This window comes from Hippoglossus stenolepis, chromosome 21 (assembly GCF_022539355.2).
Source record: "Hippoglossus stenolepis isolate QCI-W04-F060 chromosome 21, HSTE1.2, whole genome shotgun sequence".
Classification (NCBI taxonomy): domain Eukaryota; kingdom Metazoa; phylum Chordata; class Actinopteri; order Pleuronectiformes; family Pleuronectidae; genus Hippoglossus; species Hippoglossus stenolepis.
Genome location: NC_061503.1, coordinates 4,485,231 through 4,554,523, shown reverse-complemented (window position 1 = coordinate 4,554,523; position 69,293 = coordinate 4,485,231). Strand labels below are relative to the sequence as shown.

Below are 69,293 nucleotides of genomic sequence, written 5' to 3'. Positions count from 1 at the left end.
ACTTTGCAGTGCACTGATTGTTTCTCCTCCTTGTTATTGATAGAATGGTCACCAGGTCACAATGGAATCCAGATTTTCATGCTGCATCTTTACTTTTTCAAATGTTTACACTGACTCGGCCAGTCCTAGTGTTCAGTGAGGTGTAGCACACTGATCAAATAATTAACATGTGGCAAGACAAGAATTTGTTCAATATTTCTGCAGTGTTTATATGCAGAATGTGGCCATATGCTAAAAACTTTCCACGGCTTATAGCATCCATTCGGCCACGTGTCTTGGAACATTCAAACGCCAGAAGACCTGAGTCTATTTGAGGTTTATGTGTAGGTTGGGACGGCGAATCGGTCATAATGTATTAACCTTTCTCAGCACTTCAGGTCCTGCACATGTAGGAGTGTGAGAGAGCGAGCGAGAGACAGTCATAGTGGGATGCTGTATATGTCCACGAATCTCTTACATAACTTCTGACTTAATATTTCCACATGGCCACAATCATCTCTCTCTGCCCAGCGCTACTCAGCCAGCAAAGCAATCCTCCACCCAGGCTTTAAATACAGATTCCAGCATCATGACCTTAACACACACACACACACTGACAAGCACACCGACACACACACAGCCTACCAGCATCTACGTGTTATCCCCACACTTTAATCCCAAATCCCCCAAGGTCAATCAAAAAGTTCCAGGTCACAAAGTTATGACGCCGGGGGCGAGCATGGTGCATCCTCCTCTTCCCACTGGCTGAGGATTACCCTGGCTGACAGGGGGAGAGGACTTGTATCCGGTGTGGACAGTTGCTAAGGGTCAGATATGGTTGACTGAATAACCGCTCAGCACACAAAAACACACACATACTGCACAAACACATGTTGCCTCGTTCTGCCCTCCATTTGACTGATCCCTCTCCTCGTGTCTTTATCTTATCTCCTATAATGGATAACGCTGGTTTATTGGAGCGAGTTTGTATAATTGTCTTAACTTTGGACATCACACAAATTTGCTGAGCTATACTGACGTAACAACATTATTTAAAGATCATTGATAGCACAAAGACAACAGGTCCTAACGCCTCTGCTTTTCCGGTTTAGTTGGGTTGTTAACTAGTTAAGTTCAGGCAGTTATCAGAGGAAACCTGGCGTCAGTTAGAACAAAACACATAACCTGGTTGTTTGAACAAAAGTTGACTTACTACTACTTACTTTAATGTTGAATAAAAACTTGAGATAATGGCCGAAAGCGAATCGAGAGGCACCACTGAACATGATGAATTCGATGCCCCGTCGTCTACTACAGCTGCAGAGTCACGGACAATGAGCGTCTGCTGACCTGCCACCAACCTTTAAGGTTACGGTTTGGTGTAGTTTAGGCCGCTCAACTTTAGGGCTGGGAGAATATGCTCATCTTCAGATTCTATATATTCTTGGCTACATATTCAATATGTCTTCCAATTTCTAAGTTTTGCAATGCTACACGTATTGCAATTTGAGATTATGATTTATTGAGGTTATTTTTCACCCATGTCCGTTTGTTTGTTGGTTGGTTAGTTTTTTATTTTTTTTAGGCAGAATTACACAAAAACAACTGAACAAATTACCACAAAACTTGGTGGAAGTGGTATGAGGTCAGGGAATAACCCATTTTTTTATATTTTACTATTTTCCCAGGGAATAATTCATTCAATGAGTGTGTAAAATCTGGTGCAGCTTCATTGAATTTAGAATTACTGTTGACTTCAGTTACAATAAACAATGGGAAAAAGTGAAGTCCTATATAGGATGATGTAAAGTGCATCATTAATTATATTTTCAAAAACAATGCACAGAGTTTATTTTCTATTCGGCATCGTCCCAATTTAAAGTCACCAAGCTGATGTAGAATGTTGTTTGTTTTAGTTAAATAAACTACTGTACAGCCAGACTTAAACTCCAGAGAATGTCCACACAGTTGGGTCTGGACTCTCTCCAGAGTTTGCTTCTCACATATGAACAATGCAGCGGGGGGGTTCTCCACTCAGATACGTTCACAGCAACACAAAAATGTGGTGCAGAGGAAGGACGTATTTATTCCGCTGCAGAGATCACACGTGTGGCGAAGCTTTTTCAGATATTTTTCAGAAATTTTGCATCTTTTTTCTTTCATTTCTTTGTCCGTCACGTGTGAGAAACACAACCACTCAATCCCGGTGAATCCTGTTCTCACATCAGCTCTTTCGGACAGTATTTGTACTCAGGAGAAACTCTGGAGAAAGTCCAGAACCTCCCCTTCAGATATTTGTACTCGTTAGGAGATTATCCGGAGTTCATTGCATGTCTGAAAGCAGTTTATGAAATCCAGACTATGATACCCCTCTCACCAGCTCATGCACAGTAGTATCCCCACAACCTGTGACAATGCTTACTGCTGATGGTAATATTCAGAGCATAATTCTGCTTACTGACTCATGTGTCTCATTCAGATGATTTATGTTCTCATTTACCACACTCCCCCTTATTTCTTCACTCCATAGTTTTCCCTTGCAGACCTGCCCCTCCCTTCTCGCTCCGCTGAGCCCTGCGAGGTTAAGCCAATAAATGCACTCAGCATTGTGGCGAGCAGGAGCAAAACGTTGTCAAATCTCGTCCTTGCGTTGCCACGTCACCAGAGCACAAACACCTGTGACGCACACGCTCTTCTGTTTGAGGCTTACTCTCTTCTAGTCTGACAGGAATAGCTTTTTTCCCCCCCTTCATCCTCCCTTCATATCAGAAAGAAATAGAGACGGGGGGAGATTGGGGGGGGCCTTGAGGAGACAGAAGGAAGAGGACATGTTAGAGATGCAACTGGGCTCCTATTTCCCTGTTTTGATGCCCATTCATGTGCTAATGTCGATAGAATGTCACACTGATGAGGTGTACGGTGATTACACAAACAGGATGTGTGTGTGTGTGTGTGTGTGTGTGTGTGTGTGTGTGTGTGTGTGTGTGTGTGTGTGTGTGTGTGTGTGTGTGTGTGTGTGTGTGTGTGTGTGTGTGTGTGTGGGAGTCCTTGTGCTGTGAATTGGTCGAGAGAGAGTTGCTTAAGAGTCATCGTCATTTTCCATAATGTGCTCGTTCCAGCCGGGGCAGCTCAAGTGGTGTGTTTTTTTTTAAGGAGCTGACAGTCGAACACGAAAGGGTCACCTTTCCAGGTTTGGACATTTTTTACGTGAACTTGAGAGAGCCCACCGAGCGCACTGCGTTTTGGGTTTCTAACATAACATGATTTATGGCTTGGTAAAGATCAGTGTGTGGGACGTGCAACCCCAAGGTCAGATGTCAGGAGAACACCTGTGACTCTAAAAATGACCATGACCCACTTCTATACAGATCTTCAAAGGTACTGCGTCAGTGAGGTGAGGGATTACTGGGGTGTCCGTCCCAAACTGGAATAAACGGATGGTGTTATCGTGGTTTATTTAAAATAAAGATGTGCTGCTGATGACCAATTTCAAAAGTTTAATAATTTACTGGCCCTTGTCCCACATCCTTCCACCAAGTTTTGTGGGGGTAAAAACATAACCTTTGTGGAATTTCCTCTTCACTTGTGCTAGAAGGCCTTTATATTCTGAAATTTGGTAAAGACGTTCAAATAAATTGTAATAACAGGTCTTGGGAATTACCAGTACATTTGTGAGAAAAGTTGCATAATGCTTAATGTGTCTCCAGAATATATTGGGATCAAATGATGCCACTTAAGTCAGTGTTTCTTTGGTTGGATGATGTCAAGTTTGAAAAAGAGTAAAAGTCTGGAGGTAAGGAGTTCAAATTGAACCTTGGTTCTTCTCTCTCGCTTGGGGATCGCTGCTACAGGCTGCATTAGTCACACACCGGCATAGCATGTGTGAGTTGCATTATGGGTAATGTAGGGACCAGGTTTTGACAAGAAAGACAAAAGCATTCTTGTGCTCAATGCTACAATGAATATAGTGTTCTCTTGAAAATCCTACATCATGTTTTGTGTTAATTTATAGTCTGATAAACAAAATCTGCAACTGTGTGTGGTCGGAACAGAAAGACGTCCTCAGAGAAGCGGGGGGGAAATGATACACTGTATGTAAAGACTATCCATAAACTTGATCACTATCGGATAATGAAGCCATAATATTCCTGATACGACCACCGCCATCTTCTGCACACTGAGCCAAAGTCTGAGTGGTAGCAATGGGAGGATAGAGCAGTGGTAGCGAGATCTCGGCCAATCGCACATCACAGCTGTCAATCATGATGTTCCAGCCCGTTTTTATAGCATCAAATAACTAATTAAAACCAAACTTCCCCCATAAAAATGAACACTTGAATATACATCAGGGACATGGATCAAACTAAAAATACATGTCACTGATGTCACTAATAAACACTTGAATATACATCAGTGACATGCATTTTTAGTTTGATCCATGTCCCATCCACTAACATGGAGAAGACAGGGTTTATGACCTACACTGCAGCCAGCCACCAGGGGGCAAACAAGTTGCTTAGGCTTCACTTTTGGGGAGCTGTGATGTCATCCATTTTACACACTCAGTCAATTAGCACCGTGACAGAATAAGTTATAAGACGCACATAAATAGTTCAGATACAAGTATTAAAATATGGAACCTTCAAGACAAATGTTTGTCCCATGATCACATCAAAAAGATAAATAATCTAGTGTGAACATTACCCATTATGGATATCCTGAACTTAAGTAAAAGCTTCAGGAGCTGATGTGACATGCACACCACTGACCCTGATAATGTGCAACGCAGAGCCTGAATTTCCTCAGGAGACAGGTTGTTTTACAACACCGGAGTGTTTCTGTAAGTACTGCTTGTTGCACTTTGCAGAGCATGTAGCTGTAGTAGAGGAAGCAGTAACTCTTGTTGTTTACACGGCTATTACTGGTGATTTTATTTTGGCTGTCTCACCGGCTGCATTTTGAACAGGTCATTTGTTCGAGCGCTCAGCTTTAGTTAGCATCAGCTGCTGCCGGTCGAGCCCTGCTGCTTCTCTTGTTTGTCAAAAGCTTGTGGCCGGCATGACACCAGTACTGAGCCGGCCCCTTGTTACATTAACTTCTGCAAAACTCCAAAACTCATATAAATCAGGGAAGTAGAGAACTGATGAAAGATTTTGATGGTTCTTGGATCAAAGCTTTGGTCTAATCTCAGTAGTTTGAAATGTGATTATAAGAAAATAAAAAAATGTAGTTTGAAGAGTATTAATGATACTGAAAACACACAATGCTCTGCATAGAGACTTCATTCATGGGTCAGTGTTCCCTTTGTAGATTAAACTATTTACATATATGGAAGAAAGCCCCTGTTGAGAGGCTTGCTTCATTAGTTTTGACAGGTGGCAACAGAACTGTCACAAAAATTTCCAAAACACAAAATAAGCAGCCTTTGTTTTACGTCTGTTGCTGACACGCAGTTTAAATTAGGCAACATCTCTTTGAAGTCACCCTCCACATTTCGATCAGGAGGAAAAATTACTTCAAATGCTCATCCAATTACAGCGTGGCCTTCACAGACAGGCTGGGGAAAAGGGAATATTGCCTTTTTTTTTTATCATTGACTTATCCTTACAGGGCCTTGTCACATTTGTGATTCACCTTGTTGCTGCGCTGTTTTCCCCTTAGACCACTTCCAAAGAAGGCTGTCAGCCTGAATCAGACTGTGAACCTCAGAGCTTCGCTCTCAGCTCCCACAGAGCCCAGTGTTGTTTTGCTTCTCAAACCATTAACCAGCAGATCTTTATTTCTGGTAATTGTGAGCTGGCAATGATTTAATTAGTGACACTGTAGGTAAAACCACAGAGGGTTGGGAAGTACTTCTGAAGCACACTGGCTCCATGCTCTCTCTCTGTGCTGTGTTATTTATGTTCCTCAAACATCACAAAATGAACCTCCTCTATCTTTTAATTTAGGCAGCTTGTCAAAATTAAAACCCACTCTGGGTGGACAGCTTGGTCGACTGATGAATGAATATGGTCAGAAGGAAATTCCACATTTAAAAAAAAAATGAAATAGAAAAAGAAAGGTCAGAACTTTGTAAAGCAATGGCGTGTGGTGACATTTATAGACAGGAAAAGCTAAAATATTCCTTTTCATGACAGTAGTAGAAGCAAATTATTAATTTATGCTGTCTGAATAAATATGTCTGTCTATAGAGCTGTCTTAAAAGCTGCTTTACACCCAAACTGCTCTTCATCACAAATGTCACTATATACGGATTTGAGAAGATAATCACAGAAAGAAATCAATGCTGAAGAAATGTTCTCATTGGCAAGCACAGTCATCTGTAGCTAGCTATATAGTCACCTGCCAAAAATCCTAGCATTATACACAATGTCCATGCACATACATGTCCAACAAATGGACACATACCCAACCTTTGTCAACAAGACATGGCCACACCCACAAAAATGACATGAATTATTGATGCAACAACTAGTAGTCAACCTAGCTTCCAGATACAATAGCCTGCTGCAGCCACAAGAGGGCAGTAAATTACGAAATTAATTCAAATGTGATCCATGCACTATTTATAAACAAATTTGTGACAGCCCAGCTCCCCAAAAGGGAAGCCAAAGCATCTTCATTGCTCCCTGGTAGCTGGCTGCAGTATAGGTCATAATCCTTGCCTCCCCTATGATAGCGATGGGACATGCACCAAATGAAAAAGTCAAAGTTCACGTCGCATAAACACCATAATTGTCAGCTCTGACGAGTGTTTTTGTGGAAACTCACTACCCTGGCTCCATGTCCCGATCGCTACTGCTCAGACTCCGGCTCTAAATGCATCCCAAGATGGCAGTGCTCATATTTTGGCTTCATTTCTGGATAGTGGAGACACATCTTCCATCTTAATAAACAGTCTGTGATCTCATCCTTTACGGGACAAGACAAGATTTAACAAGATATCGCTTCCATTATAATTGATGTCTATATTTAACTTTAACTGGTCAAGCACGGCTTGCCTTGCTCATCCGGACGGCAGGCTACTTTTGAAAACAAACCTTAGCTCACCTTGTTTTCTAACAGCTGCTGCTGCTTCTGCCTCTCCCCTCTCTACCTGCACTCTGACTGTCTCAAAACTTGAAATTGAACACTTGAAAATTATTGATGAAACCAGACCCAGCAGAGGCTACTTTCAACATCTCTGATTTATTCAGACTAACATCCAACAGTCTGCTCAAATGTCTCTGCCACAGCAGCTCCAAACACACAACTGGGAGAAACTGTAGGGAATGTTCTCCTTCTGAACCTCATGAATTAACTGCAGATTTTGTTAACTTTGGAGACTTAAAAAGAATCTCACATTATAATGGTTCACAGGAGGCTACCTTTAGTCATACACTGTATGCTAATGAGCTGCTTTTTCATGCATTTTTTAGCCATACTCGCTGGCAATGTCAGACAGTCCACTCTGAATGGCATTACTCTGAATTAAATATCTGAACAACTCTTGGATGTACTGTTTAAAAAATGTTGCACATACATGATGATTCCTGATGACTTTGGTGATCCCTTGACTCAAACCAGTGTTTTTGACTGGTTGCCATGGTACAGGCCTTCATGGCCTCCCCAAGAAGAATCCTTCATGTTTAATCGACATAGGGTTAAAATACAGATTTTAATACTAGTTTATGTCCAAATACCTGCAAAATTAATGACGTTCTCCTCATTCTTAGCTGCACCACTTGTTTAGTGCTAAACTCATATGTTAAAAATGACGTGCTAACATTAGAGTGATATAATTGTTATTGTGAACCACAGACTGTATAAGTATGTGAAAAATTACATGTCAGCTAAAGTGAAGTCAAACAATCTTGATTACCCCCTGGTGGCTATATAGTATAGTTCACAAAACGTGCCTCCTCCATGTTAGTGGATGGGACATGGACCAAACTAAAAGGACAAGGACAAACATTTTTCCCAAAGTTAGTTTCTGTCTTTTTAGGTAGCTGTTATCACACTGATGTATGTCCAAACTTACATGTTTCCATGTAAGTTTGGTTTACTTATTTGATGCTATAAAAAAAGTGAATATGAACATTTTGACAGCTGAGACTGACTGGCGATTGGTGGAGCATATGTAATGACAGGGCCTTGACATTAAGGTAACAATCACTATTGCACAGCATCAGGCTCCAAATTATGTCAAATGCTCAAGATAGCAGTCCCTGTATTTTGTGCAACCGGAGGAAATTAAGAAGTGGCGTCCATTTTTATAAACAGTCTTGGCTGTAAACACGTCAGTATGCTGACATTTATCTTAAAGCCTTGTCGTGAGCTCTTAGCATGGCTGTACTATCTCATTCTACCCCACAGTCCACAAAACAATTATGATAGCAGAGCAGCAGCATCTGTGTCTCCACAGTATTGAAAAGCAATTCATCTGCAATTGGGAAGCACTGTGACCCCAAAATATGATTATTGTTGTCTGACATGTTAACCTGAAGAAAATAAACCCTGAAGTTTCAGTGTTAAGAACTGGGGATGCTGTACGGCCATGTCTATAGGCAAACGTGTTTAGAGCTGTTCCAAATGTCTCCATTATAGATGGATGTGGTGTTATTGTTAAAATTGTGCATACTTCCAAATCTCACCCCCAAAGTGTTAAGGGTTTTGCACAAAACATAAATTGAGAAAAAGCCAGAGAGAGAAGTACAACACAACATCTGAAGACGGTATTGATGGAAGGGCCATGTTTCAGATTATTTAATGATTATTCAATGTACTGCATTTGAAGAATACTGATGCCTCCAAGCTCATTAGTAGCATACAGAGGACACAAAATATTAAACTAGCCTCTGAACACTGCTGGTACAGTTGCCTAAATGTTGAGACTGTAAAAACTTGTTTCTAAGGGACATTAAACTTGAAAAGAACAATCGTTCCAGCTAATTTTACAACCTGATGGGCTAATGAGCCACATGCCTGACTACTCATGCTGTGTGACTGCAGGAGGTTTTTAATAGGGACAGCAGTATTGCATTAAAATAAACTTTGTTTAAATTACAACGACTGGGCACAGTGTTATTTGAAAATGCATGTTTTCAAAGTCATTTCCTGACCTTGGGACATCTACCACACAACATCAGACCTTATCAAGTTATTTAAAGCTCAAGTTTCCACTTGATTAAAGTGACTTTCACACGTACCTTGTATTGTCCAGACTTTCTGACTTTTCTGTTTAGTCTGAGCCAAAATAACAGCTGTGAAAGGTGCCTCAGACCACTGTGTACACCAAGGGACCAAAGTTTAGTCAGACCAAGAAGGTGGTGTCAGTCTGGATCAAACATAACCATGGTTCAGTCCATTTGCAGTGTGAATTTATTTTTGGGGCATAGTGGCGCCCCTTAGCAAACTAATTAATGTCAAGTATAGGTAGACGCAGCCCACGTAGGTGATGAAGTCAGGACATACGTACAGTATGTCATAAAAAAAAAGGTCTGCTCTCTATATTGCAATGTGCAACCAAAACTAACCGGATCAAATGGAACAAAGACATCAACCTTGTTTCAGACCTTGGTCTGGACTTTCAAGTGTGCAATCGCCCTAAGTGTGCTAGCTGAAGTACAGATTAAATATGTCATATGGACTTGAGGGTTGAAAAGAGGACATTTTACTATCAGGTGAGTTTTGGATTAAATTTTGGAGAGTGAAGTGTGAAGCTGAGGTTTGAGGCTCAAAGGAAGCGGAGGAGAAAACATTAAAACTGGGACATAAGTGCGATGTGGGGAGGGAATCCTTTTTTTTTTTTAGGAAGATGCTGCAGGGAAATGACAAAAAGAAGTGTCACAGTGACTTACGGGAGGAAGTGACAGAGACAAATGATTTCAGAAATGTGGGCATTGCAGTTATGTAAAAATATGAGTGGAAGAAAAACAGTTGTGTGATTTTATTCTGTACTTTTTGTGTGATGGTAGCCCTCAGTTCTTGCATACATTACGCCCTGGGCAAGTTTGTTAGTGAACCTTGAATTTTCTTTTTCTTTTTCTTTTTCAGACCTGTGTGAATTTGTTTTGGTTTCACTTTCTTTCAGCAGTGGTAACATATTGTCCTGACCAAGTTAATGTGTAGATCTGGGGATGCTCCGATGCCACTTAAAATCACTGTGGAAAAGCAGTTCAAACAAGGCCTTTGCAATGATATCACTCTACTGCGATCTGGTTAGCTTGTTTTGATATATATTTGGTCTATACTATTGTCTATATAAAGATGGACGACATTGCGGTGAAGCCACAGTACCTTGATTGCCACCTGCTGGCTGACTGCAGTATAGGTCATCGTCATCTCCTCTATGCTAGCAGGCTGAGACAGACTGAATGAAAAAGTCAAAGTACGCATCCAATGAATGTTTCTCAAAGATCTGTCATTTAAGGTACTTATCACACTGTATAGATAGCTGAGACTGACTCACGACCTCAATACCGCGGCTCTATCTCCCAATTTCTAATGTGCAGACTCCAAATGTCTTCTATGCAAGTTGGCAACGTTTGTATGCAGGATATTACAGCAACTAACACAGAACACAGGATTACTGTAAAGTAGGCTATACCATATACTTATATTTATGCGCACCTTGTTTTCTTTGTGCAATGAAGCAGTGTTACACTTTCTTTCAATTTTACTTGTCTAATTGTCTGACAGCCCCCGTTTCCTTTTACTGATGCTACTTTTGTAAGTACAATGTTACAAATCACAAAAACAAGACCTAACTCAGTTGTAATAAACCCAAATGATCCTTCAAAGGGCACTAAGTGTACAAATACCATCAGCTCTACTTATCACAATATAAGAACTGCATACCCTCCCCCCCTGCCTCTACCTATTTCATATTTTATCTCACTATCGCCTTCTCCCTCAAAATATTTATTCATTTAGGTAAGAGGTTCTGCTGCCTCCAAATTGGAAAGGAATTATCTTTAAAAGTCGAGCTTCCTCTGCCCACCTAATATGTGTGCGACAGAAGGGCTTTAAGCCTCAGAGCTTTCAGATGGTTTATTTTAGCCATGGTGCTTTCCAGTGCCAGGAGACTGGGACCGAGACAACACAGCAACTTTAAAATGCAAATGGATGCTCAAACAAATCCAACAGGACATTCAACATCACCGCCTGCTGTTAGACTTTGCACACAGGTAACATATGGTCTTATTGTGTGCTATCACTTGGAACTGGAGCAAACTGCTGTGCTGAGATACCTGCTGCATGTGAGCCCTGTCTGTCTGAAGCCATTTTTCCACAGGAGAAAAAAAAACACTACTAAACAGTAACATCTGGCTTTTGTCTGCAATGGAAATGAATACAGTCGGCATTCCCTCCCAGGTCAAATGACTCTGCAGTAGACACAGGTTTTGATCGGCTCTGGCTCCGATTAGCAGTGATGGAAACATGACAACCGGGTGAATGCGTTAATTACTTCTTGTTCCTGTTTATTTTGGCAGTCGAGACGCTAATGCTGCGCCTATGTGCGACAGTTTGACGATGTGGTGTACATTGAACCTTCCTGCGTTGGCGTGTAAATAGCCATGAACTTTTGTGTACTTCATCAAGCATGACTCACGGAGGGAAAGCTGGAAGGCTAACTCCTCTTCTGGCAATGGGAAAGGAGTCTATTGCATTTTTAGTGGATATACCTGCATTTATAAAAAAAAAACATGTATACCTGCTAATTTTGGTGTAATAGTATTGTTTATCACACAAATCTTCAAGTTTTTACATGAAACACAAAATTACGCAACTTTGAACATGTAATCAGAGCTGCAGCTCTGTTTTACATCAGATTAAGTTTTGGCTGTGTATCAGTTTTAATCCCTGTCCATACTAACACACCTGAACACTCTTGACACTGGGCATGCGTGTGCCGATGTAAACAGGAAATAATGAACTTCCTGCTCATGTTAACAGTTGTATCATTGTAACAGCTGTTATCAAAGACAACAGGGTCAGCAATGCTTGTAATTGATTATCCATGTTGAGTTTTACACTGGTAGCTGAGGCTACTGCCGGTTGTTTCTTCTGGAGGGGAGTCATGTGATAGTTCCTTGGCAGAATTTTTTTTCAGTTTGGATGTAGCCAAATACCTAAGCACTCACTACTGTTCACTCCTCTATTGGAATGGAAATTTGCTGTCCAGGTCGGTCTTCCTAGTTCTGTCTGTCTATGCTGTAGCATTGAGCACAGTCTGCAGTCTGTTGCCTACAGCACGCATGATAATGCAGACTCTCACCGCTGTCTGCTCATAACCTCTATAACTCCTGGAGACTGGAGAGATTAAGTTCCAACTCTCAAATGATTAATCAATTTCAATTACATCCCATGTGATCAATCATATTCTCATTAATGTCTGAAGCATTGCCCACAGCTCAACAGGAACGATTACCAGTCAGACCTCCGACACGAACGGCTTTATTGCTCAAGTCCTTGTAAAATATCTTTTACAGTCTTGTAAGAAGCTCATGGGGCTGGTTGGTTTCGGGGCTGCCTGACGTTTGCATGTCAGCAGTCAGATGGGTTACGGCATCTCCTGCCGTAACCCAAGAGGTCACTGTCCAGAATAGTCTGCTCATCATGAGGAATCCCTATCTTCCATCCTGCGCCACAGAAAAACACCTCGACCGTGCTATGAAATTGAACTGCGCAATCTGTTGGTTCCCCTCAGATGATGGATCTCCTCGGCTCGAAAGCAGGGACTACAATTAGTCACTGCAAAACAGCCAACTACGTGTTAGGTTACACACTCAGGCTATCACTGTGACAGACACATACGTTTATTATCCAGTCACGTTTTCTGGGTCACTCCCTCTGTCAGTGATCTGTTTGACCACTTCTTGTGACGAAGAGCAGTAAGGCAGAAATACTGCGGAGTGAACACACCTCTCATGTAACTGGAGTCTGACCTATAGGTGAGCGGAGATGCTCTCTCTCTCTCTCTCTCTCTCCCTGTGTGTTTGACTTTGTTGCCTTCTGGCTCGTGAACACAGATTATCCAGCGCTGAGCAGGGCTGTGTGCCCTCAGCATGCTGTCATGCTGTCCGGTCAGGTGACAACGTTTCCCTAAATACTACCCTGACCTCAGATTTAGAGGCAAAACATTTTACACACAGCCAGGGATTAGAGCTGGGATATCATGTGCTACACGGGGGGCCAAAGGTCAACTGATTTTAAAATTGTCAAGTGTCACATGTAAGACTGTGGAGGACAGTAAAAACACAGCTTGTGTAAAACTGTTTTTTGATGGCTTGCAGTTATATTTGTGTAATTCTTGGCCTCCATTTCAACAAAGTAATGACTGTGATCTGGGGATTCAGCAAAATTACAACAAGATGTAATGGATTTGAAACTTGAGCAATCAGCTGATCAGACAGTGTATGTAGACCACTTCACATGAAGGTGGGAAGGAAGTGAGTACCCAGGAAAACCGTGCACGTGTACAACATAGTATAACAGATTTTTGTTAAAGTTTCTTCTCCGGTGAACAAAACGTTTTTAAAGGTGTTATCTGGTCCCTCGTGTGTCTTTCATATGATAAAAGACATATTTTGAGTGAAATGAAAAGTATTTCTATCTCAACGGCACAGACATCATAAGCAAATGTAGCAATTAACTTCCATTCTGTGAGAGGACGCATAAAACTTCGCAGCTTGACTTTGGTGAACTTTGGCCGCCAACGTCACAGCCTCAACAAATAGCAACAAGGTTTGTGTGGTTGACCCGACTTGGTTGTCAGTGGCGTCACATCCTTGATTCCAACATGCACTTTGCTCTTGTTACCTCTAAACCAGGGGCGGATCCAGGGGGGCACTGGCCCCAGCTGAAATCTGATTGTCAGCAGTCTTAAAAAAAAGTCACTGACTAACAATACTAACAACAAATACGGCCATGTGTTAAGAACATTTACTTTTTTGAAACTGTTTTTTGAATAAAATGTCAAAATATATTTAATGATATGTCTTGAACATAAAACAAGGAATTACTTAAATGTGCACCTTATTGAATCAGGAATTGTGCAAGTTGCCCCCCCCAGTAAAACCCTTTATGGCCCCCAATTCAGAAAGTCATAAATCAGCTACTGCTCTAAACATACATAAGTTTATTTCTTTGGTAACTTTGGAGCAGCACAATAAGCTATTAATACAACACTGACATATATTCACCTTATAAAGTTAATGGTGAATATGTTAAAATAGCAAATGGGAAGGAATACTATGAGAGCAATGAGAGTAATATGATCAAATCAATGAAGCCTAAATGCTACGTAGAGCTGAGGGAAACTGTCAGATGATGTTTCTCCTGTGGGATTCATTACTAGGAGCAGTTTGACACTCCACATTGTTATTGAAGCGCACTGATACCTTTAGCTGTGATGAAATCATCGGATCATTTGACCAAACTCACTGAAAAAACAAAGATATCACCGGTGCACTTCAGGAACACACAGTGGACATGATGCAAGAAACGAAAAACAGCAGAGCCCATATTGTGTGGAATATGCATGTCCTGTCTGCCGTCCAAGAGGGGAGTGATGTGTGTGGTGTCCTGCTAATCACTGGGCAGATGGCTCCTCAGCATCACTTCAGTTAAATTCAAATTTTCTGCCTCATGTTTGATTGGTATTCAAAATGTTGTCTGATTGCAAAGTGGGCTGCTGCACCTCACCGCCGCTCAGTTTATGTGTTATTTCTCAGAACAGCAGCCTGCAGACGAGAGTCCCTTTGCTTCTGATTAAACCCTTGAAGCAAGGTCTTCATCCTGGCAAGAACCCATGTGTGTGTGTGTGAGTGTGAGTGTGTGTTGTGTGGGAGTATGTGTGTGTGTGTGTGTGTGTGTAGGTATGTTTGTGTGTGTAGGCGTGTGTCTGTATGCAGAGAGAGAGAGAGAGAGAGAGAGAGAGAGAGAGAGAAAGAAAGAGCATGTCTGCGTGGACGGTAGCCAGCGGTGTAGCTCTGTCTGCACGTGTGCACCAGTCCACGTTATCTTCAAGGGAACACTGGAAAAGGGGAGGGAGTGGGGGGGTGTGGGTTGAGGTGAACAGGACATTGGCAGTCGGTCAGTCTGTCCTGGTGTCAGCGCAGAGAGAGAGAACGAGAGGGATGAAGGAGGCGTATGAAAGGGAAAGTGCAGGTGACGTGTGGCGCTGCCAGGCTGCTCGTCACAGAGAGCGAAGTGGTTAAATGTGGCCACACACACACACACACAGACAGAGAGAGAGAGAGAGAGAGAGAGAGAGAGAGAGAGAGAGTCATTAAGACCTGCTTCTTTATTGTGCTAAGACTGCAGTGAAGGCTATTACACTCTGGTCCTGTCTCTCAATAATGCATGATTAATTAGCCAAGTCTGAAATAGAGTGAAACTGAGCACAGGGTGGAAACTCAGTAGGAAGCCACTCATACAGACAGTCCTGCACACACACACCCACACACACACACACACACACACCCACACACACACACCCCACACACACACACACACACACACACACATATAGTGCTATCTATGCTTAGATATGTCTTCATTTTATGGATCCTTGAGTTTTTGATATTTGCTTTCAGTGAAACTCTTGAGGTCCACACCCGGGCAAAATTAAAGCAATGCTTTGTCTACACTTATGCAGATATAGTGTAAAACAAACTTGTTTGTTGTGTAATCAGCATGTAGCAGAAACAACAACAATGGCGGCTATATTCCAGTTTCTCTACTTTTGGTCAGCACTGCTAGGTCTAATTACAAGTAAGCAGCTAAATTTAGCATCACAGCACCACATTACCATCATGGTCTACCTCACACAATATTATTTGGGCCACAGCGTTCTTCTCTGGTAGTGACGGACTGTTCATGTACATTTTACCGCCACCTCTGGGCAGACATGCTTGTTTGAGCATTTGTAGATGTTTTTGTGTTCTTGTCTGGACGGAGATATTTTGTGAAATGAAGGGCTTGGACAGAGATTCTTTTTTGAAAAGAAAATATCCGTTTAAAAAAATTTTGACAAGGCATTAAATTTTTTTATAAAAGCTGTTCTAATAAACATTTTCGTATTGTCAATGAAAAAAGTGACAATAAACACATCTATATCACCGATCGCCTCTTCTTTTCAGGCTCTCTGTGCCTAATCATATCTAAAAGTCCTCAGACTTCACTTTTAAGTAAGATGGTTCACAATTATCCAAGTTTGGGCAACAAATCCGAATGATTTCTGCACTCTGAAGTTTTCTTCCAAATAGTTTTCAGATCCGCCCAAGGCCACAGACAGTTAATGTGTTACAGGGAAAAGACTCAGAGAAAGAAAGACAAAGAGAGGGCATCTTCCATGAATAGGGAGTATTCAGCCTCATGCCCACAGAGACTAAGCCTGGGCTGGAGTTTCACCCTGGTCTGGCCTTGGTGAAATCCAAACCTCTCTCATCACAGACTCTGAGTCCCACTAGAAACACATTATTGATTCCTCTCTGCGACCCTTCCATATTTTATTATTTCTTAGGTGAAAATGGATAACAGGAAAGCTCATATCAGCAACTGAACAATGCTGCATTGTGGCAACTCAGCTCCACTCGACTGACAAGGACAACTCCCTATTGAAATCACGCACAGCACCAGTAGCTGCACAGGGTTATGATCCTGTGCTCCGCTTGCGCTCCGTTCCAATAATGAATACATGGATACACAAACACAAGAATGGATTGTGAATGAGCATTTGATAACAGCTGCTGTTGAAAGTGGAGCTCTGCTTGCATAAGCTGCCCACTGTCCCGATGAGAAGTGTTCGGCAGCAGTTGTTGTGTTCGCCAGGTCCGTTTTCAGCTGTTTTCAGACATAAACTCTGGAGCATGTCACCAGGATTGGGTCGGGACTTTCTCCAGAGTTTACCTTTCACACATGAATAAAGTGGTTAGGAGATTCTCCGACATGTTCACCATAACACAGAAATTCAGAGCATTCAGGTGGGGGGTGTAACATAAATTACGCTGTGGAGATCATGTTTTCTTTTTTAAAATAGTACATCAACACCAGCATCTGCCCATATGTGTCTTCTACATGTTCTACGTGTGTTTCTTTTATTTTTCGCATCTGTCAAGTGTTTAAAACATCCTCAAATGCCCACTCACGGTTAATCCTCCAGAGGATCTCCTGCTGTGTTCTCACATCGGCTCATTTGGAGATTCTCCAGAGTTTTTACTGGGGAGCTGGTTGGAGAAACTCAGGTGATAGTCCGGAGCCTCTCACTCTGACTTTTGCATTCTAACATACAGTTCCTCCAGAGAGTGTCGGGAGATTATCCAGAGTTCAGTGCATGTCTGAAATCAGCTTTTTGAATTTTGAAAATATGATGAATTTCGAGTGTAGCTGCGTGAAACAAGATGATACATCACTATTGTTTTGGTGTCGCTGAGACAAAAGCTTCTTCTCTCGTGGGTTGTTTTTGCCTCCAGGCCGGTATGTCCGGAAAACTTCAGAGGAAGAAGAGAAAAAAGATGTAAGTATATTATTACAAGTAATAATGGAATTGCGTGTTGTTGAGGGTGTGGGTGATGATGTGACGGTCCGTCTCGCTTCCTCTTTTCCCTCTCCCTTCCTCTCTCACGCTCTTCCTCCGGAGTCAGAGAGTTTGATGAGATGACTCACTGTTGGTGGAGGTGTTTTTTTTTTTTTTTTTGCAGCTTGAGTGACATCCTAGCATCATTTTCATTTGCATTAACAACAGCAATCTGTCTTTTTCAGGAGCACAGAAGCAGGTTTGGATTCGGAGGCGAGCTGCAGATTGCTCTGTGTGATTAGTACTCTCTGGAGTCACATTCATGTATTTCTACCATTATTTCTGCAACAGAGGGAACAGGCTGATTTAGAGGCAGAATTATGGGCAGACAGAGATGAGCATGCCAAACATCTGAGCTTTTGTAACTACACTGCAAAAATCCCCTTGTAGAGACAATTAAAAAATGTAGAAGTTTATTTATGTCGGTTTCAACCAAAAATTGGGAAGTGAGCTGTGTATATCAGAAATGAAACGACAAAAATCCAGGTTAAAGTTGTTGGAAATTTGATTGTCTTTTAACTCAGTACTGGTAAAGTACTAGTAAAAGCTCATCATCTACACACATTGGTTCATGTCTGCTGCTGATACCAGCTCCATTCTCACCACAGTGCTGTCTTGATAGCTAATGAGCATGCCCAGAGCTATTATTAATAATACAGCTGATTCATACAGATGGTAATACATGCATACATCAACCCAATGAAATAAATTGTGTGTGTCAGTATTTGTTTGGTCACTTGAAGCTTCTCTTTTCAAATAAAATAGATTTATACGTTGATTTCGTAGACTAATGGCAGTCCTGGACTTTGTCATGTGACACACACACACACACACACACCCACACGTGAGCTAGCAGGGGTGACATGCCGTTATGGACATTGCTCTGAGAGCAGGTTTGCCCAAGCTGTTTGTACTGGCGTCGCTCCAGACGACAGCCACTTACACTGTGAGTGCAGAGAGGAGAAAAAAAATAGAACATTTTATGGAAAAAAAGAACAGATAAGAAGAGCAAACTGTCACGGGGGAAAAGGGCAAATATTACAGAGCTAAATGTAAAGAAGAGAGAGATTACACAACCGGGTGAAGAAATAGGAAAAAGTGGAGGAAGGAAAGGTTGGAGGTGGGGGAGGAGCCATAGAGAGGCACGTTTGGGTTCTTTCTCTGACCTCTCATTTCGATCAGGGCAAATTTGTGATTAATGGATTTTCACACAGACATGGAATCACTCACCACTTCCCTGTGACATTCCTCCCAATATGTCGGCTCTTTCTAGGCCTGATCTCAATGCAGGGCTGTGGGAGTCTCTCCGCTCACACCGCGGGTCATGGCAGACAGTAAACACTGCGCTAAGTAAATACCTGCTAGGACCCAGCTCAGAGGGAGGTTAGTCGCACTGGGCTGTGCATAGCAGAAATGTGTTTCTTTACTGCAAGCTGAAGTACACACTAAACACTTAAATATGCCAACACTTGCCTTGCTGTGTTGACTGTTGTCAAACCTCTTTGATAGACACATCTTATAATATGTAGTCATACAACTGAAATGAATAGGTTCCTTTCTGACTGTTAGAATATTTTAATCTGTATTTAAATTTAGCTAAACGGGTTTTGTTGTGAATATACTCCGAAAAACAACACTTAGCTCTTCAGGTGATTTCGCAAGGAATGAAAGGACCATGTGTGTATGTTTAGCTATAAACACGCTGTGAAAACCAACCATGAATGAACTCCATGGTAGTATTTACTTCAAATCGTATTACATCAATGACCAGGATGTAGGCCTTTCCCTACCTCTCAGTTGAAGCTAAGCTGTGAAGACTGAGTCTCTGTGTCCCGCCAGGCAGTGGATATTTCCCAACACCGGCAGCTTTGTGGGACTGACACAGCTCAGCTGCATTGTTGTGATCACTGAAGTGGCCTTGTATGGCCTTTTCTATTGTACGCAGAAGAGGTGGCGTAACAAAGGAACAAATGACGTTGGTTTTGGGTTGTGAGAGATAGGAGGAAGGGGAACGGGCCCACTAAGGTCAAACTTCAGGTTGTGTAGAAGCTTGTCGTTCTCACAAACTGTAGATAACGTGGTCGACAAGCCGCTGCCCCACAGTCCTTTTCACTACAGAGGAGAGGGGGGAAATCACTAAAGGAGAAAATTAATGATATTATATAATACTATAATGAAAACAGTTAACACAGTCTGTTATCAGGTTGATGATTAGAATCAAAGTGCATTTTTTAGCTAAGTGGCCCACTGTAAGCAGGCTAGTGATTCAAAGCTAACCACTTTATCTTTACAGTTCGTCCACCCAAACTATATTGGCTATAAAATCTAATGAAAACTGTTTCATTTCAATAAACCGTAACCCTTTCCAGGGAATTATCTAATAAATATTATAGCACTGGAGTGGTGGTAGCATATTAGCATCAAGTGTTGAACTCTTCCCTCAACCTGTAGTGGTGTCGAGTTTAAATTTAATGTATCCACTTTTTGAGAAATCCATCTCTGACAGTTCTGCCACTTTAGTGCAGTTGAGGTGAAAGTCATTTATGACAGGACAAACTGTCAAGAGTTTCCAGAAACTATTTTCTATTTCAGTAGAAAAGAGTCCCAAATAACTCTAATAACTAACATCCAGTGCCAGGCAGTCACCAGATCACCAGATAACAACGGTGTTGATTTTGGTGCCTGAGCTATGCACTGAAATAATTGTCCTGCGCTCAGGCAACATAAACGTCACCGCACGTGCCGAGTTCACATTACACCAGTTCTGCCAACGTTTAGGCAACGGTAGCGTTACAAAAAGTATCAAATGGGGACAGGTATGTGAAAAACTAAAATGACGCCTAACCCTAATTACATAAATATTGTGCACTGTTGTGACCCAATCTCCATGCTGTACCACATAATTCCTCTAAATGCTTTTCATAGACTTAAGTTAAGGGACTCTTTGGAGATCCAGAGTGAGGGCGGAGCCTCTGAGGAACTCCTCTCCTTTATCATTCAGGTGTTTTGCAGTTAGTTGTTGCCGTTTCCATTTATCATCTGAACCGACTGAATTGACTGAAATTGACCACGTTGACTATTCACCCCAGTGCTTTCTGATTGCTGGGCTGAATTGCACTGAGTAGCAATTCCCAGCCAAAGAGCAATGTCACAATTACTCTCCCTCTGCCCTCCCCGGAGATTACAGCATTGAGCTGCTGATGCAGTTGCATACAGTACAGCGGCCCCCCCTGAAACACTTGTTTTTCTGCACCGCGGCTCTTTTTTGTGTTCTCACGCTCTTTTTTGCCCGGCCTATCACCTTTCTCCGATTCTATCAAAGGACATCCATCAGCGAAATATGGTTCCACCTTCTCTTGTTACCCCAACGGCACTGTGTCAGCTCTCTGAAGCACCGAGCACTGACGGCTGCTGCTGGTGGAGGCGAGGTTAAAGACAACACACTCCGACCACTGCACTCATTTATCTCCATCAAAATTATATGTCACTGCTCCTGAGTGAACATAAAGCCTCATGCCTCGTGAGTTCCCATTAGGATGTTTTTAAACACATGTACAGCGTGAATTAGCAGGCAGCACTCATCATTACTCTCTCCACGCATGAATGATCCTGACTTCTGGCTCATTATTCCTCCTCATCCTGTTTCCCCATCCCGGTCAGCTGTTTATGATGGCAGAACGAAGCGAGGGATTAACCTCTTTTTCCTCTCCATCACATTTGTCTTTGTGGACCATACACTGCCCCCCCCTCTTCTGTATTTTCAGCTAGCAAGTACCCAAAAAAGCCTCCTTCCTATTTAAGAGAGCAGATCTGACATTTGTCTGAAAAATAGCACTTGATTGCTACTCTAACTGTTTTAGAGCATGGGGTAATGTGTAAGAATAGTTGCCATGACTACATTGACATCATTTCTGGCAAACAGAAGGCTTCTTAATGGAGGCAAATTCTGCCTGCGCACAAAGCTTTGATCTGAGAGCATCTCTTTGCGTGTATGTGCTAATGTTTCTGTTAATGTGATGATGATGATGCATGTTTTTTGCATGACGTGACATCATCTGATGCAGCGCCTGCTGCCCGGTGACAAATCTCACCCACACAGACGAGGGGGCAGAAATCTGTTTTGAGGAAAGTGCAGCAGGTGTGTGTGTGTGTGTGTGTGTGTGGAGGGGGGGGGGGGTTATAGCCCAAATCAAAACGCAGTGGTGGCAGTGGTGGTGGTGGGGGATACAAATCACAATGACAGGGACAGACTGCCTACTGTAGCACACTCCATTCAGTATTCATGGAAATGTGACACATTCCTTTTTGCAATGGATGGCTCTCACTCTAAAACCCATTCTATCCACAAGCACTGGCTGTTCGTTTGGGAGCATAATTGAATTTCTCAGAAAAAGAGTCGATCTCACTGCAAGGGCACAGCTTTGCCATGTAGTGCGCCATCGAAGGCAGGACATGCAGCAGCAAAACACGGAGTTATCTCGTCTGCGTGCCGTGCCTGTTATTAAGCTTAATTCGACCGTGTTCTGTTCTGTTGGCTGATTCATGACACAGCACCCAGCATGCTGAACATAATCCTCCAACATGAAACCAAACAGTTGAGCAGAATGGTATTTAAATAGGAGCACAGCTTATCCCCTATTGTGTAACCTTCCTTCTCCACCAGATGGCTTGATATGAATCTTTCCAGGGGTCAAAACACCGTAACCCAGCTCAAATATGAAAGCGCCGGGTGCTACATGGCATGAATACGCTCATTATTCCACATAAACACCACTTCATCCCCTCTGTAGACGTATGGCGAGTAAGCTCAAGCTCACGACTTGAAGAAAAATGCCAGTGTTTGTCCATGCATGCAGGCATGAGAGGGGGTCTGTGGTGGCAAATATTACCTCTGCTCATATTAATGACATTCCTGGCTCTGGTGTGAAAATAAGGAGCCCTCTGGCTTCCCTCTGCCTGCCACAGCATTTGTAAACAACTCAAGAGGAAGCAGCACGTAATACCCCATCCCCACGCAAACCAGACTGGAGAAGAACCCCGTTTGCCAGAGTAAAGGCTCATTTTTCTAAACTTTTAAAGGATTTTCTCAGGTAAACTGTTCACATGTGCTGCGGATAAATCACTTCCTGCTGCTTTTCCTCGCCACAGTCAAATGTTTAAAGACCATCATTCCTTTGAATTTGAAGGAAGAGCAAAGCAGGTGCTTGTGCATGTGTGCATGAAGCTATAAATTCCAGCGAGCAGCGTAATCTTAGATTGCTATCGCTCCAGAGCCGCTATGAATACTAATTGAGCGCCTCCTCCTCCTCTTCCACGGCTAAGACTCTATTTCAATAACAGAGCAGTAAAACTTCTGTTCCACGCTGGATCACATTAAGTCAGCTGGTTAATGATATATACAGAGAACCTCTTTACAGATGAAGTAGCAGTAGATATCTGTGCTGAGGAGAAGTGTGTGTTGTGCTGAAATGCAACATAAAACGAACAGAATCTTGTTCAAAAGCTGATTGGATGGTTGAACTTGAAAACTGCACTGATATGGAACAAACATGTAATAGTGTTGCTCGCTGAGATTCACGTTGCCTTACTGTGAATGCACCCGGTCCTCAGAAGGTCCCATTTCACAATTGTAAAGTCGTTGTTCTCGACTTTGGTGTATTTATGTGCTTTGAAGTCGGAATGTGGAAAAAACATGGACGCTGTAAACAAAATGTGTTGTATCTATATGTTTAGAGAGTTTGAACAATACCTCAACACCTCTTTCAAGAATTTTCATAATAACGAAGAGCAAAGAAAAAGGATCCGGTGCGACAGACATTAAAGCGTATGAACAGTGACATCTTTTATATCGCTTCTCAAAAAGTATCTATTTAGGAAAGCTTTTAATTAATTCCAGTTCACCATTGTTCTTTTAATATGTCCTATCTGTTTCATTTTAATATACATCATAAATTATTGTTCGGGGTCTTATTTGATTTTGTATTGATGACTGATTTAACAACTTTGTTGTGAAAAGTGCTGTATGAATAAAGTTTATTATTATTATTATTATTATTATTATTATTATTATTAACTGACAAATTCACATTAAAAGCTACTTTTAAAGATTATTTTAAAATTATGTTGGTTTATAAGCGTTGATGTGAGCAACTCGGCAACTCGTGTCGCAAAATTTTAACCGACATTCCGAATTGCTGCTACGACCTGAAAAGGTGAAAGAACAATTACAATTACACTTCCTGTTTCTGTGTGTGATACAAAGTAAATGGAGTGTTTAGGCACAACTTAAGTCAAGCAAAAGGCAGGAAATAAATACATAGCTTAAAATAATACAACTGAAAATCAAGTCTACATTGTTCTTCGATAGGTCTACCTGGTACCTTGTGTGACTAATGGGCAGCATTTTTTGGTTATTACCTCTAAATTTATAGGAACCCCCCCGTTTTCTTTGAGCTTTTTGGGAAATAAATGAGTTAGGAACCCAACCCGTCACACATTCAGACATGTCATCCATTGTTTTATAGTCTATGGTTTGTCATTGCAAGTGACTTCTTTTATATACACACAGTCTTGTGATCTACTGTTAATATGAAGACAATGATAGCAGTTTTGAAATGGACCTAAATACTTTGGTTGTTGTTACTGTACATAAAGATTTACACTGCTGCACTTGGTTAGAGGTCACAAAATCGAGATAAAAAGAAATGGAGAAAGTAAATCTGTCTTCAAAGGGGCACAAGGTTTGATGAAGAACTGAAGGAAAGAGCCTGTAGTTGGTTACAGCTGCCTTTTCATTTTGCCTTGTATTTTGAATTATACTCGCTCATCTTCTAAGGGAAGAAACGGTCTGCTAAGAAAGAGCAATATATGAGTTGCCATGAACCTGAAATTGAAAAGGATAATAATAAAAAAAGTATCTGCTTTATCCTTCAGGTGAACGTTTTGAGCTCAAGATACCAAGAAAGGCCACATGGTGAGACATGAAAGGCTGAAGTCTTGTTTCCAAACACTGTTTGGGCTTTGAAGTCCGCTGGAAAGAACAGGATCTAATAAATCTATCCGAGCTCGCTCAGTGTTAGCCAAATAACCAAAAAGAAATGAATGCAGTCTGTGAAAGATTTTAATATAAAGCAGGTTCACATGAGCAAGGCTTTTGTGCCGGTTCTATTAATTCAGTGTCCCCGGTAAACCCGGTATCCACATAAAATGTTTTTTTCCCCTCTTTTTTCATTCTTCTGCTGGCAAACACAGAGTGGCACACATTCTTATAATCAACTGTTATATTTCATTTCTCCCCCAGTATTGAGCATGTGATGCTCCACATTTTAGATTAAAATCCACTGACCACATCTGGGAATTGAACAGCGCCTGTGTGCGGCTACAAAAAAGAAAAGCAACAAAGAGGAGAGGAAAGGATTTCACAGCTTTGTGAAGAGAGGGGAGGAAAAATGTCTATGTGGACTGACTTCACTGAAAAATTTGCATGAGTCATGCTAAAACATTTCACTTCATTAGCTGTGTTTACCTCCAGGTCCCATGCAGACAGACTCACAACAACAAGAGGAAACTTTGGCCACACACCACATCCATACTCTGGTGGACAATAACAAATAGGTCATTGTTGAGCACGGCGTAGGACGATTGTTCCACCTATCCATGGCCAAAACTAATACTCGCTCACCAAGTATACACAATGGGAGAATGAGCTGAAAGAATCTGGACCTGGCCGTGGTATTTCTTACAGTGCTGGGAAAATTGATGTCCTCTTGAATAGCGCTGCAGTCTGGTGCAAAGTGAAACATGTCTGAACATTTGGTCATAGTCGCACATTTCCTTTCGCCGTGAGAGGGGGAAGTAAAGCTCTGCTCTGGTGGCCTTGGTATGTCTCCAAGGCCCCCACGGTGTGTTTAGTTTGTACTCGGGTCATCCATCACACCAGCTTCTCGGCAGCGGGAGGGGACTCATCTCTCATGCCTGCTGAGACTCAATCTGGACGTTGGAAGAACTCTCCATTGTGCCTGCAGCATCCTGCAGCCCTGCAGCTATGGTCTGACTGCATTTTACAGCACTTTGTTTATGGCGCTGGGATGTGGCTCTGGGCTAAACTTCAACTGTGGCATTGTGATAAACAAATGTGCACATATGGGGGTTGAATGTAAACATCAGCTCTTGTTCTCAGATATCGGCAGAAAAGGGGTGATTCAATGAATACAGACACAGACTGAGAGAGACATGAAACCCTCCCTCCCGCTGTGCCTCTCTTTGTAGTCCATACATCCCGTTCAAGCAACGGTTCTCACGAAGGATATAGGAGATTCTCCAATGTCACTCTGACGTTTGTCTTAATGAAAAATGTAATATGAGGCGGTGCTCGTTTTAGCAGAGCAAAGAAAGAGGAATGTGTCCTTTTTTTTCATTTCTGCCATCACGAGGACCATGATTTGGACAACTGAGTGTCTGAATGAATTACTATTGATCCACACCAATCATATATGCCTCTGGAATTATATTAACTCTCCCTGTTGCTCCAGCTACAATTCCTGCAAGAAGCTGGAAGCTCTCTTGTATATCAGCCCTCTAATTTCCCATTTACCGACATACAGCGTTTGAGCAGGTTTTTGAATCAGGAAGCACTTTAGGCTACATAAACACTAGTACATTTTCATTTGAAATGCATCAACTCTGCTACGGGTATGCCTGGCGTCCACACTACTCCAGAGTTTTAGAGATGCAAATACTCAGAAGTTTGGAAACACTACTGGCCCCGTTTTAATTTGAAACAATGATGTAGACACTGAGGCAACATTCGCTGATTCGTCAGGCTTCAATCACATGACCTGGAGGATCTTCCAGAAGAAAACAACCGGCACTACCCTCAGCTACCTGTGCAGAAGGAAACACTGATAATCAATTACAAGCGTGGCTGACCCTGTTTTCTTTGCTAACAGCTGTTGTAGCAGCAGTCAAACTCTGTATTTTACAATGATGCAACTGGCAGAATGTGCACGCCTTCCTGTTTAAACAGACTTTGTTATAGTTTGAAAAACGCTGGAGTTGTATGGATGTAGCCTTAATGTCTCAGCTCCCCCCCTCCAATGAACAGCCTGCCTTCCCTCTGCATTGTATTTATTGTGCAAACACGCAATGCAGGCAGCCCATGTTAGGTAAGAACAGTCTGTGGATGTCAAACACCTTTAGGCCCGACTGGGAACAGCTGAAGCCCTAAAGTTGCTGCAAACAAGTAGCAACGCACATAGGCACGAGCATAGGGATCATCTTATACATATTCACTTCTACAGAACTTACAATGAGAATAATAACACACAGTGAGAGAAGCATGTCAACATCCACACGTGTGGGAATTATGAGATTCCATCCGTATTGATACAAATAATGGGAGATTGTGCTGTATCATCAACAGCCCTGTCAGTGAGGGCAGGCTGGCAGACACACAGCTGCAGCTGGCTCAGGGAACTTCAACATGTCATTGGTGAGGAGCAGAGGAGCTCAACCAGTGACAGGTGTGTCCCTCCGCCACAGTTACTATCCAGCTCAGGTTAACCCTGTAGGAGGAGGAGCGGATCTAAATGTGGTGCCTTTCCTGAGGTGACAACAATAATTACACACACACACACACACACATACACTAATGAGCATTATGATCGCAGTACACTCCTTGTGTAGTCATGGGTGTGAGGCAGGACCAAGCACAACCTCTGAGCACAGAGACGTTTTCAGAGGGATTAGCTTCATGTACATGTGCAGACATGTTTGACTTCTCCACTACATCAGTGTAAACACTTGTCTTTGTCATCGTAGGATTCACGTTTGACCCGAAAACAGTGATTCCAAGCGACATTTTCGCTAAAAGCTGCTCGAGTAAAATAGTCCACAGCACATGAAAGGCGAACCACTACCGTAAATAGAAGCCCCGCGGCTGATTGAGCGCGACATCAGCCAATCACAGCGGCCGCTGGGGGAGCTGTCGATGACGAGGGCGGCCCTCAGCCAATGGGAGCACACTACTGGGTGTTGACCTCTGCGAGCCGCATCACCACCTCCTCCGTGTCCGTGGCGGAGGAGCAACTATAAAATCAAAGCCAGCTCGGGCTTTAAAGGGCAGAGTTGTAAAAACTCCCAGGCTGTGGGGAGTCAGCTGTTCAAACCCGGAGAGTCGGAATCAAACCCCACAGACGCGACACCGCCTGGAGCAGAGCAGACGTTTGCCTCTTTTTTTTTTGTATCTCCTGTAGAGAGTGGCACCAGCGGCTGAGAGTGTTAACCGTTCACCGGGGCGGACTGTGGACTGAGTGCGACAAGGAGCGGCAGTGCGTTTCCATGTAAGTGAATACCGACGTCGCCACAACACTGTTCTTCACTGACAGTAAAAATAAACCGAGCGTCCGCGTCTTCACGGATCTCGAGCTGCGTGCTGTGAACTGTGCTGTGTCCCCCCTCCTGTGTTGCCACCCAGCTCATTAGAATGCTACGTAGCCTGCTCTGCATCCACACCAGCACCAACCGTGAAAGCCACTCTTCCATCTCTGGGGCCGCTGTCGTCGTGTGTGCGTGTGTGTGTGTGTGTCTGACGCTGTGAGCTGATAAGCAGCTGCTCGGGCTGAACATTAACAGTATGTGGCAGCTAGATAGCTAACGTGCTACATTCGCACCCTTCTTTTAACCCGACGAGCCAATGCTACTCGCTCGGTCGTGTCTCTCTCTCTCGCTCTCTCTCTCGCGCGGAGGGAAACGGAGAGTCGTTGGGATTCATCGTCGCGAAAAATAAACTTGTGTGTTGTAGAAACGGGTTCGTGGCCGTGGTCAGACTTTGAATGGCGATTATGTAACAGCAGCTCTCGTCGCAGGCTCGTACGTGCCTCCTCTGCCCAACTGTAGCTCGAGAATCGCCTCGGATACGTCTTTTTCGTAAAAGCCCTTTTCTCCCTTCCTGAGGGTTGTTTTTTTTGTTTTTTTTAATGCCTCAACATGTCCGTGGACCAGCGAGCCGATCTGAGATCCTTGTGACTATTGACACCTGCTATCAGATCCGACGCCCTCCGCAGAGGTCAACCGCGGTTGCGTTTATCTGTCACACTAGACCGCTGGGGAGCACACACTGCTGACACCGTCTGTGAGTCAGTGGCCTGTGTTTATTTATAGTTGTTGATAATGTAGTACCGCTGAGATGCAGCACTGCTGTGTGAAGGGGGGGGCAGTGGATCGTGTAAACGCTGTGCTGAGATGATGCAGATCCATTTTTTGAACGTGGTTTTCCTTCTGTGTTTTCAGGATCCTGAATCTAACCCTGTTGCAGCAAGGATATCCGCTTTGGCAGCACGTTTTTTCATCACACCCATCATCGCCACCTTGGAGGTTCTTGACGCGCTCCGAAAAAGCAACTCTGTGACGAAAAAAGAATCATCGCCCTCGCCACTGAAGCAGCTATGCAGCTTGAAATTCAAGTAGCACTCAACTTTATTATTTCCTATTTATACAACAAACTCCCTCGACGACGCGTGAATATCTTCGGCGAGGAGCTTGAGCGGCAGCTGAAGAAGAAATATGAAGGCCACTGGTATCCGGATAAGCCATACAAGGGTTCAGGGTTCAGGTGCATCCATGTAGGGGAGAAGGTGGACCCCGTGGTGGAGCTGGCAGCCAAAGAGAGCGGGCTGGACATCGAAGACGTCCGGAATAATCTCCCTCAGGATCTTAGCGTGTGGATCGACCCATTTGAAGTCTCCTACCAGATTGGAGAGAAGGGACCGGTCAAGGTGCTATATGTGGATGATAACAATGAGAATGGGTCTGAGCTGGACAAGGAGATTAAGAACAGCTTTAATCCTGAGGCCCAGGTCTTCATGCCAATCAGCGACCCCGTCGGGGTTTCCTCAGAGTCCAGCTCTCCCTCCCCTCCTTTTGGGCAGTCCGCTGCCGTGAGCCCCTCCTTCATGCCACGCTCTGCCCAACCCTTAACCTTCACCACTGCCACCTTCGCCGCCACCAAATTCGGCTCCACTAAAATGAAGAGTAGCGGCCGTGGTAATAACGGCAACAACAGCAGCAGTAGCAGCAAGGTGGCCCGCACCTCCCCTACCAATAATCTGGGTCTGAATGTCAACACCCTGCTGAAGCAGAAAGCCATCTCCACCTCCATGCACTCACTGTACGGGCTTGGCCTGGGTCCGCAGCAGCAGCAACAGAAGGCTTCTGCTCTTTCTCCTAACGCAAAGGAGTTTGTGTTCCCCAGCCTCCAGGGCCAGGCCAGCCCTGGAGCCGTGTTTCCCGGGGAGGGCTCCCTGGGACTCGGCACTCTGCAGTACAACAATGCCTTTGACATGTTCGCGGCCTACGGAAGCCTCAACGACAAGTCCCTTATGGATGGCCTCAACTTCAGTCTGAGCAACATGCAGTATTCTAACCAGCAATTCCAGCCAGTCATGGCTAACTAAACTCATCATCAAGATGTTATTTATGAATGATGGTGGCTCAAAGAAAAGGAAAAACAAAGTGCACACTTAGAAACTGGACTTTCAAGGATAGTGTCTATTCAGTCAAGCGCATGTGCCCAAGGGTGTTTTTACTGTGCCCCCTTGAGTTTGTTTCTACTGAAAGCTTGTTGTACAAACACATCCAAGCTTGGTTACTTCAATTCAACATGCATCATTGTTTTTCTTTTTCCTTTTTGCCAACCAAGCACAAATTTTTTTACTATGTTGAGAAAAAATACTCCTAAAAAGTAAAAAAATAAGAAAACACAAGCTTCAAGTTTTGGCCTCTTACAGTATTTTAAAGGTGGTAAGACAAGGCTGATTTTTATGGATTGGCACTACTAAGTGGGGTTACTTGGTCTTTTTCTAATTGTATAATTTAATTTAGTACAGAGTTTGTAAGATATCAGAGTATATATTGTTTCTATGACATGGTGTTGCATTTATATCTTTTTACTACTCCAGTGATCTGTGATGGCTGCAGCAGCTTTTCCTTATTTTTTCTCTTTTTTTAAAGATAATTGTTAAAGAAATCCATCTTTAAAAAAAAAAATACATCAAATATTCTAAAGATTGTGTACAGAGTATTCCTTAGTGGTGGAAAGTGTAGGAATATTTGCTTTTTCTGAAAGATGAATTGTATTTTCTGTTTAAGAGGTTAAAAGATTTTTGCTATACTATGGACAAAAATGTAATCGTATGAATATTAATTTTGTACCTACATTGTGCAATACTTGATAAAAAAAATACGGTATAACAAAGTATTTTGAGTCAGTGTCTTACATGTCAAGAGGGACTGAAATAGTTTATATTGTTAAGTTTGTATTAAATGCTTAAAAATGATATGCTTGTCTTTATTTTTTTTAATTTCATATTTGCACCCTGGTCTTTTTAATAAAATAAACTACAGTTGAACATGATCTGTGGAAAGCACACTTTATTTATTGCTTGTTTAAACCCTACACTGACTTGTGTTTTTAATATTTAACCAGTAGCAGACTTTGCCACCGGGGAGTCCTCAGCCTGAGCAGATAATGGTGACAGTCACATGCTGGGAGTTGCCACTCTGTCATGATGGCAACATGAAGTATTAAAAGAATGGAGACGTGACTGTGCTAACTGTGAGGCAACATAAGGCCTGGAGCTCATGTGCTGTAAACTTTCAGGTTTTCTCTTTTTAAGGTGGCGGTTAATGTCTCAGTAATCCGGGGGTGTAGCCTTGTGACATCACAGCTGTGAGGACAGGTGGAGAGCTATTAATGATCTGTCCAGCTCATTGTACCAGAGCGAGCCGTCACATTTCATTATAAAGCCTCGTCCAGTCGGTCTTGGTTTATTTTAAGTTGGACATGTTGGTGTTTACAGGCCGCCGGGCATCAGTTACAGTAGAAGTGTGTAGTAATCACTGAGGTGGGCTGTATCATGGGCTTCCATGTCACGTGAAGGAAGGAGTTGAGTAAAGAACAAGCCAAACATTCACCCAGGTTTAGAGCTCCAGCAGCTTAACTCACAGAAGACATAATCACATTTGCAATTCTGTATGACTCAAAGGTCCGAGGAGAAAATAGCTTGTGTTTTTATTCTTAAACCATTTCCTCCTCCTCTTGTCAGAGACTTGTTATGTACACAGAGGTGTTGTTAAGGCCGAGCAAACCTATGTGCCTGAACGCACACAGAGCCGGTTTTAGATGCTCATTACTGACTGGATTGTGTTTATTTACCGAAGTATCTGACCCAGCTCACAGTGTAGCAACTACTAGGATTCTGTATGTTCTGTAATGCTGTGAAAACACTACATCCATAGCAGTGTTGGTGGAAAGTGACCAAGTACATTTACTCTACTAATGTACAACTCTACGAGGTACTTGTACTTATTTTAGTATTTTCATTTGACAAGTTTTGAACTTGTACTTTACAGATGACTTAGAGTTACTGTTAAAATAACAAACACAAAGTGTTTGTATAGGTTAAACCAGTGGATCCTGTACCATGTGAATGTTTGAGATGTGAGTAGCTATAGTAAAGTTTGATTTCCCTGCTAATCTTTTTAAATGGTTTCATTTAAGATGCCCACAGAGGTACACGTATCCCTTATCTTATAGATAAAAAGGAAGGATTCTTTCTTTGTGACTATTTGCAGTAGGAGGTACCCCTGGACTAAACTGATTATATACAGTAGCAGTTCAAAGTAGCTCCACCTTGAGATGCTACAACATGGAAATGCTTTGACACAGTACAACATCACTTTTCTTTTTCCTGATTAATAGAGCTCTTTGTGCTCAGAATCAGAAAAACATATTTGTAGAGACTAAGAAATTAACGGAAATATATTATTATTCTCGGGAAAAAGAATAAGGAAATATATAAAAATACATACAAAGCTACACAACAGAAGATAAGGTTAATGACCTGAGTACTTCTTCCTCCACTGCTTTGAAGTAAAGAGTGCGTCAGTATCTCTGAATTTTGTTTTTGGCAATGAAATCCAACCCTAAGTTTAGCTTGGTGTGGCAAATAAATTGCCCAGAAGCGCCGGCGTCGCAAACGAATTCCTCCGCAGCTCGGAGGTGTATCCCATGGAGGATTAGAGTGCAGAGAGATTTTTGAGCCGGCTGCGATTCCACCCTTGTAAGACGCAGAGGCATAAAACATTCCTGGTAGATGCTGTGTCAGTATGCAAAGAGATACCGGTCTTTGTTTCCATAACTGGTTTCCAGTCAGATAACGCACCTCTTTTTGGTTTATTGTCAACTTCCTAAGACTGTGCAGTTTTCCATTGGATGTGTAAAAGTGAGTGTAATGTCAGTATATTATGGTGGCCATTATACTCTAATACTGTCCACTCAGTCTCTATATTTGGAACGCTTAACTCTGCACAGCAAAGCCCATTTTGCATTGTGTGCGGGGCTATAATTAATTGGGTCGGCCTGTACCAGCTCAAATTGTTGCTTTTCAATAGGTATTGAAGTTGTTTGAGCCTCCAGTGGAACACAATATTCAAACACACACACACACACACATACACATACACACGCACACACAGTTCCACATGACCACCTCAGCTTGCTGGGATAAACAGGCCCACAGATGGTCTGGTGTCACACCAGCTGGGAGACTCCCAGGGTACGGGGTGTTGCCTTGCTGTGACTCCATCTTGTCTGTTCCAGAGTGTGCTCTCCCCCTGCGTCACACAGCTATTTTCCTGACATGAGCTTCACATATTACACACTGGTCCTTATCGTGCTCTATCTCTCTCTCTCTCACAAACACACCCAGCAGGGCATTCAAAATGTAGGACTGGTGTTTGCACCTGAGGGTGTTTCTCAGCTGACAGGAATGTTCTGTTTGAATGTAACGTGACTTCCATGCAAAGGAAAATATATAACCATAATAATAATAATAATAATTTTACTTGTGAAGTGACAGTGTGGAAGTTTTAGATATTTTGGCTAATAGGCCACTTTCATGTTCACTAAATATGGAGCTACAGGTAGCAGCTGGTTTGCTTAGCGTAGCAAAAAGACTGGGAACAGAGGGAACAAGCTAGCCTAGCGCTGTCTGAAGACAAAAACAAACCCACCTATCTACAACTACAGCTCATTAATTAACATGTTATGTGTTAATGTGTTTATTTAATCTGTGTTCAAATCAACATATAAAACTGAACATGTGTTGTTTTTATAGAGATTTTTGTACAAATTAAACTGATGAATGAATAGATGAGTCAAATTTAGAGAAAGTTGGTTGTTGGTAATATAGGGTCAGGCAGTGTTGCCCGATGTACGATAATTATCGTATTTGTATGATCATTTTGCCCTCCGTACGATGTTTGATCAATAATGCATGATGTACGATAATTTGATCATTTTGTAACACTTAGTATTATGGATGATAATGGGTGACATCTGTGTTCACGCATCTCTTCTAACGTGACGTCTTTCACAGCTAAGAAATGTCAGTATTGAGCATCCCATCCCCACTCACGTATGATAATTGTCCTCAAAATACTATAATTTGAACCTTCTGGTACGACACTTCAACATTTCCCATCTGGCAACGCTGGGGTCAGGTCAGCAGTGTCCCTCTGTTTCCTGTCTTTGTGCTAAGCTAAGCTAACCAGCTGTTGGTTATGGCATACAGACACAAGAGGGATATCAACGTTCACATGTAACTCTTGGCAAAACTGAGGGGTATTTTCCAAAAATGCCAAAGCGTCCCTTTAAGTATTCAGTAGAATAAAATTTTTACAATGAGGTATTCAACTGTTTCTAAGATTCAAATCTTCACATCCTTCCTCTGTTTACATAAACTGAAAGGCATTTTAAAGCTGACCACTAAGGAACAAATAACCACAAATGCTGATGAGATGAGATAAAGTCATGTTTTCACTGCTAAACAATTACTGAAGCAAGAAAAAGTGCAATGGAAGGAATTAAACTGAATTACATGCCACACAGGCAGACTCTTTTCACTTGTTCAAACAAACACATGTTTTAAGCCTCAATTTGAGGTGCCAAATGGCTGATGTGCTGTAAACACAGAGTTTACAAGGCAAAGAGCGAGCCAGAATTAGTCATGCTAAAGTGCAGATGGTGCATGTCTACTGTGTTTTAACACAGCAGTGTGTATCACAAGGCTTCAAACAAAGACAGATGGGTCCAAGTATTTCAGAACAATACCCGGGAAGAGGGAGAGGAGCTGGGAGGGAAGTGCAGCATGTTTTGAATCGTAGTTGATACCAGATGAGGATTTTAGATCAATGGGACAGAGGTGATTCATGGAGAATTTTCCATTTTTCCATCCTGTCTCAGGTTGTCTGTAGGTGCTGGTACGTTTTGACCTTGATCAGAACTCACACTTCTATATTAAGTCCGTGATCAGGACTGTTGCCTTCATGGACGATAGGAAGTGGTGATAGCACCTGTTCCTGGTTATTGAGTTTGGCATGTACAGCGTGGCGATGGCATTTTCGAGGCTCGTGGGCCGGAGATACCGGCACACTGGCAGGAGGCACATCTGCAATTCAAGGAAGCTTAACGTTTCACTTGTTTGAAATAAGGAAATAAAAAAGAAAAACCAAAGAGATAAAGAAGATAAATAGGATATAAGGAAGCTCCATCCAGTCTGTGTTATTCACTGATAAAGCCCGAGCCGAGGCTTTAATGAACACAGGCTGTGATGTGTTTGGCCAGGACAGAACCTCAGTCAGTCGCCGCTTTCAAGTGCTGCCAAGTCATTTTAGTGGGGATCATCCATTCGACCCTATTCTTATTCCAAGCCAGACAATCATTCAACCCAAAAGCACCACATCTCAGCAACGTGGCGTCATAACCCATATTTCATTGTGGCCCTATAAGCCTGAGAGGAAAGCAAAGGGTGGAATGCATTCTTGCAGTTGCACTCTCGCTCTGTCTCTGTTTGTTTTGGTTCGAAGGCGCAGTTGAAGGTTACAGTATCGAAAGGGTGGCGCACACTTCAATAGGTTTAAAAATAGACCTTGCAGGGTTTCTGCGTCATCACAGGAGAATCCTCTCCTCTCATACTACCCCTCCTCCCTCCCACTCCAGCCAGCCAACCGTGGCTGGCTTCACAGCAGGGGCGACTTGTATGCTAATAGAGCACGGAGCAATTCTTTCCTCTCGCACCTGCATCACAACCAGGGCTGACGTCACGCCTGAAGAGGAATTAATACCCTTTTAAAGGAACCCGGGTGGATCCTGCTCTAGAGTTATGTAATGAAAACTGGCCTCTCAAGTCAGAGGTATGAGAAGAAGCTGGAAAAGCGAGCATATCTGGTGGAGAAAAAGAGTGTGAGGACGAGACAGAGACAAAGGAGTGAGATTCGAAGATGTTTTTTTTTGACTACATCAATAGCAAACCATGTAGCCATGACAACACATTTCCTTCACCTCTTCATGCTGACAAGTGCTTGCTGGGGCAGAAAGGAGTGCACCCGCTGTTGAATTAGGTAATTCAGTGAAGGAAATAAATGCTCTGGAAATGTCTCGCCTTCACAGGTATAACCTTGTTTATTATGATGTGGGAGGCTGAGAAAACACTTCAGGGTCCCACAGGTATTTTCTCCTATACAGAGAATCAGTGGGAAAATGGCAGTGTCAGGAGTTTCCACAGTGGTATATACTGGAGATAATGGGGGCAAGATCAACTTGATTTAGGTCCACTGTTTCCATTAATCTGAAAAAAGGGATTGGATGTATCTGCCCAGTGGTTTTACTGTACACATAAAGTAATCTTTTATCAAGTACTGATATGCAAATGTAATTGTCTCCATTTCTGTTAGTTCCCTTGTGACTGCTGAATTAATTAGTAAACAAGGATACATTTAAACTATCATTGTGTGTATAAAATGCAACAAGCTATACCCAAGTTACCAAAAATGTAAGTAATGCTGCTTTTACTGTTTTCATGTTGCAGTAAATGTTAATTCGAGTGCAAACATTCTTTAGAGGCTGCATTTGAAAACTAGGCTGTCCCATTTCGATGGATCCTTCAAGTGCAACCAACAAATGCATCCTTTCATCCCAAAGAAACGAGAGCTCTAATGGTTGGATCCGTCTCAGGCCAAGATTCATTGTGCTTTGCTGACAAATCGTTTGTTAAAGAGGTAATGGAGCCGGCAAGCGACGAGACGTCCTGATGCTTGAGTATCAGGCTTCAACTCAACCAGACAATAGTACACGTTTAAAAAACAAGGAGTAATACAATGTTTTATCATCTCCAAATGCAGCTCTGTTGCTAGGTGACAGCTTGTCCCACAGCAATAAGTGTGGGACAAGCTGGACACAATCACCAAGGTCCTCTGTAGACCAGACCGTCATATTCTGATTCGGCCATCGCGGTCTACGTGGCCCCTAAAAAGTATTTTAGCAGCTATGCTTTTATAGTCTGACAAGCTTTGGTGTTGTGGAAGGAATGTTGATGAGGAATTTTTATAATATGACTTAATCTTCAATGCTGTGAGCACCATGCAAAACTGCATCCACCTTTTTTATTAAACCAAAATGATCGGAATGGCAAAGCAGAAAACAATGTGCATCTTTTATGTTTTTTGTAATTTGAGTAAACCATGCCTTTAAGATCATTTTAGAGTCGGCCTCTGTGACATTCTGACCACAGGATGGTATCTATTCCTCACTGAGGCCCACTTGTGATGAGGCACATTTGTAAGATTACTGTGGCCACACCTCTCATGAGGCCTTTCTTGGTGGCGTGTTTAAGGACAACCGAGCATGATGGAGATGGGTTTGTTGCAATACATCTTTCTCTCAGCCCGCACCGGTATCCGACTCATCCGAACCCCATCATTCTCTCCAGAGCTTGGGAAGTTTCCCGTGTATTTGATGTTCCCCGTCTGTGTAATTTAATCTCAGTGATTCCCTGCAGCTCTCTCCGACCATAAACCTCTGCTCTAATAATAGGAAGCCCAGGCACAGTCTCCTCTCTAATCTCTGTGTGTGGATGTTTGTGTGTAACTGCTCTTGCCTCTGCACCGTAGAGATAAGGCTGCATTTGTTTTGGCCACTCCGACACCAGGCTAACTTTCTCTCACAAATTGCAATAGTGATACAGAACCAGGGAAGAGGGGGAGAGGGAGGCTGGGGGTGATTGATATGAGAAAGACCAGACCCTTGCAATTTTGCTGTTGTTGCTATGCAGACCTCTCTATTGTGCATCCTATCAGGTGACTGATAAGGCACAAATACATGGTATCAGTGTTATGTGCAGCATTAAGACATGAGAAAGGAATTTCACGAAGTTAAGAAGTGGCTCTGTTGGCTTTCAAAGCTCTGTCATACTTGTCTGGTACAGTCTACTTCTTAAAATCAGCTGTAGCCTATTTAGGAAAATTCCAAACATCTTCCAAATTAGGTTTCCTCACGCTCTAGATTTTGTAATTTCATGGAATAGGGAGAATTGAATGTAGAAAAACACATGATCTAGAAGTCTGAGTCTTTGTTGTTGTGTCTGTCCCATCATTTTTTTTTTTACATCTCTGCTGATACATAAACATCATTCATTATGAGCTTCACGCCAGAAATCATCCTCAGCACTAAACCCTGAACAGAGATTGTCTGTCTGTCAAGCTTTGGATGAACCACATGCTGAAGGGTCTTGTATTGGCCTGTAGAGCGATATTATCACAAGGGCATGGGCAGTGTCACATTGCCTTTCCAAAATGAATAACAGAAGAGCAAAATTCTGAGTAATCGATTACATACTGCATTTGTCTGCTGTAATATAAACTGAAAAGGGTCACATCCAAGACCTAAACAGTATCTCATTAGCTATTTGTTTTTGTGGAGTTACATGTTACATTATTGATACTGTGAGATTGACAGCTAGTCGCCTATCGTCCAATGGGTGCAGGTCGCAGGTGTAGGTTGCCGTACCGTGTTCTTGAGCTCTCAGTCAGAGCTCTGCTTGACTAACCTGCTTCTCCAAATATGGTTACCTCTGTTTTCAATAAACCAAGATGGCGCTAGAAAAAATGCCAAACTCAAGGCTTCAAAACAGCAGTTCACAAACTAATAGGTGACGTCATAGTGGTTTGCCACTTGGGCCCCACCTATGGATCATTAAGTGGTGACAATGGCTTACTCTTTAGAATTATTTAGTGTAAATAGCCATCAGTCTGACTCTATTGAAAGGTTTGCGTGGAATAAGCATAAAGATTCACTAGCCAGCTACAGCTGATACAATCTGCTTGCTGGCTCTTGTCATTTCAGAAGAAAAGAGTATTTGTATTGTGAACAATGTATGTGCTTTACAGCTTAACAACAGCAACTGATTTACAAGTCCTAGGCTTTCAGAACACCTCCTGTATGTCTCACAGTGGGCGGTAATGCAGGACTCACACTATGAGTTGCATGAATGCTTGACGGTGGGTGTGTTCGACACTTGGTGTTGGTGCAGATTGTCATAACAACAATCACAGTTTCATGCTTGGGACACACAACAAAACAAAGGCTTACTTTAGTATTGATGACACAGCTATCAATGCAATGCGAAAGAGAAGTACACGGGAAATAAAATCCAGAACCAGATGAACACACACAATGGGGTGTATAGCCAGCACCTCTCCCTCTGCTTTCACATTAACATTCGCACATTTGAACATGATTTGACTGGTGTTTCCATTGCAGCATGAAAAGTTGACCTCTGCTCAACTTCTGCTGTCCTCAGCGTGAGCAACATGGCGCAAAGGAACCACAATGCAGTTAGGCAACACATTACGTCACCCAATTCAAAGTGAATCAGCATGCAGCGTTTCGGTCGATGCGTCCATCGCATATGTGTGAGTCCAGTGTACAGGGTGGTCACTCGCACTGGGGGAGTGTTAGAAAAAATCCAACACTATTCCTCTGCCTTTGATTATCCCGCCCCTCTTAATTATTTAAAAGGACGATGGACTGAGGAGTGATTAGATCGACAAAAATGCAGAGAAGTGATGTAAAAGCAGCTCGCTTCTGAACACCATCAGTGTTTGCTCTCAGAAAAGAGCGGGAGAGGTTGTTTAAATTCTGATTGCAGAGGCAGTAAATGATAAATGTGAAGACCAAGATGCTCTTTGTTTGTCTGTGTTGTGGCTCCATCACCTCATCGCCATGTTTCATTTATGGTCCACATCAAAAAAAGAAGTCTGCTCCTGATGTCATATTTCTCTTAGAAAAGAAATGGAGTCGAGGAGTCAGAGCTGTACTTTCACCAGCCTTCTCCCGCCGTTTAAATATTTCACTAGCTTAGAGAGTAAATGGCATTCTGATGCCCTACGCGATATTCAGCAAAAGGTCAAGGTGGATTGTAAAGATTCACATCTGTGCTGTTTTTAGGGCACCTCAAGAGCATGTGCTGCTGGGAAATCTGTCGGCTGGAGTAACATCAGCCTCAGATCGTTGCTCTGTGGGTCGATATCGCTTTCAATCCACTACTCCAACTCCGAGCCGTTCTGCAATATTGACCCATTTGAAATCTTCTTTGACTGTTGGCCCTGAGAATGTACACAAAAATCTTCCAATTTAGCTTTTAAACTTATCATATGATTTCACATATTAAATATTGTTGTCACATCCAATACATCATCATATGATTAGTTGTTGATGTTGACAGTTGACTGTGCATGAGCTTTAAAAGTCCTGCAAATGAATTTTCAGTGTAACAATTGTATCTCAGGAGCACAGTCATATAGAAATTGAGATTCAAAGGATGTACCATCCACCTTATCCTTTGTTGGTTCCACAATATCCTGAATTCCTTGTCTCTATGACTGCATGGCTTACAATTACTGATTCGCTACATTTTGTGCTCCTGCATCCTTCTGATTCCTGATAGTTTGACACACTCAAAGGAGGATGACACACATCCAGGGCCGACTCTCCTCCTCCCACGTGGTTCGGATTAGAACCTTTCAGCATCAACACAATCTCTGACAGCTGCTGGAAACCATAAGGGATGTTATTATGCCTGAGTAAGATAGGACAGCTAAAAATGCCACTCGATGGAAAAACCTCTGTGAAGTGTAATTATATGATAATTGAATTCAATCTAATTCAAAATAACACAAAATGACATTGCCTCAGGTGCAATCATAAAAAGTCAAACAGTCATTACATTATCAGCTGTCAGTCAATACAACCATCATGGAAAACCTACCACCAACAAAGTTAAAACATCTCTTAAACAGTGCTTATGAGAGTGGTTAGTAAAGAACAAAAAATGTATGTTGTGGTTGAGAAAACCAAAACAATGAGCTTAAAGACATAAAGACACTATAAAGCTCTCTGGAGCCGAGGGGAGTCATGTGCTAAATCTCTGTGGGTTCGTCATTACAAGAAACCGCACAAGTAGTCATGTGGTCCGATGTTGATCTAACAATATTGGTCATAGCAGCTTTAAGGTGAAGTAAACAAGTCACAGTATAATGTCGTCCACCGTAAAACACATTTGATCCAAACACAATTTCATTCATCCTCATTTCCTTCGCCAAGGAGATTGCGCAAAAACATCAGTAATTGGTGGAGGCCAAAAGAGGAGCTAAAAGAAATGTATGTAAATAGGCAAAATTTCGCCAATCTGTTAGCCAAAACAAGTGTGTAGTTTGTTGTACATGTGCAATATTTAGACCCAAGAAAGAACCATTTATATTTGGGGGCTGATCTGAACAAAGGGACAGATTCATGAATTTTTTTAATCACTTTCTGTAACCACACATAACATGTGAGATATGGGTCTTGATGATGAACCAGGCATATTAAGTTGACTGATATCGATTTGATGTGGCTTAATTGAATTTGAGTGATAATCTAGTTTGACAAGTTACTATTCTTCCATCATGTTCACGTCACAATATTATTTACCCCAGTTTGCCCAACCTCCCAAGCACCATGGACATTTTAGTCATATCATCTTTGTTGTACTTTTACTAAATTCCTCACAGAGTTTCTATTCTTTGGTATATACTATAGATATGGTCGAATTGGTTTCATTACTGGATGTGAAGCTCTTGTGCGGTTGAAGTCCTGCTTCATGTTTTTCTTCACAATCATCAATTTCCTCCGCCTCGAGAAACTCATCACGGAGCCCAAACCAACCAGTCCCACTTCCTGCCATCCCCACATGGTACATGTATCCTTGTAGCTGGTCTAGTCTTATTTTTTGAAGAGATCCATGTCAGCTATGACATAACTGGAAGCTACACTGTGATCCTTTAAAGCAGGTTCAAAGTGGTTGTCTATCCATGTTTGTCCCACTGTGTTAGATTAAATTTTATTGATATGGACAGATTCCCAGAAATGACTTGGTAGGTATAAAAATATAATTACCAGCAGAAATTTGGCCAAACCTATGAAAATAAGACTTTATCTGTCTTGCATGTACAGATGAGCTTGAGGCCAAATGAATAGAGGCTGTGATACAAGTGTTTTTGCTGATGGGTTTCATCACAGTGAGTGTGTAGTAACTATTAACTAGAAGATACAAGCCCTGCTAACACCCATGCCAGTTGTTTACTTCTGTAAAAAGGCCAGTTCTGTGCTCTGAGCATATGCATGCAATCCATCTTTAACAAGCGTAAGTGATACTTTGAAATTGCATAACCACTTTAACGCAACTTTCATGCAGCAACAGAATTTCAAAAATAGCTCGCATTAGACATGCAGCCGAGCTGTGAGCAGAGTAGCGCTGTAAAATTCACTTTATTCTGTGTGAAAGTGTGTGTGTGTGTGTGTGTGTGTGTGTCTGTGTGTTTGAGCCAAACAGTTTCTCGGCATTAGGATTCTCATTACAGGATCAGCTCTTTCATCCTTGGGTTCAAAGCGTCGCCCTAGCCGACGGCAGTGGGCGAATACATATATGCTACCATCTGATGGAGGGAGAGGATGTGGAGGAGAGGAGGAGATCAGAGGGGAACAGAGGGACAAGGCAGAGTGGAAGGAGAGATGAGGGAGGAATGAGAGGTGAGGAGCAGGTGGCAAATCCTGTAGAGGGTGGTGAGAGAGGAAGTACAACTGGGAGAAAAGGTAGAACATTGGGTGAGGGCTAGTTTTTACATTCTGCACCCACAGTGGCACGGACGAACACCGGAGTCTGCATTCATGCCTATGCTCCCTCGCAAAATTCGAAGTTGTCGGCCGGTAAAGAACCAGACACCAAGTGAGAGGCATTTGAAAAATAACACAGCATGACTCTATTATTCACTTGTTGGTGTAAGAGTGTTTGCTCTGTGCTCTCAGGCAGCTCTGCCTCTCCCTCACTAGTGGGCTTTTCATCAGCAGCTCGGGAGCTGAGCTGAGATCATGTTGCATATCAAGTGTTTTTGTCAAATTTGTGTTATTTCCTCTCGTCCTCCCATGTGCCGGCCCTTTCAGTGATGTTTTCTCTTATAGCCTCTACACCTCCTGCAATAGCAAATCAATAGAGTTACATTCTGCTGGCGTGGCTATCAGCGGGGGAAATGAGCAGCTCCGCGCACAGCCGTTGACACCTGGCCGTCTGTGTCGATGGGATTTGAGCTCTGCATCAACCTGAGACATGAGAGCAGGTCAGAATGAGATGTGGCTACGTGCTCTGGCCGGGGTGTGTGTGTGTGCGTGCGTGTGTACTGCACCCTCATCATCCTCCTCATTGTCCAGCTCCGTGGCGCACAGGGGATACAGAGCGGTGACTGGAGGGTGGGGTCTGTGTCAGGAGGTGTCACCTTCCATCTTTCCATACCCTGACCTTCTGAGGTGACTCGCTCCACTTGGCTTAGACCTGCATTTGTGTGTATGTGTGTGTGTGTGTGTGTGTGTGTGTGCGTGTATTGTTCTCACTTGGTGAGCCAATGAATCATTTGCGGTGATGGCTGTTAAGATGCCTTTGAGGTTCCAAGAGCAGCAGGAGAGGAGAAGGTCAATTCTCTCATGAGTCTGTCAGCTGTAGGTTTTCAATCAAGACCCAAGGCCCACATATTAGTGCTTCAGCAAAATTACAAACCAAAGGTGTGGATGACAACATTTCCTTACTACAAATTAAAAGTCATTTTTGTTTATTGGCAGAGTAAATATTTAAATTGTTATTATTCTAGTAGCTTTCCATACTCAAACAGTGTTTTTTTTTGTTTTTTTTATATTATAGGTATAGTTTGACATTTTTGAGAGTGAGAATAGAATATTGATTTCAATCTCATATCTGTGTGTGTAATAAAATGCAGAGTCAGGACATGGTTAGCTTAGCTTAGCATCAACACAGAGGAAGTTCACACTGCACGATTTGCGGCCTGATTTTCCTGTTGCAGACGACTTTAGGAAGTGTCCAAAAAAAATCTGCGTTTAATGATTATAATAATTATATTCTCCAAAGTCATTTCTAGCAGGATAAATATCTAGATGATTGGTGACAACTACAGCCAATCAGAGCACAGGACTGTGTGAAGGTGGTGAAGGTACATGTAGTTGTGAGGTGCCCACAGATTCTTTTTACACTGTACATGTCTGTAGGAAATCAAACAATAACCAATGCGTGGCAGGGACAGAGTAACACAAACTCAGTGAAGCTTAAATGAACTGCATTGGCAGTCCAAGCTGCTCTCGATGCGCTGGACAACTGTGGTTACACACTGGAGTGTTTCAACTCTCCTCCAGCTTTATGGTGATATGATCATTCAGAATCCTTTTGTGTTTTTGTGATTAAAATAAAGTACTAGTCAAGGGGTTTATTCCGGTGATTGTGTTGTGTGTGACCCCCTCCCCCCCTCTCCTGTCGAATTCATGACTGCAAAACTCCCGATCACAAGACAGCAGGTTGACTTTGAAAGCTGTGTGGTCTAAATTTGACTTAAAATGCTGTAGCTAATATGCATTTTGTCACTAGATAAAACCACAAATTGCTTTTACATTTACTCTTTTCTTTCAAAGCAAGAGATGACAACAGTGATATCAATCAATCAATCAAATTTGATTCATATAGTCCCTATTCACAAATCACAGTCTGTCTCATAGTGCTTAACAAGATGTGACATCCTCTGTCTTTAGCCCTCAGCAAGAGTGAGGAAAAACTACCAAAAAACCCTTTTAACAGGAAAATGAGGGAGTTATAACTGCAGGATCCATCTCCCTGGACAGAGTACCTGAACAAAATGACAATTAGACAGTGTCTAACATAACTGGAGAGGTGTGTCAATGTTTAAATAATTAATACAGAAGAAAATGTCTGAGAGATGAGCAGCAATGACAATCTTAATGATTGCAGAATTGCCAGTCATGGTAGTATATGTGAGTGAGCATATTGTAATCCAGTTGTAATCATAATGTACGATCGGCTGCCATCACAATCCACGGTCTGCAAACAATTAGGCACAAGGATTCTGGGGAAGATGTCAAGTCAGTAACATCTATTAATGAGACATTAAAGGGAAGGGAGGAAAGGGAAGCTCCATGAGTCATTAAAAGTGATATAGTGATATACACAGTATAGATCAGCATGACTGGAGGCAATGGGAAACAGCTAGCCTGACCACAATAAAACTACTAGTTATAGCTCATGTGTATTTTGTCAGCTAGCTGTTAGCCTAACATACTACCACAGCGACATACAGTTTGATTGTTTTGCACAACTGTCTTTGCTCATAGCAGAAGCATTCCTTTATCATTACCATTATCCTCATTATTTGTTTTTTGACAGGTCGTCCCTTTCACGACCTGATCAACCTGCTGAGTTTCTGAGCAGGCAGTGTTCGATAATGACTCTATGTTGTAGCCAGTTGCTCTCAGAGAGGGTTTGAGAACGCTCCTTAGATTCAAGCCTGTCCAGGCTGCAGGCGCACATACTGCACATACTTAGAAACGTGAGGATTTACAACGCCCAGCACACACCATTTATGATGATTAACTATTGTATTTACTTCTGTGTGTGTGTGTGTGTTTTATCTGCTGGTCTCAGCAAAGTGATTGTGTTAGATATTGATGCAATGCTCTTCACGCCTTTATGGAGTGTAAAATTAACGAGCTGTCGGCTATGCGGATGAGATTAAATGTTATGTGTGTGTGTGTGTGTGTGTGTGTGTGTGTGTGTGTGTGTGTGTGTGTGTGTGTGTGTGTGTGTGTGTGTGTGTGTGTGTGTTTGTGTGTGCATGTGTGTGTATGTGTGTGTGTGTCTGTGTGTGTGTACATGATTCATAGGTGGTGGGCGTTCGGAGAGCTGCTCCTCTGCATGCTAAACTGACGCCACAGGCTATGAGGGTCAGCGTGCGCCACGCTCAGGAAAAGGACACCCCAGTCGGGGAGGGGAGGCTGGATTACTGTCCCTCCGGCTGACAGCAACACTCCGAGCCAGGCACTTATGTCCAAATCAGTAACACTTTACTTTAGCACCCCAGAACAACCCCTAGCATTTATAAGCACCATATAAGCAGTACGTCAATGGCTAAATAAACAGAATGCAGTCGTCACATTTAATGACATTTTAAGCGTTTAGTAACCACTTTTTCTCTTCCTTCTGCATTCATAACTGGTGTATTCTTTTGTAGGCTATAATTTATGATTATGACACCAAATGAAGAGGAATCAACATATATACGTACAATAGCCTATGTAAGCTTGGCCAGTAGGGGTCTCTCAATCAAATCAATTACAAAAGATGTAGTTTGATGCCATCGTATAGCAGCCATCGTATAGCTACCTGATGCGACCTCAGGTGTGAATCCTGTTCATGGATAAGGTAATGTATAAAAGTTTTATTCACGCTACACAGCAAATGGCAAAGAACAACCGTGATCCATTACCAGTGACCAATACTAACAGTGGAAGCTAAAAACAGCAGATTGGTTAACAGTGTGTTTTTCCCCGGAGGTTATAGCAGAGATGGATTAATGTGATATGACGCAACTAAAAGACCAAAACAAAATGTCTATTACGCTGAAAAAAATTGGGGATTTCTCTGGGTTTGAACATTGCCAGATACATTTTGGATAATGTAATTGCATAAGTCAGGAAAATAAAATATGATTATTGAAATATGCATATTATAACATCTAAAAAATATATATATATGTATACACAATATGTCAATTTATATGATGCTATGTGATAATGTCAATCATTCATTATCTGTTTAAATACACAGTACAGTTACAGTTGTATGATAAGTCAACCCTGTCTAATACAACATATATTCTGAACAACTAAACATATATTGTGAGGTCGCAAATCTGTTGATACGGAGGCATATAGTCATTCTACTTGTTAGTGGTTTTATATCATTGATATTACTGTGAACCTCTCAACTTCTACATTAGAAGCTTTAAACTGGTGAAACCCAGGGTGCCATTTCTTTGTGAAGCACTCCCTAAAAAAGCATCTTCTATGTCAGAGTATAATAATCCCCTTTACTCAAAGCAGACACTGCTCTGATTTATTAGTCTAGCGTAACCTTTCTAAAGAGCATGCTCACTAATTAGAAGCCACTGTGTTGCTTTATTAGCTGCTTGCACTAAAGCAAGTCAAATCTCACCAATCTTGGCAAATATGAAAACTGTAAACCTGAATAACAGCAGTGGAGAAAAAAACGTCTCCAGACTCCAAAGCTCTAAAGCTGGCTGCTGCTGTTGCTTAATGCAGGAGGTATTTCGGGGTGTGTGATGAATAAATAAAAGCACCTTGTTTATTTCCATCCTTCAACCGTAACTCGTTCTTTACATAATTGAATTCTAGTCTCTTCGAGGCAGTTCATCTAATTGAACCTCAACTGTTAGCCAGGGAGTGATTTGTTCCCAAACTCCGATCCTGCGCGGGCTGCTGCTGCTCTGCATCACATAAAGAGGTGCGGGTCAGAGGAAAGAGGACTGTTTGCATCACCTTCCCTTCGTGCCTGAGGATTTCTAGCTCCTCTACTTTTGTCTCTCTCTGTCCTCACGGTTTTCAGGGCGTGAGAGCAGCCGTTCAACCTGGATGATTTACGCACCAAACTGCGTCGACCCCCCTTTCCATCTCCAGGTCAAAGTGCCCTCCACCCCACCCCTTCCCCTCCTTCCACTTCCACACAATGTGATTTGTTGGTGTGAGATTTGTCGCTTAATCCGTCATGTTGCACATTACAGTAGAGAGTCCCCCCCCCCCTTTTCTCTAACAGGCTGTGATTGTGAGAGATGTTTGGCCCATTGTGCACCGAGGTTCTTTATGCACGGCCATGCCCTCTCCATACGAACGCCATTGTGGCTCGCAATTAATGATCACATTCAACCCCCGACTTCCGCTTTCTCACACTGAACAGCGACGCATTAGCATTCTACGCCGACGTGGAGCCGGCCAGCGGGAGCAAAGTCTTTTACAGGTGGTGAACATGGTCGAAAGCAGGAGTAGGGGGGAGAAAGGGAGTAAAGCTGAATACAGGAGATGTAGTGGAGGGTGTATATGTGTTTGTGTGGTTATTCTAAGCTCCATTAACGGATGAAGTTTTTTAGAGCAACTAAACAAGGTCTTCTAAGGTCCTGTTAGGCCAGTTAGACCGCCTGACCTTGAATGGATGTATGACTCACTTAATGGACAAAACTCCCCGTGCAAAAACACAGAATAGCAAGCTCTGCTCCATAATTGCCTGCAGCCAAAAAGCATTTTGCGCGTCGATCAATAGCCTGCTGCTTTTTTATTTCGTCTCAGTGCCATGCTGGTGTTCCTTCACACTAGACATATGGATTCTTGTTTTCATATTAAACAAAATTGGTCGTGGAAAGCTATATAAACTACAGACAAATCAATTGTGTCTTTCTAATTGGTTAATTATGGGGAAGCTGTGGGAGAAGAAGAGAGAAAGATTTTTTCATATTTGACCCGCAGGCCTGAGAAGGTTTCAATAGTCAGAGGGCATGCATTAAAAGAAGCAATACCAGTAGAAGAGAAATAATTCAAAGTGGCTGAAACATTATTTTAAGTGGAATTTTGTGAGAAGCACAAATCTGCTGATCGTGGATCATGATTATAACTTGTTTACAATGTGCCCCCCCTTCATCTCTGTCAGACCTTTTCTTCAAACACATTGATACACCTCTCCATTTATGTTAGACTCTGTCTTTTCTCATCTATGTTCTGAATATTATTTTGTTAATCTGCTCTGTTACACATCTATTGCACCTCTATCTGTCCTGGGAGAGGGATGCTCACTTGTGAACTCTAAGGTTTCTGGGGGTTTTTTTGCTAGTTTTTCCTCACCTTTATCAAGATGTGTGATATGTGAGAACAGAGGATTTCGCAGAAGCTGGAAACCTTAAAGAACAATTACATAAAAACTACAAACACTATGAAAAAAAGCAGGAATAATATGATAAAGTATGTGAAAGTTGAATTGATTGTGAAAAGGCTGAAGAGCAGGTTAATATGTTCAAAGATGGGTGGAACATTAAAGGTCTCAAACTTTACATGTACTCATTTAAATAAGAAAATAATGCAAAAACTGAATGTCACTCATTGGCCCCTACCGAGGCCCAACAGTTAAATCCAATCAAGCTGCATCAAATTGCACACACTCATAGATATAAATGATCTATTCCCAGGGGGAAATGGTGATAATGTGGAAAAATATCACAATGTTAAAGAAAGAAAAAAAATCTTCCGCTGCCTGATCCAGATCCACACTAAAGTTTAATGGGTTGTTCCTTGACCCTTACCCCATCCCATAGTTTTTGCGTTATCTTGCTTACAACCCATCAACAAAATGGACGGGGGTGAAAACATGACCTCCTTGGCAGAGGTAATAAAAACACAAACCTGAATGGATGCACAGAAATCCTGAGCAGGACATTTTAGAGTTAGGGAGTATATGTATGTGAAAGTGTGCATAAGTAGTTGAAGGACCATAAAGCTAAAACGTCAGTAACCCCTGCTGCTGTGTAGTGAGCGGAGTGAGCTGTACAGACATTGGTTGAGTAGCTGACCTGGTCAGCTGGTCCCTAAGACACTGACCAGGTCCTGTCCCTCCCAATTAACCTCCCCTCTGCCTCTCACTGCTTCTAATTCAATCCCTCTGCTGAGCTCAGCCTGGAGTCGACTCCTCACACACTGAACTACTTACTGCTACCACACTGTTAGGAGGAGTATATACACTCTGCAAACATTCCAGTGTTGCCTATATACAATACAATTGTCACACAAATACATTTGCATATATATATATATATATACCATATATATATATATATATATATGTGGTCTGACAAAGTTGTGAAATTTGATTCAGCTTCAGCATCATTTATACTTTCATTTACAGCCATGTTTGAGTTTGACATTTCTCCCTATGTTTTCACCATTGTTTGATTATTTGTAAGCAAGATTACTCAAAAACTACTGGGCGTATTACCACCTAACTTGATATGGGTCAGGGAAGAACTCATTAACTTTCGGTGCAGATCCACAAAATGTTTTTTCACTATCTTTAACATTGTGAGACAGCGTTTTTCCAAATATTCTTTACTATTTTCTTTGGAAATAAGTCAAGGAAATTAATGAAAATAATCAAGCGTGTTTAGGAGACTGATATTTATGAGTGTGTGAAGTTTGTTTGCAGCTTGATTAGATTCAAGGGGACTGTTGGGCCATGGTGGAGGTATTTGCTCTACTGAGTGCCATAGTTGTATGTGGAGTCATTATTGTCCACATTCCAGTCTTTTAGTATCTTATGTAATGTAGAAACCTCTATTGTGCTGTAAACCAATCTCTTTTGTTGGGAATCCAGCAGATTTTCCACCTTATGATGACACGTAACAAGACTCAGGGTCTTATCTTACACCTGGTGGAAAGCAGCACCAAGTCCTCTTCTAGTTTCAGACTGACAAAGTTCTAATTTTCTAGTTTAGTTTACTCATGCCCATCTGAGCATGCATTGGTCACAAAATGAGGTGTGATCTTGTGCACTGTTGTTGCATCATTATCTTATTGACCAATTAAAACCTAGTTTCGCAAAGTCTTCCCTCAAAACCCTGCCCTCCTTGTCCAACAGTCCCTGCTCATGTGTTAATTTCTTTGTCTGCACTCAGATATACTGTTGCTTTCAATACACATAGGAAAGAAACTCACTCATTTCACCAATTCAATATTAAAACAGACTTGTCTGACTGAGGGCATCAAGAGGATCTCGACAACAGATCAGACACGGATCGAGTGTTCACAGAACTCTTTCTGACGATCTGGCGAAACTTCTCTCACGCCAACCATGCGCCTGGTGGTGCCATCTTTTTTTTAGACCATGCACTTAGATTGTTAAAATAGAGCCACTAGAGATTACAGTCATGCTAGTGACTCTGTGAGTCTCTGTATATTCCATGAATACCTATCTAAACACTAAACACCAAAGATTTCCTCAAGCAAACCACTGGGCAAACATTGAGCAGATTATAAGTATAAAACTTATAATTATGATGATCTTTGAAGAGTAACCTTACACCAGATCATAGGCAGTAGTTGACTGACCACACTGGTTAAAGTTTTCAAGCTAGTTTCACCTCCTGTCACACTGACAGACGTGGTTGGGTTTGGTCAGAAGTGTGCTGTGTTGTACCTGTGACCACATCCAAAAGTTATGTCACACTGTCCGGGAGTTATGTCACACTGTCCGGGAGTGATGTCACAGTGTCCTGGAGTGATGTCACAGTGTCCCAAACCACAGAAGATCTGCAAAAACAACTCAACAGTTTCCCCATTTTATTTCTATTTCAGTAGCGTTGAGGTTGGATCTTATTCTACAATGAAAGTTTGGATATTCTGCATCACTTAGTTCCCCCTTTTCAATAAATACTATGATGTTCACACTAAGTCAAAAATCAGTTAAGTTTTCAAAGGATTGGTTAATCAGCAATCCATATTTTTTACGGCCACACCATAGACTGTAAAAACTCCCAAAACTTCCTATCCAGAAATAGAGCAAAGATATCCTGGATACAAACATCGCCATTTTGCATATTTAGAGCCAGAGTGTGCGCAATAGCAATCTACGTGCACTTGACCAATTGTTTGTCGGTTTCATCTGTCAATCATGACGTCTCAGCCCGTTTTATGAAATGGGTCTGCCTGCTCACTGTATGTCATTGTCGTTGTCAGGGCGACAAGTCTTTAGTGAAAGGTCGGAGGTCCAGTACTCGCAGTAATAACCAGTATGTCAGAGTGACCTTGGAAAAAAGCATAGGCTCACTAACTGCTCACTGCTCTGAGAAAAAAACGGCCAGCTGAACAACAGAGATGTAAATATCGTACTGTTTATTTGCTTTCACCTTTTCCATGAGCTCATATTACGATTCGTCTCCCTGCTCGTCCAGCCTGCGGTGGTGGAGTGACGCTGAGATAAAGGAAAACACGGGGCCAGAAAAACAAAAAGAAAGCTGATCTCTTGTTTTGTAGGAAGGAGGATGTGATGGAGATAGAGGTTACAGACCGGCTGGGATGAATGAGAGCAGCCTACTCACCAGCGGGACATACAGGGATCATGCATGTGTGTGTGTGTGTTCTGGTGACTGACAGCAGGTTTCATGTGAACAGGAGGGGAAACCAGAGACGAGCAGGTCAACAGACACGGGGCTCACCGGCTCAGGTTGATTGGGTCAGTGTTTCCATTCACACCTCAGCAAAGCAAACAACACAAACTTCTTCCTCTGCGTTGGAGCTTCTCTTCCACATGCCAACATTGTTTTGAGTCACTAAAACACAGATTTTTACAAACGCCCTCCAAAGTGCAGATTTTCAAACACTCTGGTTTGTGTGTATCCTTGTGTACGTGTAAAAAAACGTAAAATGATGATGCCACAGTTTACTTCGCACAATCGAACTGTTGTTTTGTGTATGTGTGCCAGACGGGTCTTAGATAAGGTGACGGACGTCAAATAACTATAAGATAAGAGTAAAATAACTGTTACATCTGAGGATAATACGCTCAAAGATCACGCTAACAATATTCTTCTCTGGTATTTGACAGATTGGTGATGGAGACTTTATCGCCACCTACTGGCCTTCTGTTTGAGCGTTTGTAGTCGTTATTGTATTCTCGTCTGGATAGAGATGTTTTGCAGAGCTTTTGGAAAAGTGGAATATATTTATTTAAAAATATATTTGCGAAGTGTATATAAGGAGGAAATGTGCATCTAAATTACACATTAGAGACATTTTGTCCCGTGCACAGTGATGGTCGGCCTCACAGACAGTTTGTTTACCTCTTTGTACTGTTATCCTGTGATATCTGCCCTATTGAATGAATTCATATGGAAAAAGATCCTACATGGCTGCTATATGATTATGAGGGATCTTTACAGGGAGGCTTTCACAAGGATTATGCAAATGTGTTCTCTCTCGGCGGCCGAGGACGAGGATACAGGATCCTGGAGAGGAAGTTACATTAGCTGGGACAAAAAGCCCAGGGGCCGCAGCAGTAAACACATTGGACATGACAGTTAGACACACCGAGAGACACCCGCAGGTCTTCTCTTCTCTTCTCTTCTCTTCTCTTCTCTTCTCTTCTCTTCTCTTCTTACCTTTTGACCTAAATGTCTGGGCCCTCGCTGCCCAAATTAAGAACTAAAACTGCTCTATATCAACTTAATAGGCCTACAAGACAAATTGTATGAGAATAACCTATAATCATAAAATGTTAATGTTACTGAAATCCGTTTCTGAAAAGGATGCATTTGTTTTGTTGTTCTGTGGGATGGATTTAGTTGTCACTGTCCGGAGAAAACTACATATTTCCAAATTTGTTACATTTTGACTGAGCCCTGTATGTGTTGAGAAAGTTTTCCTTTCTTCTTACGTTCATTATCTATACAGTTTTTTCTTTGGGGTTCATTCAGAGGTGGAGCCAATCCCAGGTGACATTGGGCGAGAGGCGGGGTCTACCCTGGACAGGTTTAAGGTGTATTGCAGCAGGGCCAACATACAGAGACAAACAATCATTCACACTTCTGAAAATAACTGAATCACTGAAAAGTATCATTCAGTTGTGTGTAAAAAAAAGCATTTAGGTGACAACCTCTGAATGCACATTACAGACAGGGGTCACACATCACTTTCATTGACTGAAAATGAAAATAGGTAATGAAAGGAGCCACGGAGAGAGACACAAACAAACAGCAAAGGCAGATCAAAACATGATACAGTAACTCACTCATTGTGAAAGGTCAGAGTTCACATAAAAAACAGGTGGATTACAAACAAGAACATACGCAAATACATGCATACATTTATGTGACCATGTTTTAAGGTACACACACACACACACACACACAGAGGAGCAAACAGTATCTCATTATATCTCACTTGTGCCCTGCGGCGGGGTGAGTGTTTAGACAGTTGTGCTGAGGAGTTTGCAGGGAGTTACTGCGTTAGATTGTGAGCAAATTAGTTTGGACCCCGAGGGCCAAGTCGATGCCAGCCTCGGGGGCGTTCTCTGAGTATGTGAGCACTTGTCTGCCTGCGTGTCTCAGTGCAGAGCTGCGTATGTAAAAGAGCGTGAACTGGAGGGGGAGGACATCACACATGTCCCTGTGTGCCTCCGCCAGGATCCAAAAATAAACGGGCACTTGTGTTGACCTCATGCTGATGAATACATGTTAGGGTGAAGGTCTCCAATGTGTCAGCAGTCGGTATCTTGTTTGTCTGCTTGTGTTGCTCCGCCTGTTTTTCCTCCTCGGCCTTATATTAACTTCGATACCCTCTTCACATTTCCTCTCTGGTTTTCCTCGTCTCCCTCTCGTTCTTTATTTGCTGTGGCAGCTGTAGTTGCTCTTTTAATTTTAGTAGGCCTGTTGGCCGCCTGGTGATTAATTGGACGGTGGGGCTCAGGTTGTAAATAGATGTTCTATTCTCATGGTTGTTTTCCCCGACTAGGAGACCACGCAGCCGATTAGAATACCCCCTGAAAATGAGGCAAAGCAGGTGTTAGAAAGCCCAGGGTTAACACCAATACCACACAAATATAGATGTTTACTCTCCTGTGTGTGGCTTTTTTTTGACAGATGAGAAACATGTGACTATGAGCTGAAGAAAGATATGTGAGCCATGCACATTCAATTTTTATCCGCGCAATACTGTTACCACGTATGCAGATTTTGCTCAGACCTATTTTCAATCTCACAGTGAGCCCAATATGTACTTTACTTTAAAAATGGACAGGTTACAATTACATAGCTCGAAAGCACATGCAGTCCAACTGTCCACCATCAGGCAGCCATGTGTCCACACAAATTCGTAATTTAGGAATTTACTTAAATTGGTTTCACACTGGGGAAAATCACTTGTTGCAGCAGCAAAGTAGACAAGAGAATAAAAAAAAGGCAATAGAATAAATAAAAGAATGTAATAAAATACAAATACAAAATATGTACACTATGGACATTTTTGTAGTACAGTGGCACAGGATGATTGCTCGAGGATGTAAAACTGTAGTTGTGTATAAGATGTTAAAATAGACATATCCATATGTATGCATATTATATGCATATATTAGTTTATACCTAGGCAGGCAGGTATTTATTTATTTATTGTCAATTCTGCCATATCTACAGGACATGGAAGGGATTGAAATGCTGTTTCTCTCTGATCCCCGGTGTAAACATATAAGAACACAAGCAACATATAAGTACAAACAAGTACACAGTCAAAGAGGCACAGGGTTGATGAACTGCAGTGTATGATTGTAGTGCAAACCTGAGTTAATGGTTTAATCCTAAATAGCTATTACACATTACTCTTCCAAAGTCACTATGAGCAGAAAAGGAGCAATTAAATATCATTTTGCAAATGTTTTTATGAAAGTTTTTAACAGCATGCCTGCTGGATATTTATTTAACCTCTTGCTAAACTGCGATGTTATTTGATTGTAATAACCACGAAATTACAGTTTAATTGACTTTCCTGACTCTACGCTCTATTTCTTGGTAGAATATGTATTTGCATGTCATTTCAACTTAGGATATAACTCTGTGGATTGGTGGCTGCTCAGCCAGAGCGACTGGGTGATGGGTATTTGAGGTTGTCCTGTCTCTCCTCTGCTGCCTCCGGCCTGCTCTCACAGACACAACACACAGCGGCTCCCCTGTGTAGGACTCTCACATTGGAGTCCATGTGAACCCTGGACTGGGGAAGTGGTGAGTCGGAGTGCCTGCTCCGCTCAGTGTGCACATTCATCCATGTGTAAGAACACAAAGCAGTGAGGTATGAGGAGCACTTCCTGGTTGCTGATGGAGTTTACCCCAATGTACCTTTGTAAAGAGCTTGCCCCTGAAGGCCAATTACGAGCAGGGGACCAGAATAGACTCTGCTGATGAGCATCACCTCCCTGTTTGTTAAAGGTTTTCTCCAACTCCTCCTTTTCCTCTGAGAACTATAAACTGCTGCTGAGAGGGAATATGATTATGATTATTTCCACCTATTATCCCCTCACCTTAGATTTGAGCAATTGTGCATTTTCCCTTTTTAAGGACTAGTGTTCTTACTGTGGGCACACACACACACACACACACACACACACACACACACACACACACACACACACACACACACACACACACACACACACACACACTCACTCCCACACACATGTTCAGACCTAACTCTCGCCTAATAATAGACCTGGCCGGTCCACTGCCTGGCTAACGTCACTCCACTCCACTTGTAAGTAACTCTGCGCCCTGGAAACAGCACCGATGACACCAGTAACCTATCACATGATGAGGGGAAACTGCCAGCAATCCAGCTCCCCCTATCACCTGACCCACTGGAAAAAATAACAAGGATTCACTTAAGGCAAAGACGCCATCAGTCTGGGAAGGCGATGTGGTGACAGGCCGGGGTTAAAAGCGTGGCGATCAGGGACTGAAGGTACAAACAAAGATTCATTAGAGCAACGGCAAACAGAAAAACTGTGAGCCCGGGATGAAAATTTCCCGGGGATGTCCAGTGATTTGTGGTAATTGCTGATGTAATCTGAGTGATTGCTAAAATTACATTCACCAGAATTTTTAGAGGACAGTGGTCTGCTGATAGAATCAACTCCATTAGAGTGACACTCTGGGACATTTATGTTGAGACTTGCAGTTTGAGCTTCTTCTTTTTCCTGGGGTTTTATTTTTAGCCTCTCTGAGGTAAAACCCTCAGTTCTGTTTTTGTGTGTCTTGTGTATGCTGACTACTGAGTCATACACACTTGTGGAAAAACTGCTCCTACAGTTACGTGCTATTATAAATTAACTGACACTCACATCCACTGAATTAAGCCCCTTGTCCCCCCTTGTCAAAAAAAGCCTCTAACACCCACTAAATTGGCTTTTGTCTGCAATGGGAATGGTTGTCTGCAGTAGACCCGGGTTTCAGGCAGTGATGGAAACATGACACCTGGGTGAGTGCACCAATTTGGGGTGAGAGAGTGGCTCAGTTTTCTGTGTATTCGTGACGCCGAACATAGGAAACTCTTGTGATGGCAAAGGGACAGAAGTCAATCGCCTTTTTGGCAGGTTTATCTGCGTTGTATTGGTCAGCCAATCAATCAGCCGTCAGGCCTAATGTTGATTCCTTGACTTCAATTTGATAAACTATGAAAGTCACACTATATACATTTAGTCATTAATATTTTGAGATGATATTCTGGTTTGGGTTGGGTTTGGTCACGTTAGCTGGGCTACAGTTGATTTTTTACTCTGCACAATTCCGGTAAAAATGGAAAACATCTGGTTCAGGTTAGGTTTGGGTTTGGCTCAGCTGATTTTCTCTCAGACTCGTTCAGGTTCAGACAAAAAAAATTGCAGCCCTAGTCTGTATGTGTAAGCCACACTACTCGATATAGTTTTACAGGCCCTTCTAAGATGAGCATTTGAAATCATAAGTAGCAACAAATTCTGTAATGCAATGCATCGGAGAATTGCTGTTCATTTGTGTAAAATGCAAATGTTCCTATCAAATAAAAATAAAATCACAATTTCTCTACTGGAAAGGCAGTTCATTATATTTATCATTTGCAAAAGTTTTTCATAGCACACATATGGTGAGAGGATCCCCAGTCAATAAGCTGCAAGGCATCTCTGCAAGGAGGAATAGATTTGACAAGTAGTGACTATAACAGGCTTTTTCTACAGAATACATTTTACCTAGAAAAAATTGTTAACTCTGTTCTATTCTATAGTTATTTAAATGTAAAAGTTACTTAGTAAACCTGTTTAAAAAGTAACTGTCATAAATGATGCTAAAAAAAAGTAAAGCCAATGATCTCACAGTCAGGCATTGACTAGTTCACGCGTCAACCTCAAACCTGGCATTCTAGTGGTTAGAGGGTTTTGACAGGTTTTTATTTCACAAGAATCCAAGAGTGAGAGCCGAAACCTGAGATTTACAAGAGCCCAGTTCGGCAGCCTGGGCGCAGGAGGCAGGACACAAACTGAGGTACGTGGCGAACACTTTTGAGCAGGAGCAGAGACAATCTGTCAGCGAGCAGCAGCTGTTTGGGAGAGGGGGGGGGCAGAGGTTTGAGGGAAATCTTCATTTGATCTTTATGATAATCCACAGCTAGGAGTCATCAGTGTCTGTTGTTTTAAGTCTGTGTGCTAAGCTAAACAAACCATCTCCTGACAGTAACAGTTACTGTATATTATATTGATCTTCTCATCTAATGCTGAAATGTGGAACTCTCCCTTTGAAAGCCATCGTCATCTGCTCATGGTCTAAATATATGCAGCTATACAGGACGTCAATCACAGCAGTAACAGCTTTATTTGTTCACAGAAACAAAATGTACCTCTCAAAGAATTGGCTGCGATGTTTTTTATTGATGTCGACTTGATATGCGTCGCACCTCCACACAAACATTGAAGCAAAGGCACCCGCCTGCTGAGCCACAGACCACAGGTATGCACAGTCACGCTGCATGTGTGAGGCACGCTGAGGCAAGACGCTATACTGATGCATGTCACGGGCTCCGGGGTTAATTTCGTCTTCCTCGAGTGGGCGTCGATGACAGGAACATAACCGCAGCTACTATCGACATTAATAGGACACAGACATGTGAATGTGGGAAGACTAATGTGTCCTCTCAACCTCAGGTTTATACATTTACAGCACTCACGCTGGCATCGATGCCCAGGGAGTCTTTCTATAGGTGGTGTGTGAGCAAATGTTCTCAGCAGTTATGCAAGGATGCACAAATGTCCCATTAAACACAACTACAGTCCCACTTTAATTAAGCTTTGTTCATAAGGAAAATCCTCTAATCTCGGATGTCGACATATAGAAACAAAAGTGAATTTCTCGGCACAGCAAATTAACTTTTATATTAACACGACGTCTGGTGTTTTCACAGTGGATTTAATCACCAGGGGAAAGACGGATGTGGACGCAAGTGGAAATAACAAGTTACCTTTGTTCGTGTAACTGTTACAAAGTCCTTTTAGTTCATTTGTACTTTTTACATATATACTTGTAATATTTAAAAACACAATAGAAATAATGAAGCTTTGATTAACCGGGATGACATTGGTAACAATAATAATAATACTTAGTAATAATAATAACATAAAGAGCCGAATCAGCAGCCACAGCTGAGACAAAGCTAATGGTGAGTCAGCAGCTATACGGTCTGTGGCCACTGGTTGGCAGAACTCTGCGTAGAGGAAATTTCCCATCACTCCTTTTGCTTGCCCTGCTGCTGCGTCAGAATTGCTTCCAGTTGCTTCAGCCTCTCCACCACCCGAGCATCCACCTGTAGGCTCCGACGGGGGGTTATAAGTATTTGCTCATCACTCCCATCATATCTATGTAATAATATCTGGGGGAGTGAATAAGTTGGAGCCCAGACGCCAAACACTAACCTGTTCTACTGTTGCAATAAACGTTAGAAAGTGAGTTATCTGACTGAAATGTAGATGGACGACATGACTGCTCCCCAAAAGTGAAGCCAAAGTGTCTATATCACCACCTGGTGGTTGCCTACAGTATAGGTCGTGAACCCCTTCTCCTTCTCCCCCATGTCAGTGGATTGGACATGAACCAAACTAAAACGTTAAAATATCGTCAAGTATCAAGTAAAATATGGTTTACGTCGTTTATGGTAGTTCTTATCACACTGATGTATATTCAAGTGTTTATCTGGTAAGTTTGGTTTGAATTAGTTATTTGGGAAAACGAGGAGAAACGTGTTGATTGACACATTAGACTGAATCCTTATTGGTTGAGAGCAGACTTTGTCTCCAAAAGCACAAGATGGCAGCGTTTGTATATCCGGGATATTTTGGCTTCATGTCTTGAAAATGAACAGGCTCTTTTAACAGGCTTTGTCTGAGAGGTGACAGTGCAGTCGCTCATAATGTTAAACAGATCACTGTGCACATTAATAACATCATGTTCATCATTAAAACATAAAGAAAAGTCGATCAATGCATTTTACGAAAATCATTAATTGTGACTGACCTTATATTTTCATTGTCATCAATGAAGGCAGACTAATTAACAGAAACACCTCTCGGTATAATGCGACACAGCTCAACGGCACCACACACTACAACCTCCAACATGATAGTACAGTTATCATGGAAGTGGATGACCCACTCCAGCCACAGTCCTCTAACACAAAATGTGATTCACCGACCTCTGCCTCTCTCTCCACTCTATTGTTTTGCTGGATTTATCTTCACATGCAGCAACAGCAAAGGTCATAAATCCTGAGTACACTCTCAGCCTGGCAGAGGACACTCAGACGTATGTGACACAGCTCCATAAATACAAACACACACATCCTGTAGTTGGGATTTGTATTTTATCAATGTACCCGAAGGATAAGTCAAGATTTGTCCTGCACAAGAATCTGGTGGTTCAAACTCTCACGAGTCTGAGAGACACAAGAAGTCACCAGGAAAGGGAAAGCAAAAGAAGAAAAGGACCTTGTGAGTTGTGGTTGAATGACATTTTGCGAGCTAACATGATAAAAAGGAAAGACCAGAGTTTTGCCTCAATGAGCCTCAAGCACAAAGAAAACAGTGACGTCTGTGAAATACCCATAAACCAGTTCCTCCCATCATCACTTATTAATCTCCAGTAATCTCACACACCTTTCTGTCACTTGTGTGCTGACTTGTTGTGTTCACTCATTGAATTCACATGAGATATAGGCAACAAATTGTGGCACTGCACTAAAGGTCGGTTTACACTAACTGGATCGACACCAACCTCTGTCTCTGGTAATCTGTATTGAGTTGTGAGCCACATTTCCAGGAGTTAATAAAAGTGAAAGTTACGTTTCTGTGGACCTGTCAGAGCTGTCGTGTTGTGTGTATGTGGCAGGATTTGAAAAGGGTTTGTGGGGTGGTCTCTCTGTTTTTAATCTTCCTAAAAACCAAAAGCCTGACAGAAAATGTGTAAGGAATCAATTAAACACACTTAGCTGCAATAACACAAGCTGCTAGTGTCAGCATTTCTTATCCAGGAGCAACCTACTGTTCCTTTGAAGAGTTAGGAGAACACATAAAAACATGTTATGTTTTGTGCTTACAGATTACTTTAAAAAAAAAGAAAAGCCCTGTTAATAGCATATCCATTGTGTAGTATTTCCTCCCTGTAACAGCTGGTCCTGACTCATAGCTCTGCTGTGCGCTTTAATAGATTTCGGGACATGTTTTGCACCAGTTTATGTGACCCCAGATAGAGTTGCATTTTTCAAAACGCAGTAGTTTCTCCTCGTGAAAACACATTGAAGAACCATTTGGAAGCTTAACAGCCAAAAATAGTTGTTGAAATGAGATAAAAACAACTTTTCCACATCTATTTTTATTATGCTGGTGCAGTGCCCGTCTAATAACTCGCCTGTTTGTAATGTTCTGTTCTCTTGGCCTGCGTTAATGCTCCAGAGCTACTTCCGAATGATTCTCCGAGTCTGAGTGAGTCCTCCTCCAACAGTTCTACAATATACTGTCACCTTTTTATTGGTGCAGAGTGAAATTAGAAAACTCTCTGTTCATTCTACCTGGTTTATCTGCAAAGACGATATAGTGAATGTTTTTTTTTACAAAATTAGACTTAATTTGCTGTATTACTGCTGATGTGTGATATATATAGTTAGTATATTTATGTACTATGTACTATATTTACTTAATTTTACTTGTTTAAATTGTTTTGTATTTCCTGCTGTTTTTGTTGTAGTTTGTTTTGTCAACTTATTTTGTGACTTGTTTGTGTGGAATAAAAGAGATTGTTTGCCGTGTGTGTCACTAATGGCCATGCATGACTCAAAGAAACTGTAACTTTGGAAAGGCAATAAGAAGATATCTAAAGCTACAATCTAATGTGAAAGACTTAAGTTTTAATAAGTTTAAATAATAAGTTGTACTCATGTTTTATAGGTCGATCATAAGCAATTAATAAGTTTAGTAAAAATGTTGTTCTAAATGTATCTTATACACAATGAGGGGTTTCTTCCCTCCTCAGGTATGGATTGTGTTCCAGTTTCCCCACCAGTTAAATAACTTTTAACACCCTGACATCCCAAACGTTGTTTTCATGAATTGTCAATAAATGATCTGTGAAGTCTGACAAGAAGATGTATTAAATACTAACAAATCAATTAGTCATATCTGATTAACCCACATTAGAAAGTGGTAATGAAATTATCTTCATCTGGTGACATGTAGATGTTGATTTTGGTAGCATCATCATGAGCAACAAGCCAAATTCCACAGTTTGGTGTCATCCTTCAACCGTGACTTCCAACAGTGCGTATATGTTTGAGACCGTGACCAGGCAGTTGTTAATTGCTCTTCTCTAATCTTTAGCCACACAGCCGCTATAATGACTATTTTATGTATCCCCCTGAAAACGCACAAAATGTTTTTCCAAACTATCTCTGCTGAGCAGTGAGGAGATTCTGTGCGCTTGCCAGCCAATAAATGAATTGGAATTTGATCGCTGGCTCATTTAGCAGAATGGGATTCTTGCTTAGCTGGGAGACAATTAGAAGCAATCAGCTATGAACACAGCCATTCCATAAATCTTATTTTCGAGCTGTGCTGAGCAGCGGTCCCACGGCTCATTCCAGCCTTACCTCAAACAAGACAATCCCCCAACACTTTACCTAAAAGGAACTGAGAGTATTGATTCTTCTCTGTGATAATTATAGCTTTCATTAACAGGGGCTGAAAAACAGAACAGTCTCCTCCAGTCATTTCATCCCAAGGACGAGTGTGTGTCTCAACCTAAATATGAGAGAGTGGTTCTATTTCACGTCTGTTGAATTGATCTGGAGCAGGTGGGCAGAGGTTATCAATAACAAGTCAGCTTTTGCTGAATCGGCACGATGTGTTCTCCAAGGTGTGGAAGAAACCAACAATCCCTGATCAGAAGACCACAGAGACATAATCAGTTAAGTGGTGTTGTGTGATGTCTGTTCACGGGTCCAAGCTCGGGTATTTTCAAGATACCGCAGTGGTGATGGGAATGTCATTAGTTTTGTAAAATTCTGACCTGATGATGGCGCAAGACGAAAGGCTATTTAGTAAATTTAGTACACGATTCATTCTGAGTGAGACATGAAAGTGCCTCAGATAGTTTTACTCAAATCCACGAATGGCAGCTTCATGGCGGCGCTGAAAGAAATCAACAGTCATTGGAATTCATCATGTGGGACCCATAAAAGTTTGAATAGAGTTTTATATCAGTACAATAGCAGTTGAAATTTTTTTAATGATGGAGGTTTGTTCCAGTTCAGAGGGAGTTATTTCTCTCCACAGTCGCCAAAGTGCTTGCTCGTTGTGGGAACTGCTCTATACACAAACCTCACAGAAAGACCCTCAAACCGCTGTGCCAACTTATGCTCGAGCCATGTGGCTAAAATGTACAAAAATTATAGATGAGGGAGGAAAAAACATGAGAGGGAGAACAACTAAACAGATCTAATGATAGTACAAGGAACGGGTACATGGAAAAAGAAAAAATTCTGGTTTGTTTGTTTTGAGGGCCTTTACCTCACTACAGGAAGGGGCTGGCTCAGGCGGGATATTGGGATTCAGCTCCAGTCCTCCTCCTCTGTTTTCTATTCTGTCTGAGTGAAGCAGGGAGAGCAGGAGAGATAGACTGTTCACTGTATCAGCACTCCAGGGGCTGCATGGCACACAGCCACAAGGTGCCAACAGTTTCCCCGTCGCACAGAGAGCTTCTCTTCTCTATATGCACAGTCAAAGCAGGCCCAGATTTGAGAATTCATATAAGCCTTGCTATGCAGTGAGCGAATGAACATGCTGCAATATTGCAAAGCGGCACAGCATCTGAGAGCCTGCAGCATTATAGCAGATGAAGAGGAGAAGCCCTCTTGAGAAACATATGTTCCAGTGCGCCACAGCTAACCTTGGCTAGTCAGAGGAGCTGTTTGTTTTGGGCTGTCTTCTCACAGCATGCGTGTGTGTGTGTGTGTGTGTGTGTGTGTGTGTGTGTGTGTGTGTGTGTGTGTGTGTGTGTGTGTGTGTGAGTAGTCCACTAATTACTCATGTTGGGGGGGAGTAAATCTGTTTACACAGTCATTACGGGGACAAAAGGTCTCCCTAATATAAATCATCAAATCATCAAAGATGATGGTTAGAGTAAGGTTAAGTTTAGGTGTACATTGAGGTTAGGTTTAGGTTTTTGTTTAGGTTTAGGTTTAGGTAAAGGTTAACCATAAGGTTTGGGTAAGGTTATATTTAGGTTTAGGGTAAATGCTAACTTCAGGGCAGGGTTAGGTTTATATCAAGGCTAACATCAAGGTTTGAGTAAGGTTTGGGTTAGGTAAAGGCTAACATTAATGTTAGGTTTAGGTTTTTGTTTAGGTTTTGGTAAAGGTTAACAATAAGGTTTGTCAAATTTTTTTTCAGGTTTGGGTAAATGTTTTGGGGATAGGGTAATGTTAGGTTTAGGTTTTGATAAAGATTAACAGTAAGGTTAGGGGTAAGGTTAGGTTTAGGTAAATGTTAGGGTCAGGTTAGGGTTAGGGTGAGATTACAGTAGGTTTAGGGTTAGGGGTAAAGGTTAACTTTATTTTATTTGTGTGTGTGTGTGTGTGTGCGCACGATCTCTCCGCTTGAACACCAAGCTGCTCTTTGATTGCTGCAGTAATTCTCTCTCTCTCTCTCTCGCTCTCTCTCTCTCAGTCACGATCTTCCAGGTAATTGTATCAGACAAAAACATGCAGACATGCTTACTTGCATATACACACGCCACACACACACACACACACACACACACACACACACACACACACACACACACACACACACACACACACACACACACACCATCTCGGGGCAGATGCAGGCTTGAATGACCCGTTGTATTAGAGTGGTTGCTAAAAACAGAAGCTCTCCCTGCTCCGACTTGATGGAGTTGCATAATGAGTGTGATGTCAGCATTGCTCTTCCCACGGTAACAAGTGACGCTGACGGGCAACAGCGTCGGGGGAGAGAAAAAGCAGAAAACATAAAAGAGAGAACATCAACGCAACATGAAGGAGATTCTTCTGTCACAAAACACACTACAGTTTACTCACAAAGTGACACTGCAACAGAGAGGAGTATCCCATCAACTCTACCTGAGATGTTCTACATTCTGTTTAACTAAATAACACTCACAGAAATACCACACTGAAAAAATTATTGATAAAGTCTTCATTTTTAATTACAAATTTCAATTACTTCAAATGCTCTCGGCACGGTTTAACAACCAGGAACCTGCACCCAAACCTTCGGGGCAATTTCTTTTTGGTAATTTGATGGATTGCACATTTGTTTGTTTTGTTAATATGCAAAACTAATAAACAATCTAAATTAAGACGATTGATTGTTGTTGCACATTGATAACGTTAGTCGAGTCAAACAGAATTAGGCTACAAAGGAAATGGTGACAAGTGAGCATGAGGGGCCGAGGTACCTTCACTTTGACCCTCCCTCGTGAGGCTCCGGCTTCTGACCTTAAATTCAATTCAATTTTATTGTATTTGTTGAGTCGCAAATCATAATATACATATTATCTCAAGGCACTTTTCATAGTAAGGTCAAGACCTTAAAGGGATAGTTCACCCAAAAATGAAAATTCACTCATTATCTACTCACCACTTTGCTGATGGAGGGGTGTGTAAGGTGTTTGAGGCCCCTGAGTGCCAGGGGTAAACAGTGTGACAGCCGAATTCAATACAATTGAAGTAACTGGTGACCAGAAACAGTTGTACAACCATCATGTTTCAGCTCTGTCAGACTGGTTGTTATAATGACAATAATAAGTGATAATTATAGATGCTAAGATGTTATTCATGATAGCAGCACCAGTTCATATAATGATATAACAATAATGAGGATGATGATAAATAATCATATTAATAATTATCTCTAATTAGTTTAGATTAGTATAATTAAATATAAGCTATATCAAGCTAACGTTTCCAGGATCACACACCCTGGCTTTGATTAAATTATACATGGGAGTAAACGAAAGCTTAACCCCAACCCTAAGTCTAATTATGGGCCCACAGTTCACCTTTGACCAGGTTAATCTAGCCGAGCCTCCTGGGAAGTTTGATCTACAACAATGCTTTCTTCTTCCCATTTTTATGTAAAATATAATACAACAAAATATAGATTGATTATAGCTGCCTGATACTCATGGAGGAAAAAATCTGAATCGAAAATACTTTTATTGATCCCCGGTGGAAGATTCCTCAAAGTGCTGATGTCACCTAGCAGAGTGCAGTAGAAAGTCACCCAGTGAAGCTGCGAATGAAAAGGTGGATACAGCAGCGCAGTTGAATGATAGAGTTGATTTTAAATCGCGGACATGGTGCTTTAGTTGCTATTGTTAACTGAACCTTCTGATTCGCTATCTGTCCCCAGGGAACACTAATTCGTGTCTACGTACTTTTGCATTTGAGCAGTTGTCCTAAGAAGAAACAAAGACTTCCTGTCACTTCATAGGTCAGTGCAGGGTGACCCGTGGGGCTGCTCTCTTTCTGCTTTCTCATTTTGAAATTTTAAGGTTTAAGGTTTCTCTGCTGTGCTTCCTACTGTCACCTGCAATCATGATCCTCCTGAGGATCTGACCCACTCGAGGACGACATGCATAACAGGCTTGTCCCTTTGAATAAGGTCACAACCATGTTATGGATTTCTTGGCTCGACAGGCCTTTTTATTAACTTTCATATAATGTAAGCTCATTGATTCAGGATAATTTTTTTAGCCTCTACACTTTTTAAAACTGCATTTATTTGTTCTTACTGTTTACAGTTATGGTAAATACAAAGCTATTTAGTTGCTAAATGTTACATTATGGTCAGTCTCAGTGAATCAGGATGTTTCACCTTGAATATCAAATTAAAACCAAACATAAGGGAAACCTTTGCACTTGAATGTGTGATAAGAACTACCCTAAATGACAGAAACCATATTTGAAAAAAATGGATTTCACTTTTCAGTTTGGTCCATGTCCCATCTACTAACATGCAGGTGGGGTTAGTTACCTATACTGTAGCCAGTCACCAGGGGGTGATCAAGATACTTAATTGGTTTCACTTTTGGGGAGTTGTCATGTCGTCCATCGTTATTTACAGTGTATGGTCACCAGTCCAAAGCTAACTTTCTCTGCCAGTTGGTGGTGGGTAGTTAGTGTACTAAAGAAGCTGTTTTCATTTGATCCATTTGTCTTGCAAAAATATTGATTGATGAAACTTGAACGCCAGGAAGTTCAAGCTGAATAAAAAATACTGATCAGTGCAGCTTCAATATTTTGAAAGAAAACTGCAGGAGAATGTAATCAAACACATGGGCAATCATTAGATGCAGGTGATGTTTGTGCAGACGTGCAATGAGCAAAATAAAAATAGAACCTGAAATGTCATAATGATATGCTTATGTGATCAGCGAAACAAAAAGGCTTTGTGAGGAAGTTTATCTATATAGAACAAACCATACATACATAGAGGAATCTACATTCAAATCAGAGAAATGACAGAGAAGTTTACATAAGAGAAGAACATAAAAAGTGAACACAGACCAAATGTTTGATTACAGCAGATTACAGCATCCAAACAGAACCCATACAACTGAAAAAATAACAGTGTTTAACAGTGTGACACCTCCCTCTAACCCTAACCTGAGAGCTGTTGAAATATATATTTAAAATATACCATGATAAAACACCTATATTATGACTGCACTGTGCTGCTTGAAAACATTGACTTTGTTCCCAGACATTATAAAATAATGTATGATGACATTGTCTTGACAGAGAAGAACAATAACATCTGGTCGGTTGCTAATCAATTCCTCAAGGATCCTTACTTCTTTTCTAATGGATGTGCCTTCAGGAAGCGGTTGTTGTTTCATGTTTTTTTTCGTCCTCCAGCATTTCAACTAACGTCCCTGGACAGTTAAGGAGAGATATACTGTAGCTGCTGTCTGAGTCTCTGTGTGATGAGTTTCGACTCTTTGATTGGTACAAACACGACGTTAGCTGTATCTTGAGAGTATAGCAGTATGAGGAAGTTTGTATTCCAACTGTTACTTATTGATTAGAGTTGCAAGTCAGACTGATGCCCTGTCTACATTAATGCCGATTTTTAAAGTTTTCTTCTGAGTTTGGGCCTCTCGTCCGAATGCAAACTGCATTTTAAGTCACCAAAATGTGATTTATACAAATGCATTCCAACGTGCACATTTTCAAAAACTGTTCATGTGGCAGAAAGGTCTTGGATCAGGTGATTAAACACATGTCAAATAACTATAAGCAAAGATATAAGTGAAAAAATGATGAGCTATTGTTTTTGGTTGTGATGTTACTATCACCAAAGAAGAACAAGCTCACAATGTTCTTCTCTGCTATTTGATGGATCCTTGATGTACACTTTAATGCCATCTACTGGCCCAGCATGCTTATTTATATATATAAACATAAGATATCTAGGTTGTCAAGGAACTCCAGGTGCAGCGTGTACATTTTTTGACAGAAATGTCATATGAAGTAGAGGCCTGTCTCCTCAGTAGTTTCCTGACAGCCGAGACCACGGCCGTCCTGTCTTAAATCCAACATTCATCTATTTCATCAAAGAAGAGTCATATAACTTACAGATCAAAAACACATTGAAGTGTGAAGTTTCACTTTAAAAACTGAGGGGAGAATATCAGTTAGAAAAAATATCCACAGAAATGTAGAAAAGGCCTTAATATCCCAGCAGTTGGATTTTCACAGGAAAAACAGCGTCTCTGTTGTTCTCAAATAATTTGAGGAGAAAAACTAATTTAAATTAGTTAGTTTGAAAATGGGCTATTGAAAATGACTCTGACAAATAGGCCCATGTCTGTTTGATCTCAAAATATTAAAATCTGTTTCATTATGAAGTGAATCCACATACTCAGCTTCAGTGAGTGCTGCATTGTAACTTTATCTCTCTGCGTTGGCATTTTCCTTGATAGAGTCAAAGTGCAGCAGTGATGCACTCACGGTGCAGTAAAAAATCACAAGGCAATGCAGATCCCAATGTGTTGACACAGTCTCAGGGCTGCCTCCGTTTCACGCAGACACACAACGCATTGCCTGCCTCTACAGCCTCGTACAAGCATCGTGCTGCAAGAGAGATATCAAGGGTGGCAACAACCGTGTATTTTTGTCACCTTAAAAGGAGGGCGCATGCTGATTTGGAGAAATAGCAATCTAATTACCTCGTAGGGTTGGAGAAATAATGAGTGTAAGCACAGGAACGCAGCAGGAGGGGGAAGTAGATGCCGAGACCTCTATTGTTCAGAGGTGTGGAGA

General features: G+C 41.9%; 1 protein-coding gene across 1 annotated transcript; it reads left to right on the top strand.

Moving 5' to 3' along the window:
* The first annotated feature begins 27,643 nt into the window (after nt 1-27,643).
* On the top strand, nt 27,644-30,953 carry tob1b (transducer of ERBB2, 1b). The gene is made up of 2 exons (XM_035145728.2): nt 27,644-27,882; nt 28,832-30,953. The coding sequence occupies exon 2, from the start codon at nt 28,987-28,989 to the stop codon at nt 29,992-29,994; it is 1,008 nt and encodes a 335-aa protein (XP_035001619.2). The 5' UTR covers nt 27,644-27,882; nt 28,832-28,986; the 3' UTR covers nt 29,995-30,953.
* The last annotated feature ends 38,340 nt before the right edge of the window (nt 30,954-69,293 follow it).

Bases quoted from the DNA above. Each gene is read 5' to 3' on its own strand.
- tob1b (XM_035145728.2), top strand. From the start codon at position 28,987: ATGCAGCTTGAAATTCAAGTAGCACTCAACTTTATTATTTCCTATTTA.